Consider the following 72,089-nt stretch of genomic DNA (forward strand, 5'->3'; position numbering starts at 1 on the left):
GCAACCTTTCATCTGGATCAAGCATGGATCAAATTCAGTACATGGCAATGTGTGAAAGAAGTATTATGTGTTATTGCTCCCATGGACTCTTGTAATCTTCTTTTGGGATGGAGCATGGATTCGTTTTTAAACACTCGATATTGATGAACGGACCCTTTATTTGAGGCATAAGGGACATCAAAGAAGTAGAAATTTATGACACCAAGACAAGTCAGTAAGGATCAACGTAGGCTGATGGAGAAAACAGAAAAAGAAAGAATAGAAAAAGAAGTAATATGAACTGCAGAAGGAAGGGAAAATAAAGAAAAAGAAATTGAACTAGAGAAACTTTATTCGTCAATGTTTTTTCTTCTACAGTTTGTGATGTCATTTTACAAGAACAAAAGGATACGCATGTGAATGAAACACTCCAACTACCATGTTTAAAAAGCAAGCTTGTTCATAGTGCTTTATTATGGATTTGGTCCGTCGATAAGAAGCAAATTCGTCAAACACAATGCATGGAATTATTTATTGTTACATATCAAGGTGGGGTACTGTTGCCAAGAAATGTTATCGACGGATTGCAACCATTGGAAAGTAACAAATATCAAGTTGAATTTGATCCTGCAAGAAGAGAATTATTTTCAACTTGTGAAAAATAAAAAGTCCTTCACAAGATCATAATAAACTTACATTAAAACTAGTGTCTTAAGATTCGGGACAAATCTTCTCGAAGAAGGAGGGTATGATGTGAATTGCATATGGGTCAAATGGAGGATGACTGATGCGCCGTGTTGATGCAATTTCTTTTACTCAAATAAGGGACCAATGCTTTGTAAAATTGGCTGACCAAATTGTGTTTGTGCTTAACCAATTAATGGGCTTAAGTTTTGCTTTATCTTCAAGTTGAAATAAGGGTCCATATGCAAACTTAAGAACCAACCTTTGGAAGATCAAGATGACCTTTGCTCAAAGTTTGTGGATGTCTTTTGGTAGCCTTAAGTTCAGTTACAATCAACCATTAAGTAGCGGATCGTCAGTAGCTTGAGTGGATCATTAATTAATAGCTTTAAGCGGGATGATATTGAAATTTTTGTGTCTTTTGTAATTCTGATGGTTAAAGCTCCTATATAAGTTGAACCATTTTCATCAATGAAGGCAAGCTGTGTTTTATTCAGAAAATAAACGAGTTTTATCTCATCTATCTTAGTGAGAGTGATAGTGCAAAGTTCTTGAGTGATTCAAGAATCTATGAGTTTAATCAAAGGTCCTTTATCCCTTTGTGTGTTTCAATTCTTAGGCTTATCTTCCATTCTTGGAAGTGTGATGTCTATCAATTTCCGTTCCATCTTCTTTTATGTTTCCATTTTATCGTTTTAAATAATTTCTCAAATTTCTTGCTTGTTAGCATTCCAACAATGATAGATCAGTCAAACGAATCGAACCCTGTGGATTCACATCATTTGGTATTCAGAGCCTGGCTGTCTAGATTTGGAATAGGAAAGGAAGTTTATTATACAAAGTGTTTAACGGAAGGTCATCCATGTTTAGTTACATTCGATTAAGGAAGCGAAAACAATGTTGTGAGCCAAAGATTGGTGGAGAAACTCCAGTTACCAGCAACCTTTCATCTGGATCAAGCATGGATCAAATTCAATAAATGGCAATGTGTGAAAGAAGTATTATGTGTTATTGCTCCCATGGACTCTTGTCATCTTCTTTTGGGATGGGGCATGGCTTCGTTTTTAAACACTCCATCTTGATGAACGTTCCCTTTATTTGAGGCATGAGGGACATCAAAGAAGTAGAAATTTATGACACCAAGACAAGTCAGTAAGGATCAACGTAGGCTGAAGGAGAAAACAGAAAAAGAAAGAGTAGAAAAAGAAGTAATATAAACTGCAGAAGGAAGGGAAAATAAAGAAATATAAATGGAACTAGAGAAAGTATATTCGTCAATGTTTTTTTCTTCTACAGTTTGTGATGTCATTTTATAGGAACAAAAGGATAAGCATGTGAATGAAACACACCAACTTCCGTGTTTAAAAAGGAAGCTTGTCCATAGTGCTTTATTATGCATTTGGTCCGTCGATAAGAAGCAAATTCGTCAAACACAATGCATGGAATTATTTATTGTGACATATCAAGGTGGGGTACTGTTGCCAAGAAATGTTATCGATGGATTGCAACCATTGGAAAGTAACAAATATCAAGTTGAATTTGATCCTGGAAGAAGAGAATTAGTTTCAACTTGTGAAAAAATAAAAGTCCTTCACAAGATCATAATAAACTTACATTAAAACTAGTGTCTTAAGATTCGGGACAAATCTTCTCGTAGAAGGAGGGTATGATGTGAATTGCATATGGGTCAAATGGAGGATGACTAATGCGCCGTGTTGATGCAGTTTCTTTTATTTAAATAAGGGCCCAATGCTTTGTAAAATTGGCAGACCAAATTGTGTTTGTGCTTAACCAATTAATGGGCTTTAGTTTTGCTTTATCTTCAAGTTGAAATAAGGGTCCATATGACAACTTAAGAACCAAACTTTGGAAGATTAAGAGGACCTTTGCTCATAGTTTGTGGATGACTTTTGGTAGCCTTAAATTCAGTTACAATCAACCATTAAGTAGCGGATCGTTATTAGTTTGACTGGATTATTAATTAATAGCTTTAATCGGGATGATATTGAAATTTATGTGTCTTTTGTAATTCTGATGGTTAAAGCTCCTATATAAGTTGAACCATTTTCATCAATGAAGGCAAGCTTAGTGTTATTCAGAAAATAAACGAGTTTTATCTCATATATCTTAGCGAGAGTAATTCTCCTAAGTTCTTGAGTGATTCAAGATTCATGAGTTTAATCAAAGGTCCTTTATCCCTTTGTGTGTCTCAACTCTTAGGCTTATCTTCCATTCTTGGAAGTGTGACGTCTATCAATTTTCGTTCCACCTTCTTTTATGTTTCCATTTTCTCGTTTTAAATAATTTCTCAAATTTCTTGCTTGTTAGCATCCCAATAATGATAGATCAGTCAAACGAATCGAACCCTGTGGATTCACATCATTCGGTATTCAGAGCCTGGCTATCTAGATTTGGAATAGGAAAGGAAGTTTATTATACAAAGTGTTTCACCGAAGGCCATCCATGTGTAGTTGCATTCGATTACGGAAGCGAAAACAATGTTGTGAGCCAAAGATTGGTGGAGAAACTCCAGTTACCAGCAACCTTTCATCTGGATCAAGCATGGATCAAATTCAGTACATGGCAATGTGTGAAAGAAGTATTATGTGATATTGCTCCCATGGACTCTTGTCATCTTCTTTTGGGATGGGCATGGCTTCGTTTTAAAACACTCCATCTTAATGAACATTCTCTTTATTTGAGGCATGAGGGACATCAATAGAAGTAGAAATTTATGACACCAAGACAAGTGAGTAAGGATCAACGTAGGCAGAAGGAGAAAGCATAAAAAGAAAGAATAGAAAGAGAAGTAATATAAACTGCAGAAGGAAGGGAAAATAAAGAAAAAGAAATGGAAGTAGAGAAAGTTTATTCGTCAATGTTTTTTCTTCTACAGTTTGTGATGTCATTTTACAGTAACAAAAGGATAAGCATGTGAATGAAACACACCAACTTCCATGTTTAAAAAGGAAGCTTATTCATAGTGCTTTATTATGCATTTGGTCGTCGATAAGAAGTAAATTCGTCAAACATAATGCATGGAATTATTAACTTTTACATATCAAGGTGGGGTACTGTTGCCAAGAAATGTTATCGACGGATTGCAACCGTTGGAAAGTAACAAATATCAAGTTGAATTTGATCCTGGAAGAAGAGAATTAGTTTCAACATGTGAAAAAATAAAAGTCCTTCACAAGATCATAATAAACTTACATTAAAACTAGTGCCTTAAGATTCGGGACAAATCTTCTCGAAGAAGGAGGGTATGATGTGAATTGCATATGGGTCAAATGGAGGATGACTAAAGCGCCGTGTTGTTGCAGTTTCTTTTATTTAAATAAGGGCCCAATGCTTTGTAAAATTTGATGACCAAATTGTGTTTGTGCTCAACCAATTAATGGGCTTTAATTTTGCTTTATCTTCAAGATGAAATAAGGGTCCATATGCCAACTTAAGAACCAACCTTTGGAAGATCAAGAGGACCTTTGCTCAAAGTTTGTGGATGACTTTCGGTAGCCTTAAATTCAGTTACAATCAGCCATTAAGTAGCGGACCGTTATTAGCTTGAGTGGATCATTAATTAATAGCTTTAAGCGCGATGATATTGAAATTTATGTGTCTTTTGTAATTCTGATGGTTAAAGCTCCTATATAAGTTGAACCATTTTCATCGATGAAGGCAAGCTGAGTGTTATTCAGAAAATAAACGAGTTTTATCTCATCTATCTTAGTGAGAGTGATTCTCCTAAGTTCTTGAGTGATTCAAGAATCCATGAGTTTAATCAAAGGTCCTTTATCCCTTTGTGTGTCTCAACTCTTAGGCTTATCTTCCATTCTTGGAAGTGTTATGTCTATCAATTTTCGTTCCATCTACTTTTATGTTTCCATTTTCTCATTTTAAATAATTTCTCAAATTTCTTGCCTGTTAGCAGTCCAGCAATGATAGATCAGTCAAAAGAATCGAACCTTGTGGATTCACATCATTTGGTATTCAAAGCCTGGCTATCTAGATTTGGAATGGGAAAGAAAGTTTATTATGCAAAGTGTTTAGCCGAAGGCCATCCATGTTTAGTTGCATTCGATTACCGAAGCGAAAACAATGTTGTGAGCCAAAGATTGGTGGAGAAACTCCAGTTACCAGTAACCTTTCATATGGATCAAGCATGCATCAAATTCAGTACATGTCAATGTGTGAAAGAAGTATTATGTGATATTGCTCCCATGGACTCTTGTCATCTTATTTTGGGATGGGCATGGCTTCGTTTTAAAACACTTCATCTTGATGAACGTTCCCTTTATTTAAGGCATGAGGGACATCAAAAGAAGTAGAAATTTATGACACCACGACAAGTCAGTAAGGATCAACGTAGGCTGAAGGAGAAAACAGAAAAAGAAAGAATAGAACAAGAAGTAATATAAACTGCAGAAGGAAGGGAAAATAAAGAAAAAGAAAAGGAACTAGAGAAAGTTTATTCGTCAATGTTTTTTCTTCTACAGTTTGTGATGTCATGTTACAGGAACAAAAGGATAAGCATGTGAATGAAACACACCAACTTCCATGTTTAAAAAGGAAGTTTATTCATAGTGCTTTATTATGCATTTGGTCCGTAGATAAGAAGAAAATTCGTCAAACACAATGCATGGAATTATTTACTGTTACATATCAAGGTGGGGTACTGTTGCCAACAAATGTTATCGACGGATTGCAACCATTGGAAAGTGGTCTTATGGAACCGAGGTCTGTAGTCCACAAATCGGCCAAGGGTCTTGTGTGTCTTCTCAGGGTCGGTCTTCTCTTGTCTCAAAGGGGGGGCTCGAGGGAGGCGCAGGGGACCTGCAAAAAACACTTCGATGCCTAAGTCAGCACTGGTGATGTCAGGGTTTCAGGGAATAATTAATGTGTAATGAATGCATGGAACAGTGTGCTATTTATACCTTTTTACCTGTGGGTCCTACTTGGGATGGGCTTTCTGGGCCAATATTCCCTTTTTTGGCTATTCTTGGATCCAGTGTAAAAGGGAGGAATTTACCAAGGGGTCCTTCGAGTGTTGGCGGTGTCCGATACTCGGCCATGAGATGCGTCGAGGGTGGCTTTCCTTTGGAAAGGTGTCTTTCGCATGGTAGGCCGCCACCAGGTTTTGGTTGTAGGTCGTGTTGTTTAACAGGGGTGTGTGAGGCTAGGTGGGGGCCGTGTTCTCCATATGGAGGTGCTCTTGCGTCGTAGGCGGCTATTGTGCTCTTTGGGGTCCGTCTGGTTCTGTGCAAAGGCGTCTCTGCGTGGTAGACGGCCATTGTGTTCTTTGGTTGTCGTGTACTTGGGTATGGTTGGGACATCAGCCTCCCAGTCTACAGGCAAGAAGTGACGTGTAGACTATTTTGCAAATTTCATTTGTGGTCTTTGGCTGTGTACCCTGTGAGCATACCAACCTTCCAGTCTAGAGGCAAGAAGTGACATGTAGACTATGAATGTGGTAGTGTGTTGTTGTCTGTGGTAGTTAGCGGCCAAGTTGTTGTGATAGCTGGGTCGGTATCTTTTACGAGGTGTTAGGGGAGTGATACTATTTGATCTGACATTTGGTCAGGGGTTAGATGAAGTGAAAAGACGTGACTGTTGGTTAGCTTGGTTGGTGCCAAAGTTGGTTTTTCGAGGTGATTTTTGGTGGCTGGGCCTTGGGCTTTGAGGGGGTTTGGTGGGAGGTGAAGAGTTTTGGCTAAGTGCTTTAAATAGGAGTGGATTCATTTCATTTTTCATCGCTCTTAGTTCCTGCTCTCGCTGTGTTGCTGATTGGGCGTCTATTGGTGTTCGTGTGCCGTCTCCTGTTTAACAAGTTTGTGAGGTATGTCGACTATGTCGACTAAGACTAGAGTTTATGAGTTCGTCGGAGACGTTACATGTTGAGGTTGAGCGGGAGGTGCGTGAAGATCCGGCTAGTGAGCATGCGGAGTCGCTCTGGCCGAGGAGGGATGGGTACGAGTGGGTGGCTGAGGGGGTGAGGTCGTGCTCTTCAAAGTACCGTTGGTCTAGGCTGTTGAGATCTTGGATGAATAGTATCTATTTGTTTGAAAGGGGGGCGGATCCGAGTATGGTGGCTATTGAGAGGGTGAGTGCGGTGGAGGCCGTGTGCCATGGTCGCGAGGGGTTGGAAGGTGATTTTTTCTACATGTACGCGTGTATGTTTACGAAGCTCCATGTTCGGTTGTCGCTGGATGAGTTCACGATGGGGGTTCTGTGACTGTTAAATGTTGCGCCAACGCAGTTGCATCCTAACAGCTGGGGGAGTTTGGAGGCTTTCCGGCTTATTTGTAAGGCGCTTTATTTGACGCCGACTCCCGAGAGTTTTTTGTACTTCCACGTCACGCGTCCAAGGGATCCGCTGTCATGGGTGTCGTTGGTTGACAGGGCGAAGATTAGTTTGTTAGAAGGCTTCACGCAGTCTTTCAAGAAGTTTAAAGATGGGTTCTTTCGAGTGAGGGTGTTGCTTGCCGGGAGGTTGTTGTATTATGATGATGAGGGGCGGCCCAAATTTCCCTTTTATTGGACGAGTGCGCCTGTGCGTAGGGACGCGTTGGTTAAGGAGGCTTTGGATGTGGATAGCCGAAGGGTGGTGGAGGTGTTGGAGATGTTGCCGGTTAGGGTGCCGGGAAAGTGGGTTGTTTGCTGTTATTTGACGGATAATCCTGGTCATGACTTATGCGGTATGTTCTGATATTGTTGTTGGTTCTGTGTTGGACTAATCTGAAAAATTTGGTTTTGTGCAGGTGTAATGGCTCACCCTGCGAAAAAGGTTGGTGGTGAAGTGGACCTATTTGCCAAGATTAGAAACAAGATGGCGAATGCCGCGAAGGGGGAGGGGCAGTCGCAGGCTCCGAATCTCGTGGGTCCGGTTGTGGATACTTACCGGCCTCCTGTTGCTAAAAGACCAGCTCCTTCGAAGATGAAGGGTGTTGGGAAGGACCGCAAGAGGTTGAGGGCTCTTGCGAAGACTGGGTGTGTTGGGTCGAGTGGGTCGAGCAATCCTGACCTTGGCGGCTTTGAGAAAGCGAAGATTCAAATGAGGAAGGGCTTGGAGCTCAAGTTGAGTGACGAGGAGGTGGCGGTTGTGGAGGCTGCTGATCCGGGGTTGACTATGCGGGCCATGAATGAGTATCTGGCGCGCGATATGGTGTTGAGTCGACGGGTTGCTACATTGCTGTAGGAGGAGCTGGCTGCGGGTGATAAGAAAAAATTGGCCGAGGAGGTTGCTGCATTGAAGGTCCAGAGGGATCGCGAACAAGTGGCTTGGGCGGATGAGAAGATGAAGTTGGAGGCTGAGGTGAAGAAATTGAAGGGGAGTGTTGTGGGTTTAGAGAAAACATTGAAGGCTAAGCAGGTGGAGTTGGATGGGGTGAATACCGCCAAAGATGCTGCTGTTGAGGAAGCCGCTAGTGAAGTTTTTGGTCTTCAGCAAGCCGTGTATAATGAGCACGTTAATGGTTTTCAGAAGGCTTTGAGGCAAGCCGAGTTCCTGTACTAGGAACTGTCCGTGACGGATTGCCGCTTTAATGTAAATCTGGATGTGTATGACGATCTCATGTTGGATGTTGTAGAGATTAGCCGACTCAAAGCTGAGAAGGAGGCGACCACAATGGCAAATGAAGATACCATGGTGACGACTCCAGCAGCCACGGTTGATGGGGTGGTAGGGGAGGTGGAGGTTCCTGACGAGGAAGCCGAGGGGGCAGAAGAGGCCACGGCGGGTGAGGAGGTGGATGACGCTGAAGAGTGATATTAGTGTAGATATTTGGGGCGAGAACGCCGAAACTTGTTTTTTATTTGTTTTTTGTTTGTTCATGGGGACGGATTATGGTTTAGTTTGTCGGCATGTTGCTAGTTTGTTTTTAGGGCGAATGTGCCTGAATGGATTTTTAGGGACCGGAATGTTACCATTGTAATGGATGTATATCTTTCGAAATTTATGGAAATGAAAGTGTTTTCCTTCTTGTTATTTTGATTCGTTTTAGCCGATGTTTTTATGTTTTGGAACCTGATTGTGTTAGTTAGGTATGGGGAATTTAATTTCAAAGTGTGGTGGTACGTGCTTTTTTTATTATCGACGTTTGTTCGCTAGATCACCAACTTGAGTTAGCGGCTAGCAGTGGTTGCGGTTATCGACCAGCGACACTTTGGATTAGCGGCTGGGATTGTTTACCTTTTGTTCATTTAGCGGCACAGGACTTGTAGCAGTGGCTAGGAATGCTTGTTGAGTTCGACTAGCGGCACTGAGAGTAGTGGCTAGGAGTTAGTTCGTTCGACCAGCGGCACTTAGAGTAGTGGCTGGGAATTAGTTTGTTCGACCAGCGGCACCTAGAGTAGTGGCTGGGAATTAGTTCGTTCGACCAGCGACACTTAGATCAGTGGCTGGGAGTTAGTGGAAATAAGATATGCATAAACTTGTATTTTATTGATGGGTGATGCCTCATTAAAACCTTCCTGGCCAAAACCCTCCTTAGGGAAAAAATGCTAGGGTAGGAAAGAGTACATCGAATTACAAGTGTGGTTCAACTAAAATAGAATTTGAGGTGGGAGATGTTCCAAGTGTTGGGAAGCGGCTCTCCGGATAGTTTTTCCAGGCGATAGGCTCCATTGCCTACTTCTTTAAGTACTCGGAAAGGTCCCTCCCAGTTGGGTGAGAACTTGCCTTCGTGCTTGCGGGCTTTGCTAGCCATTCTCCAGACGAGGTCTCCTTTGTGAAAGGAACGAGGTTTCAGTTTGGAGTTGTATCTTCTTGCTGCCCTCAATTTGGTCGCTAAGTCCCTGATTCGTGCCTTTTCTCTTGTTTCGTAAAGAAGGTCGAGGTGTGTAGCCATGCAGTCAGCGTTTAACTGTGTGTCGTGGTGCTGTTGTCGCACTGAGGGTTCCCCGACCTCTACTAGAATGACAACGTCAGTTCCGTATACTAGAGTATATGGTGCTTCGTGGGTCGAAGATTGGGGGGTGCACCTATATGCCCATAGTACTTCGAGCAATTCATCTCGCCATTTGCCTTTGGCTCCATCTAAGCGTTTCTTTAATTGTCCAAGGATGATCTTGTTGCCGGCCTTAGCTTGGCCGTTGGTTTGGGGGTGTTCGACGGAGCTTAATATGTGGGTAATGTTCAGATTGCGGTAGAAGTCGGAGAGGCCCTTGTCTATGAACTGGCGACCATTGTCAGTTATGATTGTGTGGGGGATTCCGTAGCGGCAGATGATGTTTTTCCAAACGAAGCGCTGGACTTGGTTGGCCGTGATGGTGGCTAATGGTTCTGCTTCGATCCACTTGGAGTAGTCGACCGCGACAAGAAGGAACTTGACCTGGCCTTTCCCTGGTGCAAAGGGGCCGATTATGTCCATTCCCCATTTTGAGAATGGCCATGGTGAAGAGACGTGGTGGATCTCTTCTCGGTGCATTTTGATTTGGTATTCACCGTTGAGGTGTCCTATGGTGAGCTTTGAGTCTGTCTTGCACAGAAGTTTACATGCGCCGTCGTCTCGCGCTAAGTTGAGGCCGGCTATAATGGCCTCGTACTCAGCTTGATTGTTGGATGTTTTGAAGGTGAAACGCAGCGATTGTTCTATAAGGACGTTGCCGGGTCCTTCTAGTACTACTTCGGCGCCGGCTCCCAGCGGATTTGAGGAGCCGTCTACGTGCATGGTCCACCAGGTGTCATGGGGGGCTTGCTCTTAAAGGTCGTTGGCAAAGTCTGCTAGGCACTGTGCTCGGATGGGTCCGTGCGGCTCGTAGTGAATAGTAAATTCTGACAATTCGATCGCCCAGGAGGATAGTCGACCTGCGAAATTGGGTTTTTGCAGGATTTTTTGTATGGGATGGTCTGTTCTGATGATGATCGTGTGATGAGAGCCTGTTCGGTAGAACATTGCCAAACTCTCGTTCTCGCAGCGGAAATGGTGAATGATCGGTGAAAGATGCAGTGGAAGTGAAGGAACGATGGAAACAAATGACGCTCCCGATCATGGAGCTCGGTGCTTATGGTGAAGCAAGGTTAGGGAAAAATCCTAGCTCTGGTTCGATTGAACTCTGAAGGTGAAAGGATAAAGCAACAAAGCTAATCACTCTCATATATTTTCAAAGTTGAAAAATATTACAATGATAGCTTGCCTCTTTTATAAGGAGAGAAGAGGGAAGGAAAGGAAAACGTGAACCCAAGCTATGATTGGGATGTTTGAAGAAGAAAGTGTAAAACCCTAGCAGCTAAAGGCTTGGGTGTGACCAGGAACACTACAAGCAAGGGGTGCAACCCTCTTTGATTAAAAAATACCTAATTACGCTGCAATGAGGGAATGGCCTTGTTGATTAGCAGAGGGCTGGATTATGCTCTGTGGCCGATGGAAGATGCGTCCCAGTAACGCGCTGGAAACAACTAGAAGCTTGAAGTAGTTGGGCTGGAAGCTTTGTGAAGCACGCTGACAGATTTGGGCTGATGTGTTAGGCCCAACTTTACATTGGAATCAAATGGCAGCTTTGTTGTGCTAGAAGAATAAAAGAACGCTAGATCCATGTGAAGAGAAAAGAGTTGCGCGTGTGTTGTTGGTTGGTCACTCAAATATGTGACAGAATTGGGCTCGGGCCCAATAAAGGATTGATGTTAACTGCACCGTGGAGGTGTGAAGAAGGAGGCACGCTGGAGGGAGCCTTTGTGCCGTAGGTTGGTGTGCGGGGTTTGGGCTGACAGATCGAGGCCCAATCAGCAGAGATGCAGAAAACTGGTTTGTGTGCGGAAGGCATGAAGGAGAAGTTGGACCGTAGGACCAATTGGTATTGGGAGATTAGAAAAATGTCTACAATTAACAAAACAAACCAAATTAGATCATTTATTTAATAATAAAAGAAAAAGCCTAGGCATTGGCCAATGCTATGAAAAGCCTCATAGGGTGATATTCATCATCTCCTCCCTCTTGAAAAGGATATGTCCTTAGATCAAGAGGTTTCTTTAAGGCCCACAGCAATTTAAAGATGAATTCCTCCGGGATCAAAAATATGTATGCAGTAATCATCAAACAATTTTTCTGTTACTTTCCGAGATAGAATCAAAATATATTTGTAATGATTATATGAAGATGGGCTTTTAATTTTCGAAGGATTCGGTTCATAGCCCACTTCACAAAAATATTGATTGTCACTTTGACTTAATCGATACCTAAAAGGTAAATCTAAGTCAAAGATGATTTTTGGAAATTCATTTGAAGTGTTTAAAATGAATGATAAAGGTGGAAAAACAATTTTAGGAAGAACTAAGAAAAAAGCATTAACGACAAATAAAGAAGAGTTGAAAGATGGAATTACTCCCTTGAGGTCAATGCAAGGAGTTATAGGATGATGTATCTCTGCTTCCCTAAGCATTACTTCTTTTTTCTCAATCTCTTCCTCTTTCCTTTTAAACTCTTTCTCTTGTCTTACTCTCTCTTTTTCTTCAAATTCTATTCTCTCTTTTTCCTCCTTCTCTTTTCTTTGTTGTTCCTCTTCTTCTCTCAATTTTTGTTCAAATTTCTCTCTTTCTTTTTCCTCTCTTCTCTGAATTCTTAATCTTTCTTTTTCTTCTAACTCGCTCATCTCTCTTAGAAATATTTTGAGTTTTTCCTCATTCCTCCTTGCTATTTCAATCTTCTTTTTCTCTATCTCACAATCAAAATCAAAGGAAGGTGGTATGAATGTTCTTCTCATGCATGCTCTCAACTCACTCCAATTTTGAATGGGAGATTTTCTTCCCTTTTCCACTCTAGACTGCCTATAATCCCACCACTCTCTTGCATGTCCTACAAAACTAGAAATGCATAAAGTAAGAAAATAGTATTTACTATGTCTAAGATGGAATGAATGCACCAAATCATCTATTTCCCTCTCCCAAGATATGTATGATAAACTTATGTCCTCACCAAAGAAAGGAAATGTACTCTCATGTGTATGATGCATTTTATCCTCACTATGACTACCTAAATGCAATCCTCTATACGAATGAAAACTCATCTTGCCAAAAAAAAATTCTTATCAAACAATTTTTTTTTTTTTTACAAAGAAACTTTAGAAATTTATAAAGAGAATATAAAGAAAAAAATTTCTAGAGATATTCCCAGGAAAGGGAGGTGAGTCTCATGGACAGGCTTAGAAACCATGCCTTTCCTAGCCAGAAATCTCTAAATTTCTTTCACAAAAATTCTCAATAAAATTTCCCAACAAAACAGATCTTAATTGTGAAAAACAACTTTCAAAGTGTGTGAAATCCTATGACCAAAGAAAGGTCAACTAAGTGTTTAAAGATTTGCACCTAGATATCACAGAGACGTAAAACAGAAACATCAAACATGCATAACACACACATAACCTGGACATGGAAAACATAAAGAACAAGAAAACATAAACACTAGACGAAACCTATCTGGAAAGAATAAGTGGCACTTTGAAACCTCTTAATTCTTCCAAACTACGCGATTAAAAAAAGCTATTACAAACAGCCAAAGAATGGAATTGCAATAATGCATTTTCCCATTCCAAGACAAAATGAACAGAACTGAAAACAAATATTACACAAAATTCTGTGATAACAAAAAGAAATCTGCAACTGGAATTGGACCAGTTTGCTCTCGGTCCAGCCTGCCCTCAAGTGTTTGGTCTTCTTTGAAATCCCAGCTCACTCCTCAATTTCTCTCGGGTAGCCACTCAAGTGTCTTTCCTCACAGTTCCTCCTTCAGCTCTACCTTCAAGAGAAAGGTAATCACCTACAAAGTTTCCAAATCAGTGAGTTTCAAGCCAAATGAACCAAGATCACTCACGGTCTTCCACATAAGAATAACAAAGCAGAAAATCAAGAAAAGCTCAAATGGAAGAATTGGACAACATCAAGTGATAGAAATAAATGAACAAACTCAATTGAATAACAAGAAGGACAAGCAAGAAAAAGGCAAATCAATAAAGGATAGCACACAAAAATACGACGAGTAGTGGGGTCTTGAGCTAAGCTGATGAAGGATTATCTTGTTCCCTTTTAGAGTTATGAATATGGTGAAGTTGTTTAAGAAAGCTTTTTGAAAATTCCCACTGGACATTAAGATAGCATGCTATCTAGATGTGAAGGTTCATTTCTCAAGCTCATGAAAGGAAGAAGAGAGTTGGATTCAAGCTTAAATACACACGGCAATAACAACACTAAAGAGCAAAATGAAAGAAGAAACAATAAAAATGGAAAGCATAGAAGATGAAGAATGGAAGAAGCACGCCACTCATAGGGGGGGATCTAAGCCAACCAAGCCCTAGAGATGAGTGATGGTGCCGCCACTTGCAAGCAAGATAAGGCAAAGGTGAGTTCACTTCTAGGAAGGAGAGCTCACGAAAATTTAAAGGTTGAAACACAATAGTTTAGAAACAAAATGATCAACCCTTTTACAAGACAAGGAGCACCCTTTAAATAGGAGTTCATAGGGGTCCTTTAGCAAATACAAAAACATGAAAAAGGATTAACTAGCAAACCCTAAACCTAATGTGAGAGTGAGTCTTGGCCAAGTGAAGGAAGATGATTGGTGGAGGCATTCCCATGAGGATTCTAGGCCAAAAGAGGAAGGAGACCAAGTGACCTTCTAAGGCATAAACCACAAAGGCAAAAGGAGACAAGGTACATGTCTACTTTTGCTTTTGCTTTATGCTTTTTGCTTTCCTCTCTCTTCCACTTCATCCAAGTGCTCCAATCACCAAGTGCCACCTAGTCATGCTCTACTTTCTCTTAATTACCTACAAAACAAGACAAACAAGGATTAGCATGTTGGTTTAAGTTAATCTAATCTTGGTCAAAGGTCAACTTTGGATCAAAGTCAACAAGTCAACCAAAATAAATCAACTAGAAACCAACTTAGGGAATTCAAACTAAAGTAATGCAAAACAAAGATAAAGGTGATGGAATAGAAGACTCCCCTCTAGACATGCTTCTAGTGATCCTTCTTGATGGAGCTTCTAAGGAGGTGGTCATGCCTTCATCATCCTCCCCTTCTTGGAGAGAATTCGACCACGAATTCTTAAACCCTACATCAAAAGGAGAAAGGTCACAAACATTAAATGAGTTACTTATGTTGTAGCTTGGGGGTAAGTCTAACTCATAAGCATTGTTGTTAATTCTCCTAATGACTTGAAAGGGGCCATCCCTTCTAGGGAGGAGCTTAGACTTCCTTTGAGTAGGGAATCTCTCCTTTCTTAAGTGAAGCCAAACCCAATCTCCCTCTTGGAAGATGACTTCCTTTCTTCCCTTATTACCATCCTCTTGTTGTTTCTTAACTCTCCTCTCAATGGTTTCCTTAACTTGTGAATGCAAGTCTTGGATGTACTTGGCTTTGGTCTCACCATCTTGGCAAGTCCATGCCTCATGAGTGGGTAGGGGAAGGAGGTCTAAGGGAGTTAGGGGATTGAACCCATACACAACCTCAAAAGGGGAATGAGAAGTAGTGGAATGCACAACCCTATTGTAGGCAAACTCTATGTGGGGAAGAAGTTCCTCCCACTCTCTAATGTTTTGCACTATCATACATCTTAGCATTTGCCCTAGGGTTCTATTAACCACCTCGGTTTGGCCATCACTTTGGGGATGACAAGTGGTGGAGAAAAGAAGCTTGGTGCCAAGTTTACCCCACAAGGTTCTCCAAAAATGGCTTAGGAACTTGGAGTCCCTATCACTTACAATGGGCCTAGGTAGGCCATGTAGTCTTACCACTTCCTTGAAGAAAAGATTTGCAATATAAGTTGCATCATCAATCTTATGGCAAGGAATGAAATGGGCCATCTTAGAGAACCTATCCACCACTACAAAAATGGAATCCCTACCTTTTTTGGTCCTTGGGAGACCTAAGACAAAATCCATAGAAATGTCAACCCAAGGCTTGGAAGGGATAGGCAAGGGGGTGTAAAGACCATGGGGTTGGACTCTAGACTTGGCTTTCATGCATGCTATGCAACCTTTGCAATGCCTATCTACATGCTTCCTCATGTGAGGCCAATAGAAGTGTTCTTTCAAGACTTCCAAAGTCTTGTTTGGCCCAAAATGCCCCATTAATCCTCCCTCATGTGCCTCTCTAATGAGTGAGGCTCTTAAAGAACCTTGGGGAATGCAAAGTCTCTTACCTTTGAAAAGATATTGATTGAGAAGGTAAAAGTCTTTGTAAGCCCCTTGGTGGCACTCACTAAGAATGAGGGAGAAATCAAGATCCTTTGGATACAATTCCTTAATATGATCAAAACTAAGAAATTTAGTTTCAAGAATGGAAAGGAGGGAATGCCTTCTTGAAAGTGCATCCGCCATAATGTTAGCCTTTCCTTGCTTATGTTTGATCACATATGGGAATTGTTCTAAGAACTCTACCCACCTAGCATGTCTCTTGTTTAACTTGCCTTGGCTTTTCAAAAATTTGAGTGACTCATGGTCACTATGTATCACAAACTCCTTTGAAAGAAGATAGTGTTGCCAAGTTTGCAAAGTTCTCACAAGAGCATAAAGCTCTTTGTCATAGGTGGAGTAGTTGATGTGACTCCCCTTGAGTTTCTCACTAAAATAAGCTATGGGGTGCCCTTCTTGGAGAAGCACGGCCCCAATGCCTACATTGGATGCATCACACTCAATTTCAAAAGTTTTGGAGAAGTTAGGGAGGGCTAAGAGTGGTGCATTGATCAATTTTTGTTTTAAAGTTTCAAAAGCCTTTTCTTGATCTTTGCCCCACTTATAGGTCACACCTTTCTTGACCAATTCATTGAGAGGGGCAGCTATGGTGCTAAAGTTTGGCACAAACCTTCTATAGAAACTAGCTAACCCATGGAAAGACCTAAGCTCACTTACATTCTTTGGGGGAGGCCAATCCTTGATTGCCATCACTTTTTCTTGGTCCACATGGACCCCATGTTGATTTATTTTGAAACCTAGGAAGATCACATGATCCATCCCAAACACACATTTCTCCATGTTAGCATACAAGGATGCCTTCCTTAAGGTTTCTAACACACTCCTTAAATGATGCAAGTGGTCATCTTGAGACATACTATAAATGAGAATGTCATCAAAGTATACCACAACAAACTTCCCTAAGAACTCTCTAAGAACATGGTGCATGAGTCTCATGAATGTACTAGGTGCATTGGTCAAGCCAAAAGGCATGACTAACCACTCATATAATCCAAACTTAGTCTTGAAAGAGGTTTTCCATTCATCACCTTTTTTGATTCTAATTTGATTGTACCCACTTTTCAAGTCTATTTTGGAAAATATGGTTGCACCATGTAACTCATCAATCAAATCATCTAACCTAGGAATGGGATGCCTATACTTGATGGTTATGTTGTTGATAGCCCTACAATCTATGCACATTCTCCATGTTCCATCCTTTTTGGGGACTAGGATCACGGGCATTACACAAGGACTCATGCTATGTTGCACCCACCCCTTTTCTAACAACTCATTCACTTGTTTTTGAATTTCTTTAGCCTCCTCGGGACTAGTCCTATAGGCTGGCCTATTAGGCAAAGATGAGCCTTGTATGAAATCAATTTGGTGTTCTATACCTCTTAGGGGTGGGAGACCCTTTGGAGGTTCTTGAAAAACATCTTTGAACTCATCTAAGACTAATGACAAGTCTAAGGGACATCTAGAGTGAGGGTTTTGGAAGGAGGGGGAAGATTCACTAGGATAAGCTAGGAAGATGGGTTTTTGGGCAAGCATTACCTTCTTCACCCCCTTAAGAGTGATCATGCTCTTCTTGGACTCATGCCCTTGCGCCTTCTTTTGCGCCTTCTCTTCTTTTCTTTTCTTAATCATTTGCAATTGGTCCTCATTGACTTCTCTTGGTGAAAGAGGTAGTAATGTGATCTTTTTGCCTTGGAAGCTAAAGGTAAACTTGTTAGCATGGCCATCATGAAAAGCTTTTCTATCAAATTGCCATGGCCTTCCTAATGTGAGTTGCTTCCATGGGCACTAAGTCACATAATACCTCATCCTTGTAGTTTCCAATGGAGAAGTTAATAAGGACTTGTTTGTCCACTTTAATTTCACCTTCCTCACTAAGCCAAGAAAGCTTATAGGGCTTGGCATGAGGGATGGTTTTCAAGCCAAGCTTATCCACAACCCTTGTGCTAGCCACATTAACACAACTTCCACTATCAATTATGAGGGAGCAAGTTTTGTTTTTGATTTGGCACCTTGAGTGAAAAATATTTTCTCTTTGGTTTTCAAATTCTTTAGGCACTTGGCCTAGCATGCGCCTAACCACCAACAAACCTCCTTCATTAGGTTTGATTTCATCATCACTTGAAGATTGGGAAGAAGTGTGGGAGGAAGAACTTTTAGGGGAGGGGGGAGAAGAATGTTCACTTTCAACCTCTCCTTTAGGGTTCAAGATCATGTTCCTTTTTGTTGGGCAATTTGAAGCAATGTGACCATAGCCCAAACACTTAAAACATTTGATGGAACTAGTTCTTGAACTTTGAGAAGAGTTTGCATTTTCATGGGAGGTTCTAAACGAATTGGTCCTAGGTGGGTGGTCTTTGGAAGGAGGTTTCTCATCCTTTCTTTCTTTTCCTTTCCAAGTTCTAGAGTAGTATTCATTGTATGAAGTATTCCTCTTGGCCTCTTGTTTCTTTTTCAATTGACTTTCAACTTTTAAGGCCAAGTGTAAAATTTTGTCAAGAGTGGAATACTCATACAACTCGACTACATCTTGAACTTCTCTTCTAAGACCACTCACAAATCTAGCTACCTTTTCTTCTTCACTTTCAAATTGGAGTCCTACTTTGAGAAGCATTGACTCCATCATTTTAAAATATTCATTCACACACATAGACCCTTGTTGAAGCCTTTGGAGCTTCAAAAGAGTCTCCCTCCTATAGTAGGAAGGAACAAATCTAGCGCGCATCAAAGTTTTAATGTCCATCCAAGAGGCCGCGGGTGGCTCTTGGTTAATATTGTCCATACACAATTGATGCCACCATGTCATGGCATAATCTTCAAATTCTAAAACTACTAAATCTACTTGTTCTTGATTACTAACTAAATGAATATTGAAGATTTGGTCCACTTTTTGCTCCCACTCTATGTAGAGGTTTGGATCATTCTCCCCCTTGAACTTTGGAATCTTGATTGGTGGAGGTTGTCTTTGTGGGAGTTGATTGCGCCTTCCACCACCATCATAGCCGTGTCTTCTTCTTCTTCCACCATGGCTAGAGTCCTCGGAAGAGGACCTCCTCCTTCTCCTCTCATCTTCCCTAAGCTCAAGTCTTTGGATGTGCTCTTGTAGGAAGATCTCACTTTGCCTCCTATCCGCCCTCAATTGGTCAAAAGTTTCTCTCCTACTCACTTCCATCTCACGTAAGATGTTGGCAAGGGTTATTTGTCCACTTTCTTGGGCCATAGGAGTCACCATGGGAGGGGAATAAGGTGAGGCCGACTCCTCCTCTTCTTCTACCTCCAAGATTGGATCCATATTCATGTTCCTACACCAAAAACTCACCAAAAACCGAGACAAGGAAGAGGTTAGCTAACAAATAATTCCAAACCCGAGACCAAGTGTGGTCTTCTCAAGCACCCAAGTGTTTTTGATCACACTCCCAAAGCACACAAGCAAGGCTAGCACTCAAAAACCTTCCAAACAAGTGAAAACACCTTTAAAGAGATGAAAACCTTTTCAAAGCTCAAACAAGTGGCTCGGCCACAACACTCTAGGAAGACAAGGAAAAGAAAACTACTAAGACAAAACAAAGATTACCTAAAGACAAGCAAGCAAAGCTAAAAAAAACAAGAAAGTTTAACTTCTAAGGAAACTTGTTTTTAAAGACAAAACTTGAACAAGACTAAAACAATGAAAAGCACTTTTAAGGACTCTATGGAAAGCATTTGAACAAGCCAAGATTATACCTCAAATTATGCATACACCATGAAAGATCATAACCAAGTCAAAGCATGGAACTAATTTGCCAATATCACCCAAAATCCAAGTATAAATTTTGGTAGCATAACACCTAGTAAAAATGGCCAAATGGATTCATCAAGCATTGTAAAAGCTCTCGGCCAAACTGTTTTTGGTCTTGAAAACACTTTTTCTTTTCAAAACTAGGTACTTAAAATGATGAGAAGGATGTTTTAGGGTGTCTTGAACACTTAGTTCCTTAAAATTAGGTCAAAATCAATTTCAAGGAGCATACAACAACACAAGGCATAGATCTCAAGCAATAGTTCAAAAACTTAGAAACAAAAACAAGAAAACTCAAAGAAGCATATGACAAGAGACTCAAGCAAAAGTTAGACACATTTAAAGACTCAACATGACATACACAAAGACACAAACATGTAGCTATCATGCATTTAAACTCATGGATTTGAGGCTCAAAGACTAAGCATCCAAAGACATGTTATCCAACCACATTTAGGAGCTTAAAGAGGTGCAAAACCGAAGCCAAAATTGCCACAACATAACCTGAAAACGTTGTTTTTCGTATTCTCGGCAGCTCTGACCTTTGCTCACTCATTTGATCATAACTCACTCCACAGAACTCCAAATGCATTGGTTCTTTTTTTGCTGGAAACTAGACACAAAGAGCTTTCTTTTGACACCATGAACGTAACTTTTGGACAACTGAGATTGTGCAGTTTATTGTTTTAAAATCGTCACGTTTTCTGCCAGCACTGTTTTTGTGTGTAATGGAAGTGGATTTGAACCATACCAAGATAGCTACAACAAGACAAGGTTAGCACATGAAAAGCACCATATTCAAGATAACCTAGGCTCTAGATACCAAATGATGAAGGATTATCTTGTTCCCTTTTAGAGTTATGAATATGGTGAAGTTGTTTAAGAAAGCTTTTTGAAAATTCCCACTGGACATTAAGATAGCATGCTATCTAGATGTGAAGGTTCATTTCTCAAGCTCATGAAAGGAAGAAGAGAGTTGGATTCAAGCTTAAACACACACGGAAATAACAACACTAAAGAGCAAAATGAAAGAAGAAACAATAAAAATGGAAAGCATAGAAGATGAAGAATGGAAGAAGCACGCCACTCATAGGGGGGGATCTAAGCCAACCAAGCCCTAGAGATGAGTGATGGTGCCGCCACTTGCAAGCAAGATAAGGCAAAGGTGAGTTCACTTCTAGGAAGGAGAGCTCACGAAAATTTAAAGGTTGAAACACAATAGTTTAGAAACAAAATGATCAACCCTTTTACAAGACAAGGAGCATCCTTTAAATAGGAGTTCATAGGGGTCCTTTAGCAAATACAAAAACATGAAAAAGGATTAACTAGCAAACCCTAAACCTAATGTGAGAGTGAGTCTTGGCCAAGTGAAGGAAGATGATTGGTGGAGGCATTCCCATGAGGATTCTAGGCCAAAAGAGGAAGGAGACCAAGTGACCTTCTAAGGCATAAACCACAAAGGCAAAAGGAGACAAGGTACATGTCTACTTTTGCTTTTGCTTTATGCTTTTTGCTTTCCTCTCTCTTCCACTTCATCCAAGTGCTCCAATCACCAAGTGCCACCTAGCCATGCTCTACTTTCTCTTAATTACCTACAAAACAAGACAAACAAGGATTAGCATGTTGGTTTAAGTTAATCTAATCTTGGTGAAAGGTCAACTTTGGATCAAAGTCAACAAGTCAACCAAAATAAATCAACTAGAAACCAACTTAGGGAATTCAAACTAAAGTAATGCAAAACAAAGATAAAGGTGATGGAATAGAAGACTCCCCTCTAGACATGCTTCTAGTGATCCTTCTTGATGGAGCTTCTAAGGAGGTGGTCATGCCTTCATCATAAGCCTTGACTAAAGCTTGGAAATCTTAATGAACTTAAAGAATGTGTCTAGAACAAGATTAAAAAAACTAAAATCAAGAAGACATAAAACAAGTTGAATCCAAAATAGTGCACATGCATCTCAAATTGAAACTGAAAATACAATGTAAGGATGAAGTTGTGAACTGCTCTAGCAACTTTCTTTTTCCAGATGTTCTTATTATCAATCTCTTCCCACTGATTTTCTTTTCACTGTTTTCTTTTCAACTTTCAAAGATCAACATACTTTTTTTTTAGCCATAGTTCACAAAAATTTTCATGCTTCCAATGTCAATTAACAGATGCACATGAAGAATTATCAAAAGATTCAACTTAAAAAAAAATTGGAGAATGACATAGGTGAAATGAGACTCTCTCGGTCACTGCAGAATCAAACATCAGTATGCAGCAGATTTGAATCAATCATCAACACAGATCACAAAATTTGCAACATTTTAAGTCATTTGACAATCTCAAAAGCTGAACATGTGTGATCTAAGAAACTAGCTGCAAATCAAAGCAATAACACTAGAATTGTGTATGCAATCAATGAATCAGGGCCACACATAGGCACTCAAGATACCACGGCTGCAGTCAAATGGACCAGAAAGAAATAGCTAACTGAAACAAGTTGAATGACAGTAATCTGATAAAACAGAAACTGTGAAAAGAAAGCCAGGCCATAAACTCTACTGCACTCAACAACAAAGGCCAAATATGATGTAGCAAACAGAATGTACAATATTGATTGCTGCACAACAGGATATAACCAACGTAGTACACTACAATAATATGCAACTTAATCAGCTTAGACAAGCATAAAAATCTGCCAGTTCTGAATCATCAACAAAGCAATAGCAATAAACTGAGCAGAACTGGAATCAAAACACAATGCGCATGACTCAATTCTGCATAACAGAATTCTGCAAATGAATACTGATGCTGAAAGTAAAGTGCACAGTAATGGAGTCATGCTAGTATAACTACCTATGCATACACATGACCAAGCTGGAGGTTCCACATATAGAGTCTGATACAAATCAGAGCTCACATTGAGAGATTACTCACTAAATGCTTCGGTCACAGCAATCCTTGGCCAACAGATGAATTTCCAGAGCAAGAACAGAATCAAACAAAGCACAAAGGAACAACAAAATCAACTACTATTAGTGAAAAACATCTTAACCGAAATTGGACAAACAATGCAAGAACTCAGCACGAATTAAACATGAAACAGTGAAAAATACACTGCAGAAAGTTGCTATTGATCTACTAGCAAGATGTGAACTCCACAAAACAAAGGAAACTAAGCATGTGATACACAGTAGGGACAAAAACAGACGCGCAACATAGATCAACAGAAAAAAAAATTAGGCACACATCTATGGAATCATTAACATAGAAAACGAACTAACAAGACCAAAGACAAATACACGAGATTATAAAATTGAAAGCTAGGTAATCAAAATTGAAATTAAAAACCTAAGAGGCATGCATTGACGGCAGCAGATTCAGCGAGCTAAAAAAAGTCTTTACAGTATTGATTCAGAAAATTAGAGCAACAAATTGTGAATCAATTTCAACAACAAATTCACCACGGCACAGATTCAACAGAGACACAAAAAATGCAATCAAGTAAGAACAAGACAGAATCGAACAGAAAAGAAGAAACAAGAACAGAGATACTCATCTTTGAAGACCTCCATGCTCCAAGCTCAAAACTGGAGCTCTGATTACCACATGATGAGAGCCAGTTCGGTAGAACGTTGCCAAACTCTCGTTCTCGCAGCTGAAATGGTGAATGATCGGTGAAAGATGCAGCGGAAGTGAAGGAATGGTGAATGGTTGTTGGGTGTTGTCCCTTTCTTGGACGAGTACAGAGCTGACGGCGTTCGTTGATGCGGCTATGTACACTATAAGGGGGAGGGAAAGGTCTGGTTTGGCTAGGACTAGGGGGTGGTGAGGAGTTGCTTCAAAGTGTTGAAGTTTTATTCACAGGTGTCGTCCCAGGTGAACTTGGTCGACTTTTTTAGGAGTTGGATCATTGGTTTGGTTTTGTCCGCCAACTTTGGGAGGAAGCGCGAGATGACGGTTAGTCTTCCTACTAATCACTGCACCTCTTTGATGTTCGCGGGGCTTCTCATGTCGATGATGGTTTGACATTTTTCAAGGTTGGCCTCAATCCCTCGCTGCGTGAGCATGAAACCCATAAATTTCCCGCTGTCTACTCCGAATGTACATTTTTCAGGGTTGAGTCTGATGTTGTATGTGTAAAGGGCTTTGAAGACTTGCGTTAGGTCCGCGGAGTGCTGTTGCGCGTTGGGGGACTTGACGATGATGTCGTCGACGTATACTTCTACTGACTTGCCCAAGAGTGGCTGGAAAACTCTATCCATCAAGCATTGGTATGTAGCCCCGGCATTTTTGAGGCCAAAGGGCATTACTTTGTAGTAAAGGTTGGCCTCCTCTGTTATGAATGCGGTTTTGATTTTGTCTTCATCAGCCATGGGTATTTGGTTGTAGCCGGAGTAAACGTCTAAGAAGCTCAGTACGGCATGTCCCGCGGCCCCATCGACGAGTCTGTCTATGCTGGGTATTGGGTAGGCATCCCGCGGGCAGGCCTTGTTCAAGTCCGTGTAATCTACACAGATGCGCCATTTCCCGTTAGGTTTCTTGACTAGCACCACGTTGGTGAGCCGGGTCATGTATTGGGCTTCACCGACAAAACCGGCCTGTTTTAGTTTATCGGCCTCTGCTATAGTTGCTTGCCTTCTGCTTTCTCCAAGCTTCCTTTTTTTTTGGGAGACGGGTTTTACGTTTGGGAAGACAGATAGCCGGTGGGCGGCTATCCTGGGGTGAACTCCGGGGAGATCGACTACTGACCAAGCGAAGAGGTCGGCGTTCTGCCTGAGCACTTGCTCGATGTGGCGTTCCTCTCCCTCCGGAAGGGAAGTTCCAACCTGGAGGAAGTGGCCTTGTTGTTCGAGTGGGAGTTGTCTTGTTTCCCCCACGGGTTCGAGGCGTGCTTCGGAGTTTATTCTGGGGTCTAAGTCATCGCCGGCTAGGGTGGTGTGGGCCTGGGATTGTTCAATGTTGTGGGTTGTCAGAGGTGGGTGTGGGAGTTTCAGGCTTGCCATGTAGCATTCTCTGGCTACGCGTTGGTCGCCATGTACCGTGATGATGTCGCCTTGCGGGACGGAAACTTCATTGCGAGGTGTGGGGTGGATACAATGGCACCCAGCGTATTGATGGATAGGCGGCCAAGGAGGATGTTGTAGGATGTGTGGGCGTCGATGACCAAGTAACGAATGGGAATGGTTTTGGTCTGTCTTCCCTCTCCAAACGTTGTATGAAGATCGATGTACCCTTTGGTGGGGACTCTCTCACCTGAGAATCTGTATATGGGCTCATTGTGAGGGGTTAGGTCGGCGAGGGGTATCTGCATCTTGTTGAATGTTTTCCAATATAAGATATCTACGGAGCTCCCCTGATCGATGAGAACCTTCTTTACTGCGAAGTTCTCGACTTCCACGGTTATGACCATGGGGTCGTCTTGGTTGGGGTCGGTGCCTTGGAAATCGGAATCTGAGAAAGTGATGGGCGGCATTCTTCTTTGCGTTCGGCTGGATACTACGTGTATTTGCTGGACGGCTCTCAGGTGTCTCTTTCTCGATGAGGAGGACCTCCCTCCTCCTGCGACTCCCCTTGATATTGTATTGATTGTTCTGCGTAGGGGTGGTTTGTCATCTACTCGTCGCGGTTACGGCTGTGGTGGTTCCCTTTGTTCTGCGTTCTGCGTTCTGGCTAGCTCTCTTCTTGGTTCTCTGTGCTCGACTCTTCGGTCATTGCGTCGCTCGGTTCGCCTGTTATCGTTCCTGTCGTAGCGGGGTCTGGGGGGACCTTCTCCTATTTCTCTTATATAGTGCCTTAGATGTCCGGCTCGGATGAGTTCTTCTATTTTGTCTCGCAGAGTGTCGCATTCATCGGTGGTGTGGCCATTGTTGTGATAGTAGTGACAATACTTGCTCAAATCTACGTTGGGCGGGTTTTGATATTTCCTTGGTGGGGGGAGGAGTTCTGCTTGCAGGACTTCATCGAGTATGCGAGACCGGGGCGCGTTTAAGGGGGCATAATTCGAGAATTTTGCTGGTCTGCGTTCTGAGGGATGGTTATGGTCTTGTGGGATGGGCTCTTTGTTGGTCCTCTTGATCTCTGTCCGTGCTGGGGCGGATTGGGCGTTGTTCTGGTAACGTCTCATGTCCTCGACCCTTATAAACATGGCCGCTCTCTTGCGAAGCTCTTGCATACTCAGGGGGGCGCATGGCCAGCTCGTTGGCGAAAGGTCCTAGCCTGAGAGAGATCATCATATACATCAGGATGAGGTTAGGGGTGAGGTCCTTGATCTTCATGGCGATGGCCCCGAACCTATCAATGAAAACTCGAAGGGGTTCTCCCTCTTCTTGTTTGAGGTTGAGGAGGGCGATTGTGGTTAGATCATGTCGTCTGCTTGTATCAAATTGGGTGGTGAAGGTAGTGGTGAGCGTGGTGAAGGAGTCGATAGTGTAGGGGGGAGGCTCATAAACCACTCCAGAGCTGACCCCCTGAGGGCTACTAAGAATGATTTGCATAGCACGGCGTCATCAGTGGAGTAGAGGCTTACTTGGTTGGTATAAATGGACACAAATTCGTTTGGGTCCGTGGTTCTGTCGTAGGTAACTGTTGGTGCCTTCCATTTATGGGGTAAAGGTGTCTATGTGATCCCGTCCACGAAGGGGTGGCGATGATTTCTTCTAGAGGCGAAGGAGCTGTAGATGCCGCCCAAGGTTGGAGCGGTGGGCCTGTATTCACTCTCGTCCTCAGTAGGATGGACGTCGAGTTTTGAATGTGGAGGGGGGTCATTTCTCGAGTGAGGAGGGACCTCCATCCTCGAATGGGGATGGTATAGCTCCCCAGCCGCCTTGTCTGCTTCAATTTTCTGCCTAAGGCGGGAGTTTTCTTCCCTTAGCGCTTCCATCTCATCTGCATTCCTCTTGTATTCTGCGAACTCCTGCTGCATCCTGGCTTGAGCTTCTAGGATGCGTGATATCTCCGAGGCGGGGCCGGGGTCGCCAAGGGGGGGACATCTGTTGTTCTGCTTCGCGTGGATACCATCTTGCTTCTGGGGTTATCACCTTGGATCTGTGAAATACTCTTCGGCCCCACGGTGGGCACCAATTGTTCTTATGGAACCGAGGTCTGTAGTCCACAAATCGGCCAAGGGTCTTGTGTGTCTTCTCAGGGTCGGTCTTCTCTTGTCTCAAAGGGGGGGCTTGAGAGCGGCGTAGGGGACCTGCAAAAAACACTCTGATGCCTAAGTCAGCACTGGTGATGTCAGGGTTTCAGGGAATAATTAATGTGTAATAAATGCATGCAACAGAGTGCTATTTATACCTTTTTACTTGTGGGTCCTACCTGGGATGAGCTTTCTGGCCCAATATTCCTTTTTTTGGCTATTCTTGGATCCAGTGTAAAAGGGAGGAATTTACCAAGGGGTCCTTCGAGTGTTGGCGGTGTCCGGTACTCGGCCATGAGATGCGTCGAGGGTGGCTTTCCTTTGGAAAGGTGTCTTTCGCATGGTAGGCGGCCACCGGGTTTTGGTTGTAGGCCGTGCTGTTTAACAGGGGTGTATGACGCTAGGTGGGGGCTATGTTCTCCATATGGAGGTGCTCTTGCGTCGTAGGCGGCTATTGTGCTCTCTGGGGGCCATCTGGTTCTGTGCGAAGGCGTCTCTGCGTGGTAGACGGCCATTGTGTTCTCTAGTTGCCATGTACTTGTTGGGTATGGTTGGGACAGAAAGTAACAAATATCAAGTTGAATTTGATCCTGGAGGAAGAGAATTAGTTTCAAGTTGCGAAAAAATAAAAGTCCTTCACAAGATCATAATAAACTTATATTAAAACTAGTGTCTTAAGATTCGGGACAAATCTTCTCGAAGGAGGGTATGATGTGAATTGCATATGGGTCAAATGGAGGATGACTAATGCACCGTGTTGATGCAGTTTCTTTCATTTAAATAAGGGCCCAATGCTTTGTAAAATTGGCTGACCAAATTGTGTTTGTGCTTAACCAATTAATGGGCTTTAGTTTTGCTTTATCTTCAAGTTGAAATAAGGGTCCATATGCCAACTTAAGAACCAACCTTTGGAAGATCAAGAGGACCTTTGCTCAAAGTTTGTGGATGACTTTTGGTAGCCTTAAATTCAGTTACTATCAACGATTAAGTAGCGGATCGTTATTAGCTTGAGTGGATCATTAATTAATAGCTTTAAGTGGGATGATATTGAAATTTATGTGTCTTTTGTAATTCTGATGGTTAAAGGTCCTATATAAGTTGAACCATTTTCATCAATGAAGGCAAGCTGAGTTTTATTCAGAAAATAAACGAGTTTTATCTCATCTATCTTAGTGAGAGTGATTCTCCTAAGTTCTTGAGTGATTCAAGAATCCTTGAGTTTAATCAAAGGTCCTTTATCCCTTTGTGTGTTTCAACTCTTAGGCTTATCTTCCATTCTTGGAAGTGTGATGTCTATCAATTTTCGTTCCATCTTATTTTATGTTTCCATTTTCTCGTTTTAAATAATTTCTCAAATTTCTTGCTTGTTAGCATTCCAACAATGATAGATCAGTCAAACGAATCGAACCCTGGGGATTCACATCCTTCGGTATTCAGAGCCTGGCTATCTAGATTTGGAATAGGAAAGGAGGTTTATTATACAAAGTTTTTAATCGAAGCCCATCCATGTTTACTTGCATTCGATTACGGAAGCAAAAATAATGTTGTGAGCCAAAGATTGGTGGAGAAACTCCAATTACCAGCAACCTTTCATCTGGATCAAGCATGGATCAAATTCAGTACATGACAATGCGTGAAAGAAGTATTATGTGATATTGCTCCCATGGACTCTTGTCATGTTTTTTTGGGATGGGCATGGCTTCGTTTTAAAACACTCCATCTTGATGAATGTTCCCTTTATTTGAGGCATGAGGGACATCAAAAGAAGTAGAAATTTATGACACCAAGACTAGTCAGTAAGGATCAACGTAGGCTGAAGGAGAAAACAGAAAAAGAAAGAATAGAACAAGAAGTAATATAAACTGCAGAAGGAAGGGAAAATAAAGAAAAAGAAATGGAACTAGAGAAAGTTTATTCGTCAATGTTTTTTCTTCTACAGTTTCTGAGGTCATTTTACAGGAACAAAAGGATAAGCATGTGAATGAAAAACACCAACTTCCATGTTTAGAAAGGAAGCTTGTGCATAGTGCTTTATTATGCATTTGGTCCGTCGATAAGAAGCAAATTCGTCAAACACAATGCATGAAATTATTTATTGTTACATATCAAAGTGGGGTACTGTTGCCAAGAAATGTTATCGATGGATTGCAACCATTGAAAAGTAACAAATATCAAGTTGAATTTGATCCTGGAAGAAGAGAATTAGTTTCAACTTGTGAAAAAATAAAATTCCTTCACAAGATCATAATAAACTTACATTAAAACTAGTGTCTTAAGATTCGGGACAAATCTTCTCGAAGAAGGAGGGTATGATGTGAATTGCATATGGGGCAAATGGAGGATGACTAATGCGCCGTGTTGATGCAGTTTCTTTTATTTAAATAAGGGCCCAATGCTTTGTAAAATTGGCTGACCAAATTGTGTTTGTGCTTAACCAATTAATGGGCTTTAGTTTTGCTTTATCTTTAGTTAAAATAAGGGTCTGTATGCCAACTTAAGAACCAACCTTTGGAAAATCAGGAAGACCTTCGCTCAAAGTTTGTGGATGACTTTTGGTAGCCTTAAATTCAGTTACAATAAACCATTAAGTAGTGGATCGTTATTAGCTTTAGTGGATCATTAATTAATCGCTTTAAGTGGGATGATATTGAAATTTATGTGTCTTTTGTAATTCTGATGGTTAAAGGTCCTATATAAGTTGAACCATTTTCATCAATGAAGGCAAGCTGAGTTTTATTCAGAAAATAAACGAGTTTTATCTCATCTATCTTAGTGAGAGTGATTCTCCTAAGTGTTTTAGTGATTCAAGAATCCATGAGTTTAATCAAAGGTCCTTTATCCCTTTGTGTGTTCAAACTCTTAGGCTTATCTTCCATTCTTGGAAGTGTGATGTCTATCAATTTTCGTTCCATCTTCTTTTATGTTTCCATTTTCTCGTTTTAAATAATTTCTCAATTTCTTGCTTGTTAGCATTCCAACAATGATAGATCAGTCAAACGAATCAAACTCTGTGGATTCACATCATTTGGTATTCAGAGCCTGGCTATCTAGATTTGGAATAGGAAAGGAAGTTTATTATACAAAGTGTTTAACTGAAGGCAATCCATGTTTAGTTCCATTCGGTAACGGAAGCGAAAACAATGTTGTGAGCCAAAGATTGTTGGAGAAACTCCAGTTACCAGCAACCTTTCATCTGGATCAAGCATGGATCAAATTCAGTACATGGCAATGCGTGAAAGAAGTATTATGTGTTATTGCTCCCATGGACTCTTGTCATTTTCTTTTGGGATGGGCACGGCTTCGTTTTAAAACACTCCATCTCGATGAATGTTCCCTTTATTTGAGGCATGAAGGACATCAAAAGAAGTAGAAATTTATGATACCAAGACAAGTCAGTAAGGATCAACGTAGGCTGAAGGAGAAAACAGAAAAAGAAAGAATAGAAAAAGAAGTAATATAAACTGCAGAAGGAAGGGAAAATAAAGAAAAATAAATGGAACTAGAGAAAGTTTATTCGTCAATGTTTTTCCTTCTATAGTTTGTGATGTCATTTTACAGGAACAAAAGGATAAGCATGTGAATGAAACACACCAACTTCCATGTTTAAAAAGGAAGCTTGTTCATAATGCTTTATTATGCATTTGGTCCATCGATAAGAAGCAAATTCGTCAAACACAATGCATGGAATTATTTATTGTTACATATCAAGGTGGGGTACTGTTGCCAAGAAATGTTATCGACGGATTGCAACCATTCGAAAGTAACAAATATCAAGTTGAATTTGATCCTGGAAGAAGAGAATCAGTTTCAATTTGTGAAAAAATAAAAGTCCTTCATGAGATCATAATAAACTTACATTAAAACTAGTGTCTTAAGATTCGGGACAAATCTTCTGGAAGAAGGAGGGTATGATGTGAATTGCATATGGGTCAAATGGAGGATGACTAATGCGTCGTGTTGATGGAGTTTCTTTTATTTAAATAAGGGCCCAATGCTTTGTAAAATTGGCTGACCAAATTGTGTTTGTGCTTAACCAATTAATGGGCTTTAGTTTTGCTTTATCTTTAGTTAAAATAAGGGTCTGTATGCCAACTTAAGAACCAACTTCTGGAAGATCAGGAAGACCTTTGCTCAAAGTCTGTGGATGACTTTTGGTAGCCTTAAATTCAGTTACAATCAACCATTAAGTAGCGGATCGTTATTAGCTTGAGTGGATCATTAATTAATAGCTTTAAGCAGGATGATAGTGAAATTTATGTGTCTTTTGTAATTCTGATGGTTAACGCTCCTATATAAGTTGAACCATTTTCATCAATGAAGGCAAGCTGAGTTTTATTCAGAAAATAAACGAGTTTTATCTCATCTATCTTAGTGAGAGTGATAGTGCAAAGTTCTTGAGTGATTCAAGAATCCATGAGTTTAATCAAAGGTCCTTTATCCCTTTGTGTGTTTCAACTCTTAGGCTTATCCTCCATTCTTGGAAGTGTGATGTCTATCAATTTCCGTTCCATCTTCTATGTTTCCATTTTCTCGTTTTAAATAATTTCTCAAATTTCTTGCTTGTTAGCATTCCAACAATGATAGATCAGTCAAACGAATCGAACCCTGTGGATTCACATCATTTGGTATTCAGAGCCTGGCTATCTAGATTTGGAAAAGGAAAGGAAGTTTATTATACAAAGTGTTCAACCGAAGGCCATCCATGTTTAGTTCCATTCGGTAACGGAAGCGAAAACAATGTTGTGAGCCAAAGATTGGTGGAGAAACTCCAGTTACCAGCAACCTTTCATCTGGATCAAGCATGGATCAAATTCAGTACATGGCAATGCGTGAAAGAAGTATTATATGATATTGCTCCCATGGACTCTTGTCATTTTCTTTTGGAATGGGCATGGCTTCGTTTTAAAACACTCCATCTTGATGAACGTTCCCTTTATTTGAGGCATGAGGGACATCAAAAGAAGTAGAATTTATTACACCAAGACAAGTCCGTAAGGATCAACGTAGGCTGAAGGAGAAAACAGAAAAAGAAAGAATAGAACAAGAAGTAATATAAACTGCAGAAGGAAGGGAAAATAAAGAAAAATAAATGGAACTAGAGAAAGTTTATTCGTCTATATTTTTTCTTCTACAGTTTGTGATGTCATTTTACAGGAACTAAAGGATAAGCATGTGAATGAAACACACCAACTTCCATGTTTAAAAAGGAAGCTTGTTCATAGTGTTTTATTATGCATTTGGTCCGTTGATAAGAAGCAAATTCGTCGAACACAATGCATGAAATTATTTATTGTTACCTATCAAGGTGGATGACTTTTGGCGGTCTTAATTTCAGTTACAATCAACCAATAAGTAGCGCATCGTCATTAGCTTGAGTGGATCATTAATTAATAGCTTTAAGAGGGTTGATATTGAAATTTATGTGTCTTTTGTAATTCTGATGGTTAAAGCTCCTATATAAGTTGAACCATTTTCATCAATGAAGGCAAGCTGAGTTTTATTCAGAAAATAAACGAGTTGTATCTCATCTATCTTAGTTAGAGTGATTCTCCTAAGTTCTTGAGTGATTCAAGAATCCATGAGTTTAATCAAAGGTCCTTTATCCCTTTGTGTGTTTCAACTCTTAGGCTTATCTTCCATTCTTCGAAGTGTGATGTCTATCAATTTCCGTTCCATCTTCTTTTATGTTTCCATTTTCTCGTTTTAAATAATTTCTCAAATTTCTTGCTTGTTAGCATTCCAACAATAATAGATCAGTCAAACGAATCGAACCCTGTGGATCCACATCATTCGGTATTCACAGCCTGGCTATCTAGATTTGGAATAGGAAAGGAAGTTTATTATACAAAGTGTTTCACCCAAGGCCATCCATGTTTAGTTGCATTCGATTACGGAAGCGAAAACAATGTTGTGAGCCAAAGATTGGTGGAGAAACTCCAATTACCAGCAACCTTTCATCTGGATCAAGCATGGATCAAATTCAGTACATGGCAATGCGTGAAAGAAGTATTATGTGATATTGCTCCCATGGACTATTGTCATCTTCTTTTCGGATGTGCATGGCTTCGTTTTGAAACACTCCATCTTGATGAACGTTCCCTTTATTTGAGGAATGAGGGACATCAAAAGAAGTAGAAGTTTATGACACAAAGACAAGTCAGTAAGGATCAACGTAGGCTGAAGGAGAAAACAGAAAAAGAAAGAATAGAACAAGAAGTAATATAAACTGTAGAAGGAAGGGAAAATAAAGAAAAAGAAATGGAACTAGAGAAAGTATATTCGTCAATGTTTTTTTCTTCTACAGTTTGTGATGTCATTTTACAGGAACAAAAGGATAAGCATGTGAATGAAACACACCAACTTCCATGTTTAAAAAGGAAGCTTGTCCATAGTGCTTTATTATGCATTTGGTCCGTCGATAAGAAGCAAATTCGTCAAACACAATGCATGGAATTATTTATTGTTACATATCAAGGTGGGGTACTATTGCCGAGAAATGTTATCGACGGATTGCAACCATTGGAAAGTAACAAATATCAAGTTGAATTTGATCCTGGAAGATGAGAATCAGTTTCAACTTGTGAAAAAATAAAAGTCCTTCATGAGATCATAATAAACTTACATTAAAACTAGTGTCTTAAGATTCGGGACAAATCTTCTCGAAGAAGGAAGGTATGATGTGAATTGCATATGGGTCAAATGGAGGATGACTAATGCGCCGTGTTGATGCAGTTTCCTTTGTTTAAATAAGGGCCCAATGCTTTGTAAAAATGGCTGACCAAATTGTGTTTGTGCTTAACCAATTAATGGGCTTTACTTTTGCTTTATCTTCAGTTGAAATAAAGGTCTGTATGCCAACCTAAGAACCAACCTTGGAAGATCAGGAAGACCTTTGCTCAAAGTTTGTGGATGACTTTTGGTAGCCTTAAATTCAGTTACAATCAACCATTAAGTAGCGGATCGTTATTAGCTTGAGTGGATCATTAATTAATAGCTTTAAGCGGGATGATAGTGAAATTTATGTGTCTTTTGTAATTCTGATGGTTAAAGCTCCTATATAAGTTGAACCATTTTCATCAATGAAGGCAAGCTGAGTTTTATTCAGAAAATAAACGAGTCGTATCTCATCTATCTTAGTTAGAGTGATTCTCCTAAGTTCTTGAGTGATTCAAGAATCCATGAGTTTAATCAAAGGTCCTTTATCCCTTTGTGTGTTTCAACTCTTAGGCTTATCTTCCATTCTTCGAAGTGTGATGTCTATCAATTTCCGTTCCATCTTCTTTTATGTTTCCATTTTCTCATTTTAAATAATTTCTCAAATTTCTTGCTTGTTAGCATTCCAACAATAATAGATCAGTCAAACGAATCGAACTCTGTGGATCCACATCATTCGGTATTCAGAGCCTGGCTATCTAGATTTGGAATAGGAAAGGAAGTTTATTATACAAAGTGTTTCACCGAAGGCCATCCATGTTTAGTTGCATTCGATTACGGAAGCGAAAACAATGTTGTGAGCCAAAGATTGGTGGAGAAACTCCAGTTACCAGCAACCTTTCATCTGGATCAAGCATGCATCAAATTCAGTACATGGCAATCTGTGAAAGAAGTATTATGTGATATTGCTCCCGTGGACTCTTGTCATCTTCTTTTGGGATGGGCATGGCTTCGTTTTAAATCACTGCATCTTGATGAACGTTCGATTTATTTGAGGCATGAGGACATTAAAAGAAGTAGAAATTTATGACACCAAGACAAGTCAGTAAGGATCAACGTAGGCTGAAAGAGAAAAAGGAAAAGAAAGAATAGAACAAGAAGTAATATAAACTGCAGAAGGAAGGGAAAATAAAGAAAAAGAAATGGAACTAGAGAAAGTTTATTCGTCAATGTTTTTTCTTCTACAGTTTGTGATGTCATTTTACAGGAACAAAAGGATAAGCATGGGAATGAAACACACCAACTTCCATGTTTAAAAAGGAAGCTTGTTCATAGTGCTTTATTATGTATTCGGTCAGTCGATAAGAAGCAAATTCGTCAAACACAATGCATGGAATTATTTATTGCTACATATCAAGGTGGAAGACTTTTGGTAGCCTTAATTTAAGTTACAATCAACCATTAAGTAGCGCATCGTCATTAGCTTGAGTGGATCATTAATTAATAGCTTTAAGCGGAATGATATTGAAATTTATGTGTCTTTTGTAATTCTGATGGTTAAAGCTCCTATATAAGTTGAACCATTTTAATCAATGAAGGCAAGCTGAGTTTTATTCAGAAAACAAGCGAGTTTTATCTCATCTATCTTAGTGAGAGTGATTCTCCTAAGTTCTTGAGTGATTCAAGAATCCATGAGTTTAATCAAAGGTCCTTTATCCCTTTGTGTGTTTCAACTCTTAGGCTTATGTTCCATTCTTGGAACTGTGATGTCTATCAATTTTCGTTCCATCTTCTTTTATGTTTCCATTTTCTCGTTTTAAATAATTTCTCAAATTTCTTGCTTGTTAGCATTCCAACAATGATAGATCAGTCAAACGAATGGAACCCTGTGGATTCACATCATTTGGTATTCAGAGCCTGGCTATCTAAATTTGGAATAGGAAAGGAAGTTTATTATACAAAGTGTTTAACCGAAGGCCATCCATGTTTAGTTGCATTCGATTACGGAAGCGAAAACAATGTTGTGAGCCAAAGATTGGTAGAGAAACTCTAGTTACCAACAACCTTTCATCTGCATCAAGCATGCATCAAATTCAGTACATGGCAATCTGTGAAAGAAAAATTATGTGATATTGCTCCCATGGACTCTTGTCATCTTCTTTTGGGATGGGCATGACTTCGTTTGAAAACTCTCCATCTTGATGAACGTTCTCTTTTTTGAGGCATGAGGTACATCAAAAGAAGTAGAAATTTACGACACCAAGACAAGTCAGTAAGGATCAATGTAGGCTAAAGGAGAAAAGGAAAAGAAAGAATAGAACAAGAAGTAATATAAACTGCAGAAGGAAGGGAAAATAAAGAAAAAGAAATGGAACTAGAGAAAGTTTATTCGTCAATGTTTTTTGTTCTACAGTTTGTGATGTCATTTTACAGGAACAAAAGGATAAGCATGTGAATGAAACACACCAACTTCCATGTTTAAAAAGTGATGAAGGATTATTTTGTTCCTTTTTAAGATTATTGAATATGGTGTGAGTTGATTAAGAAAGCTAAGTGAAATCCCCACTGGACATTAAGATAGCAAGCTATCTAGATGTGAAGGTTCCTTTTACAAAACTCAAGAGAAGAAGATATTGGATTGATTCAAAACAAAAAGGAAATGAAAAGCACATAAACCATAGAAAACCAAGAACAATTAAAGGAAGAAGAAAACATAAAATGGAAAGGAAAGAAATGGTAAAAATGTGAGAAGCACGCCACTACAAGGCTAGGCTAGAAGCCATGGCAACCTTGAAGATGAGTGGATGTGTGCCGCCACTTGCTATGCAAGATAAGGCTTAAAAGTTTCACTCCCAAGGGAGGAAACTCTCACAAATGGTTGAGACACAAGAGTGTTTTTACTTCAAAATGTTCAACCCTTGTACAAGTGTTAGAGGTCCCCTTAAATAGACAAGTCTAAGGGCCCCTTAGCAAAACAACTAAGTTAAAGGATTACAAAAGAAACCTAGCATGTTCTAGAAAGTAGGTCATCCTAGGGTGCACATGGGTGAATTTTCGTCCAAGCCATCTAGGTGGCAAGTCTTCATGGCCAAGGCTCCCAAAGGAAGGTTCTAGAACATTCTAGAAGACTTGGTGTCCAAGGCATGTGGGCCTCCTCTTTCTAGATGCTTCTAGAAAGTATTATTCCTTCTCTCTCTTCCTTAGGACGCCAAGTGTCTCCTATGTGGTCCTCCTCCTTTCTTATTCCTACAAAAGCAAATTAAGGAATTTATTAGCATGTTGGTTTAAGGTTAAGCTAATCTTTTGAGTCAACAAGTCAACCCAAAGTCAAGGTCAACAAGTCAACTCAAAAATAGTCAACCAAGCCAACTTAAAGGAATTTTAAACTAAAGAAAATAAAAGCAAAGGAAGGGATCAAGGAACTCCCTTTCTTCTAAGCATGTGCCATGGGCCATCATCCTTGGTAGTGATCAATCCTTTATCATTCTCCCCTTGTTGGAGAGAATTTGACCTCAAATTCTTGAAGTCTTTGTTGATGGAGCTTGACTTGAGTTGATGAGAACTTTCTTCATCTTTAATGATTTGATCCCTAGTCTTGGAGATGCCCTCTTTCTTTTTAATGCCACTCTCCTTTTCTTGCTTGTGTTTTTGTTCATCTCTCTTTGTTTGGGAAGAGGATGAAGAGTGGTGTTGCACCTCTTGCTTTGAAAAACTCTTTTTGTAGGCAAGTAACTCCTTGGTGAAAGCTTGCCCCTTTTCTTTTTCTTTTTCATCTTTTATTTTATTTTTGTCCTCATTTTCTTGTGGAGGTGGGAGAGGTAGGATTGTGAACTTCTTTCCTAGGGAGGAGAAAACATAAGTGTTTGCATGGCCATCATAAACAACTTTTCTATCAAATTGCCATGGCCTACCTAGCAAAATATGGTTGGCTTCCATAGGCACAATGTCACATAATACCTCATCCTTAAAATTGCTAATTGAAAAGTTAATGAGGACTTGTTTAGTTACTTTTATTTCTTCTTCCTTAAGCCATGATAGGTTGTAGGGTTTGACATGAGGAATTGTTTTCAAGCCAAACTTGTCCACCACCCTTGGGCTAGCCATATTTACACAACTTCCACTATCTATGATGAAGTGACATATCTTGTCATTGATAAGGCACCCTCCATGAAAAAGGTTTTGTCTTTGAGAAGGATCAAGTTCTTTGGGAACTTGCCCTAGTTGGCGCCTTACCATTAACAATCCACTTTCAAAGGGTTTAGTCCTTTCAATTGAAGAAGTGTGGGAAGAAGTATTTTGGGGAAAAGGGGAAGAAAAATGTTCACTCTCATCATCACTCTTCTTTAAGATCATTGTCTTCTTGATTGGGCAATTCAAAGCAATATGTTTATACCCCAAACATTTAAAACATTTAATGGAACTTGATCTTTGAGAAGTGGAATGGTGAGTGTGACCACTTGGTAACTTATTTTTACTTGATGGTGCTTGGTGAGACTTAGAAGGAAATTTATCATGTTTCTCTTTAGCTTTTCCCTTCCATGAGTGACTATAGTAGTGGTTGGGTGAGTAACTCTTCCTTGCCCTATTCTTTCTTTTCAAATGAGTTTCAATCCTAAGAGCAAGTGTGAAAACATTTTGAAGAGTGGAGTACTCATACAACTCTACTTGGTCTTGTATGTCTCTCCTAAGACCATTCACAAACCTTTTCATTTTTTCTTTGTTAGTTTCTCTTATTCCAACCCTAAACATTTGAGACTCTAATTCTTTAAAGTACTCACTCACACACATAGGACCTTGGTGAAGCCTTTGGAGCTTCAAAAGAAGTTCCTTCCTATAGGAGGGAGGAACAAATCTAGCGCGCATAAGAGTTTTAATGTCCATCCAAGAAGCCGCGGGTGGCCCTTGGTCATAATTTTTACAAACTTTATGCCACCAAGTTTTGGCATACTCAAAAAATCCTAACACTACTAGATCAACTTGTGTTTGATCCTTTACATGATTTTCATTGAAAATTTGATCAACTTTAGCTTCCCAATCAAGGAAGATTTTGGGATCACTTCCTCCATAGAACTTAGGAATCTTTGGTGTTTGCTTCTCTTGTGATGGGTTGCGCCTAAAATGCCCTCTTTTCCTAGCCCCTCTTTCTTGCTCTTTAGCTTCAAGCCTTTGAATGTGCTCTTGGATTCTTAGGTCACTTTGCTCCTTGTCTTTTCTCAATTGTTCAAAGGCCTCCTTCCTAGACAACTCCAAATCCCGAAGCAATCTCATCAATGTATTGTTTTTGTTTGGTGTAGGTGCATTTGATGAACTTGCCATGATTCCTACAACAAAAACACTCAAATCCGAGACAAAATAAATGAATTAGGGGTTAGACAACATGAAAACCGAGACCAATTCCAACCCAAAATGTGACCCAAGTGTACATCACTCTCCCAAAGTAACAAGGCAAGGCTACACTCAAAGCTCCTCCAAGGAGTGAAGAAAAAACTTTGTTCAAAAATCCTTTTCTTGCGTACAAGTGGCTCGGTTCAAACACTCAAGAATTTCAAGAAGACAAACTTACTATGACAAAACCAAGAGTACCTAAAGACAATCAAGAAAAGCACAAAAACAAGAAATGCTAAACTCTAAAGAAGAAAAGTTTGAGACAAACTTTTAACAAGACTAAAACAAGAAAAGCACATTATAAGAATGACATGGAAAATACTTGAACATGCATTCCTAGTCCTAAATCATGCATACACCAAGAAAGATCATAACCAAGTCAAAGAATGGAACTAATTTGCCAATATCACCCATTTCTCAAGCATGAAAACTAGTAGCATAACACTTAGTGACAAACACACTTTTGGTTCATCAAAGAGCCATCTTGCTCTTAGTAAGATTGTAAAAGTGTACCAAAATTTTTCTTCTTTCAAAAACTAGTTTCACAAAATGATGAGAAAGGTGTTTTGGGTGGCTTGGACACTTAGTTCCCAAATTTTAGGCCAAAATCAAGTCCAAGGAGCATACATCAAACAAGACATAAGGTGAATGCAATATTCAAATACTTGGAATAACAAGAATAAGAAAACTTCAAGCTAGCGTATGACATATGACTCAAGCAAAAGTTAGGCACATTTAAAGACTCAAACATGTAGTTATCATGCATTTAAACTTTTGGAAATGAAGGTCAATGATTAAGCACACAAAGACATGTTATCCAACAACATTTAGGAGTAAGAAGAGTAACAAAAACAGTAGCCAAAACTGCCCAACATAACCTGAAAAACGTTGATTCGCGGTGATCTCGGCAGCTCTGACCTTTGCTTACTATTTTAATCATAACTCTCTCCACAGAACTCCAAATGCATTGGTTCTTTTTTTTTTAAAAAAAACTAGACTAACAGAGCTTTCTTTTGACAACAAGAACGTAATTTTTGGACAACTGAGGAGGTGCAGTTTAATCTTTTAAAATCGTGAACAGTTTCTGCCAGCATTGTTTTTATGTGGACCATTTAAAGATAGCTACACAAGACAAGGTTAGAACATAAAACACAATGCATCTGGTGGATAAGAAGCTTGTTCATAGTGCTTTATTATGCATTTGGTCAGTCGATAAGAAGCAAATTCATCAAACACAATGCATGGAATTATTTATTGTTACATATAAAGGTGGAAGACTTTTGGTAGCCTTAATTTAAGTTACAATCAACCATTAAATAGCGCATCATCATTAGCTTGAGTGGATCATTAATTAATAGCTTTAAGCAGGATGATATTGAAATTTATGTGTCTTTTGTAATTCTGATGGTTAAAGCTCCTATATAAGTTGAACCATTTTCATCAATGAAGGCAAGCTGAGTTTTATTCAGAAAATAAACAAGTTTTATCTCATCTATCTTAGTGAGAGTGATTCTCCTAAGTTCTTCAGTGATTCAAGAATCCATGAGTTCAATCAAAGGTCCTTTATCCCTTTGTGTGTTTGAACTCTTAGGCTTATCTTCCATTCTTGGAACTGTAATGTCTATCAATTTTCGTTCCATCTTCTTTTATGTTTCCATTTTCTCGTTTTAAATAATTTCTCAAATTTCCTCCTTGTTAGCATTCCAACAATGATAGATCAGTCAAACGAATGGAACCCTATGGATTCACATCATTTGGTATTCAGAGCCTGGCTATCTAGATTTGGAATAGGAAAGGAAGTTTATTATACAAAGTGTTTAACCGAAGGCCATCCATGTTTAGTTGCATTCGATTACGGAAGCGAAAACAATGTTGTGAGCCAAAGATTGGTGGAGAAACTCCAGTTACCAACAACCTTTCATCTGCATCAAGCATGCATCAAATTCAGTACATGGCAATCTGTGAAAGAAGTATTATGTGATATTGCTCCCATGGACTCTTTTCATCTTCTTTTGGGATGGGCATGGCTTCATTTTAAAACACTCCATCTTGATGAACGTTCCCTTTATTTGAGGCATGAGGGACATCAAAAGAAGTAGAAATTTATGACACCGAGAGAAGTTAGTAAGGATCAATGTAGGCTGAAGGAGAACACAGAAAAAGAAAGAGTAGAAAAAGAAGTAATATAAACTGCAGAAGGAAGGGAAAATAAAGAAAAAGAAATTGAACTAGATAAAGTTTATTCGTCAATGTTTTTTGTTCTACAGTTTGTGATGTCATTTTACAGGAACAAAAGGATAAGCATGTGAATGAAACACACCAACTTCCATGTTTAAAAAGGAAGCTTGTTCAAAGTGCTTTATTATGCATTTGGTTCGTCGATAAGAAGCAAATTCGTCAAAGACAATGCATGGAATGATTTATTGTTACATATCAAGGTGGATGACTTTTGGTAGCCTTAATTTCAGTTAAAATCAACCATTAAGTAGCGCATCGTCATTAGCTTGACTGGATCATTAATTAATAGCTTTAAGCGGGATGATATTGAAATTTATGTGTCTTTTGTAATTCTGATGGTTAAAGCTCCTATATAAGTTGAACCATTTTCATCAATGAAAGCAAGCTGAGTTTTATTCAGAAAATAAACAAGTTTTATCTCATCTATCTTAGTGAAAGTGATTCTCCTAAGTTCTTCAATGATTGAAGAATCCATGAGTACAATCAAAGGTCCTTTATCCCTTTGTGTGTTTCAACTCTTAGGCTTATCTTCCATTCTTGGAACTGTGATGTCCATCAATTTTCGTTCCATCTTCTTTTATGTTTGCATTTTTTCGTTTTAAATAATTTCTCAAGTTTCTTGCTTGTTAGCATTCCAACAATGATAGATCAGTCAAACGAATGGAACCCTATGGATTCACATCATTTGGTATTCAGAGCCTGGCTATCTAGATTTGGAATAGGAAAGGAAGTTTATTATACAAAGTGTTTAACCGAAGGCCATCCATGTTTAGTTGCATTCGATTACGGAAGCGAAAACAATGTTGTGAGCCAAAGATTGGTGGAGAAAGTCCAGTTACCAGCAACCTTTCATCTGGATGAAGCATGGATCAAATTCAGTACATGGCAATGTGTGAAAGAAGTATTATGTGATATTGCTCCCATGGACTCTTGTCATCTTCTTTTTGGATGGGCATGGCTTCGTTTTAAAACACTCCATCTTGATGAACGTTCTCTTTTTTGAGGCATGAGGTACATCAAAGGAAGTAGAAATTTATGACACCGAGACAACTCAGTAAGGATCAACGTAGGCTGAAGGAGAAAAAGGAAAAGAAAGAGTAGAAAAAGAAGTAATATAAACTGCAGAAGGAAGGGAAAATAAAGAAAAAGAAATGGAACTAGAGAAAGTTTATTCGTCAATGTTTTTTCTTCTACAGTTTGTGATGTCATTTTAGAGGAACAAAAGGATAAACATGTGAATGAAACACACCAACTTCCATGTTTAAAAAGGAAGCTTGTTCAAAGTGCTTTATTATGCATTTGGTTCGTCGATAAGAAGCAAATTCGTCAAAGACAATGCATGGAATGATTTATTGTTACATATCAAGGTGGATGACTTTTGGTAGCCTTAATTTCAGTTACAATCAACCATTAAGTAGCGCATCGTCATTAGCTTGACTGGATCATTAATTAATAGCTTTAAGCGGGATGATATTGAAATTTATGTGTCTTTTGTAATTCTGATGGTTAAAGCTCCTATATAAGTTGAACCATTTTCATCAATGAAGGCAAGCTGAGTTTTATTCAGAAAATAAACAAGTTTTATCTCATCTATCTTAGTGAAAGTGATTCTCCTAAGTTCTTCAATGATTGAAGAATCCATGAGTACAATCAAAGGTCCTTTATCCCTTTGTGTGTTTCAACTCTTAGGCTTATCTTCCATTCTTGGAACTGTGATGTCCATCAATTTTCGTTCCATCTTCTTTTATGTTTGCATTTTTTCGTTTTAAATAATTTCTCAAGTTTCTTGCTTGTTAGCATTCCAACAATGATAGATCAGTCAAACGAATGGAACCCTATGGATTCACATCATTTGGTATTCAGAGCCTGGCTATCTAGATTTGGAATAGGAAAGGAAGTTTATTATACAAAGTGTTTAACCGAAGGCCATCCATGTTTAGTTGCATTCGATTACGGAAGCGAAAACAATGTTGTGAGCCAAAGATTGGTGGAGAAAGTCCAGTTACCAGCAACCTTTCATCTGGATGAAGCATGGATCAAATTCAGTACATGGCAATGTGTGAAAGAAGTATTATGTGATATTGCTCCCATGGACTCTTTTCATCTTCTTTTGGGATGGGCATGGCTTCATTTTAAAACACTCCATCTTGATGAACGTTCCCTTTATTTGAGGCATGAGGGACATCAAAAGAAGTAGAAATTTATGACACCGAGAGAAGTTAGTAAGGATCAATGTAGGCTGAAGGAGAACACAGAAAAAGAAAGAGTAGAAAAAGAAGTAATATAAACTGCATAAGGAAGGGAAAATAAAGAAAAAGAAATTGAACTAGATAAAGTTTATTCGTCAATGTTTTTTCTTCTACAGTTTGTGATGTCATTTTACAGGAACTAAAGGATAAGCATGTGAATGAAACACACCAACTTCCATGTTTAAAAAGGAAGCTTGTTCATAGTCCTTTATTATGCATTTGGTCCGTCGATAAGAAGCAAATTCGTCAAACACAATGCATGGAATTATTTATTGTTACATATCAAGGTGCATGACTTTTGGTGGCCTTAATTTCAGTTACAATCAACCATTAAGTAGCGCATCGTCATTAGCTTGAGTGGATCATTAATTAATAGCTTTAAGCGGGATGATATTGAAATTTATGTGTCTTTTGTAATTCTGATGGTTAAAGCTCCTATATAAGTTGAACCATTTTCATCAATGAAGGCAAGCTGAGTTTTATTTAGAAAAAGAACGAGTTTTATGTAAGCTATCTTAGTGAGAGTGATTCTCCTAAGTTCTTGAGTGATTCAAGAATCCATGAGTTTAATCAAAGGTCCTTTATCCCTTTGTCTGTTTCAACTCTTAGGCTTATCTTCCATTCTCGGAAGTGTGATGTCTATCAATTTCTGTTCCATCTTCTTTTATGTTTCCATTTTCTCGTTTTAAATAATTTCTCAAATTTCTTACTTGTTAGCATTCCAACAATGATAGATCAGTCAAACGAATCGAACCCTGTGGATTCACATCATTTGGTATTCAGAGCCTGGCTATCTAGATTTGGAAAGGGAAAGGAAGTTTATTATACAAAGTGTTTAACCGAAGGCCATCCATGTTTAGTTGCATTCGATTACGGAAGCGAAAACAATGTTGTAAGCCAAAGATTGGTGGAGAAACTCCAGTTACCAACAACCTTTCATCTGGATCAAGCATGCATCAAATTCAGTACATGGCAATGTGTGAAAGAAGTATTATGTGATATTGCTCCCATGGACTCTTGTCATCTTCTTTTGGGATGGGCATGGCTTCGTTTTAAAACACTCCATCTTGATGAACGTTCCCTTTATTTGAGGCATTAGGGACATCAAAAGAAGTAGAAATTCATGACACCAAGACAAGTCAGTAAGGATCAACGTAGGCTGAAGGAGAAAACAGAAAAAGAAAAAATGGAAAAAGAAGTAATATAAACTGCAGAAGGAAGGGAAAATAAAGAAAAATAAATGGAACTAGAGAAAGTTTATTCGTCAATGTTTTTTCTTCTACAGTTTGTGATGTCATTTTACAGGAACTAAAGGATAAGCATGTGAATGAAACACACCAACTTCCATGTTTAAAAAGGAAGCTTCTTCATAGTCCTTTATTATGCATTTGGTCCGTCGATAAGAAGCAAATTCGTCAAACACAATGCATGGAATTATTTATTGTTACATATCAAGGTGGATGACTTTTGGTAGCCTTAATATCAGTTACAATCAACCATTAAGTAGCGCATCGTTGTTAGCTTGAGTGGATCATTAATTAATAGCTTTAAGAAGGATGATATTAAATTTTATGTGTCTTTTGTAATTCTGATGGTTAAAGCTCCTATATAAGTTGAACCATTTTCATCAATGAAGGCAAGCTGAGTTTTATTCAGAAAATAAACGTGTTTTATCTCATCTATCTTAGTGAGAGTGATTCTCATAAGTTCTTGAGTGATTCAAGAATACATGAGTTTAATCAAAGGTCCTCCATCCCTTTGTGTGTTTCAACTCTTAGGCTTATCTTCCATTCTTCGAAGTGTGATGTCTATCAATTTCCGTTCCATCTTCTTTTATGTTTCCATTTTCTCGTTTTAAATAATTTCTCAAATTTCTTGCTTGTTAAGATTCCAACAATGATAAATCAGTCAAACGAATCGAATCCCGTGGATTCACATCATTTGGTATTCAGAGCCTGGCTATCTAGATTTGGAATAGGAAAGGAAGTTTATTATACAAAGTGTTTAACCGAAGGACATCCATATTTAGTTGCATTCGATTACGGAAGCGAAAATAATGTTGTGAGCCAAAGATTGGTGGAGAAACTCCCGTTACCAGCAACCTTTCATCTGGATGAAGCATGGATCAAATTCAGTACATGGCAATGTGTGAAAGAAGTATTATGTGATATTGCTCCCATGGACTCTTTTCATCTTCTTTTGGGATGGGCATGGCTTCGTTTTAAAACACTCCATCTTGATGAACGTTCCCTTTATTTGAGGCATGAGGGACATCAAAAGAAGTAGAAATTTATGACACCAAGACAAGTTAGTAAGGATCAACGTAGGCTGAAGGAGAACACAGAAAAAGAAAGAGTAGAAAAAGAAGTAATATAAACTGCAGAAGGAAGGGAAAATAAAGAAAAAGAAATTGAACTAGAGAAAGTTTATTCGTCAATGTTTTTTCTTCTACAGTTTGTGATGTCATTTTACAGGAACTAAAGGATAAGCATGTGAATGAAACACACCAACTTCCATGTTTAAAAAGGAAGCTTGTTCATAGTCCTTTATTATGCATTTGGTCCGTCGATAAGAAGCAAATTCGTCAAACACAATGCATGGAATTATTTATTGTTACATATCAAGGTGCATGACTTTTGGTAGCCTTAATTTCAGTTACAATCAACCATTAAGTAGCGCATCGTCATTAGCTTGAGTGGATCATTAATTAATAGCTTTAAGCGGGATGATATTGAAATTTATGTGTCTTTTGTAATTCTGATGGTTAAAGCTCCTATATAAGTTGAACCATTTTCATCAATGAAGGCAAGCTGAGTTTTATTTAGAAAATGAACGATTTTATGTAAGCTATCTTAGTGAGAGTTATTCTCCTAAGTTCTTGAGTGAATCAAGAATCCATGACTTTAATCAAAGGTCCTTTATCCCTTTGTCTGTTTCAACTCTTAGGCTTATCTTCCATTCTTGGAAGTGTGATGTCTATCAATTTCTGTTCCATCTTCTTTTATGTTTCCATTTTCTCGTTTTAAATAATTTCTCAAATTTCTTACTTGTTAGCATTCCAACAATGATAGATCAGTCAAACAAATCGAACCCTGTGGATTCACATCATTTGGTATTCAGAGCCTGGCTATCTAGATTTGGAATAGGAAAGGAAGTTTATTATACAAAGTGTTTAACCGAAGGCCATCCATGTTTAGTGGTATTCGATTACGGAAGCGAAAACAATGTTGTAAGCCAAAGATTGGTGGAGAAACTCCAGTTAACCTTTCATCTGGATCAAGCATGCATCAAATTCAGTACATGGCAATGTGTGAAAGAAGTATTATGTGATATTGCTCCCATGGACTCTTGTCATCTTCTTTTGGGATGGGCATGGCTTCGTTTTAAAACACTCCATCTTGATGAACGTTCCCTTTATTTGAGGCATTAGGGACATCAAAAGAAGTAGAAATTTATGACACCAAGACAAGTCAGTAAGGATCAACGTAGGCTGAAGGAGAAAACAGAAAAAGAAAAAATAGAAAAAGAAGTAATATAAACTGCAGAAGGAAGGGAAAATAAAGAAAAATAAATGGAACTAGAGAAAGTTTATTCGTCAATGTTTTTTCTTCTACAGTTTGTGATGTCATTTTACAGGAACTAAAGGATAAGCATGTGAATGAAACACACCAACTTCCATGTTTAAAAAGGAAGCTTGTTCATAGTGCTTTATTATGCATTTGGTCCGTCGATAAGAAGCAAATTCGTCAAATACATTGCATAGAATTATTTATTGTTACATATCAAGGTGGATGACTTTTGGTAGCCTTAATTTCAGTTACAATCAACCATTAAGTAGCGCATTGTCATTAGCTTGAGTGGATCATTAATTAATAGCTTTGTTCTTATGGGACCGAGTTGTACTTCACAAGTCTCGCGTACTATCTTGGTGCTGACAGGTCGGATGCGTCTTCTGGCTTCAGGGGGTTGTGGTCACAGCGCAGGTGTGCCTGCAAAAGACACTCCGATGCCAAAGTCAGTGCTGAGTGATGTCAGTGGTTGCAGAGAATATTTAATGCGTAATCAATGCATAGGGTAGTGTGCTATTTATACCTTTTTTACCTGTGGGTCCTACCTGGGATGGGCTTTTTGCCCAATATTTCCTCTTTTGTTATCCTTGGATCCAGTGCTGATGGGGAAATTACCAAGGGGTCCCTCAGGGGTAGGCGGTACCCGATATTCGGTCGTGAGAATGTCTACGGATGATAGGTTTCGTCTTATTGTCCGCGATGGTTGTATCATGGGTCTGGATTGTTCTGAGTAGGAGTACCTGTGGTGCGGAATAGGCGGCCTGGGGAGTTTGCTGCCGAGAAGACCTTTTGGGGATGCTTTTGGAAAAGGATACGGCTTCGGAGGTTTGCTGGTGGCTGCTTGGGGGAGGGGGGACATTTTCTAGAACAAGGTGCGTGATCCGTAGCTTGCCTTGTGGTCGCATACTTTGGGAGGGGGTGTCTACCGTGCAATGTGTGGCCTGGGTGCTCGTTAAGGGTCGTATGTCGAAGAGGAGGTGGCCGATACCAGGTGTGGTGTTTGGGTTCACTGAGGTTGCGTGTTCAGAGGCCGAGTGCCGTGTACTTTGGGTAGAGTTGGGACATCAGCCTTCCAGTCTTGAGGAGTAAAACGACGCTTAGACTTTAGAGGCCGAGTGCCGTGTACTTTGGGTATAGTTGGGACATCAGCCTTCCAGTCTTGAGGAGTAAAACGACGCTTAGACTTTAGAGGCCGAGTGCCGTGTACTTTGGGTATAGTTGGGACATCAGCCTTCCAGTCTTGAGGAGTAAAACGACGCTTAGACTTTAGAGGCCGAGTGCCGTGTACTTTGGGTATAGTTGGGACATCAGCCTTCCAGTCTTGAGGAGTAAAACGACGCTTAGAGTTTAGAGGCCGTGGCCGTGTACTTTTTGCAATTTTCATTTGTGGGACTTGCCGTATACTCTATGGGTATACCAGCCTCCCAGTCTAGAGGAGCATGGTGACGCAATAGACTTAAGATGTCTACAGTTTATTGCTTTTGGAGTAGGATTGTTACTTGTACACGTTTGTGCCGCTATGCTTGGACTTGCGTTGGCCGCTACCTGTGCGCGCTTGGGGCCGCTATCTGTGTGCGCTAGGGGCCGCTATCTGTGTGCGCTTGGGGCCGCTATCTGTGTGCGCTTGGGGCCGCTATCTGTGTGCGTTTGGGGCCGCTATCTGTGTGCGTTTGGGGCCGCTATCTGTGTGCGGTTGGGGCCGCTATCTTTGTGCGTCGTTTTTGGTGCGAAGTGTCAGGATGTCAGGTTTACTATAACGGTGTAGATGTCAGTTAATGTGGTCAGTGAAAAGACGTGACTGTTGGGTGCACTGTGTTGTCAGGGTTCGTTTTTCGAAGCATTTTCCTGGGGGTTGGGCCTTGGGCTTCTGGGGTTTTGCGCGAGGGGTATGAGTGGCCTTTATATATGGTACTCATTCATTTGCTTCTCCGTTGTGGTGTGGGTTTCGGAAGTTTTATTGTGATTCTCTGTGTAATCGTCTTGCTTCAGTTGTTGCCGCGTGACGAGGTATGTCGACTTCTTCTAATGGGTCTAATTCGGGTGATTCCGGAGCTAGTTTTGGGGGCCTTAGGCTAGAATTTTTGAGTACGTCATCCGAGTCTTTGCACATAGAGGTGGAAAGGGAAGTGCGTGAAGATCCGGCTAGTGAACATGCCGAGTCTCTTTGGCCGAGGAGGGAAGGTTATGATTGGGTGGCTGAGGGCGTCAGAGAGTGTTGTTCGAAATATCGATGGTCGAGGCTTCTTAGGTCATGGTTAAATAGCGTCTATTTGTTTGAGAGGGGGGCCGATACGAATGCTGTTTCTATTGAGCGGGTAAGTGGGGTGGACGCCGTGTGCCATGGCCGTGAAGGTTTTGAGGATGATTTCTTTTATATGTATTCATGCATGTTTATGAAATTGCATGTACGATTGCCCTTTGATGAATTTACTATGGGTGTTCTGCGGAAGCTAAACGTGGCACCTACGCAGCTCCATCCGAATAGTTGGGGGAGTCTCCAGGCGTTCAGGCTGATTTGTAAAGCGTTGTATTTGACGCCAACTCCTGACAGTTTCTTGTATTTCTATGTTACGCGGCCGAGGGATCCGATCTCGTGGCTCTCTCTGATTAGTCGTCCTAAGATTGGTTTATTGGACGGTTTTACTCAGTCGTTTAAGAAGTTTAAGGACGGCTTTTTCCGGGTGCGGATTCTTAGTGTCGGCCGGTTGTTGTATTGCGATGAGGATGGTTTCCCCAAATTTCCGTTTTATTGGACTGGGGCACCTGCTCGTTTAGATGCGGTTTCGAAGGATGGGCTGGATGTCAAAAGTAGGCGGGTAGTGGACGTGCTTGAGAGATTGCCGTCGAGGGTGCCTGGGAAATGGGTGGTGTGTTGCTATTTGACGGATAAACCGGCTAGGGATTTATGTGGTATGTATGTTTCGTTTTCGGCTTTGCTAGTATTGGACTAATAATGAAAAAATTTATTTTGTGCAGGCGTGATGGCGCATCATGCGAGGAAGACGGGTGGGGAGATCGATCTCTTTGCTAAGATTCGTGACAAGATGGGGAACGCGGCCAAGGCGGAGGGACAGTCGCAAGCACCAAACTTGGTTGGTCCGGTTGTGGACGTGTATCGTCCTCCTACAGCGAAAAGGCCGGCGCCATCCAAGATGAAGGGCGTGGGGAAGGATAGAAAGAGGCTGCGTGCCTTGGCGAAAACTGGAGGTGTGGGGTCGAGTGGTTCGAGTAATCCAGATTTAGGTGGGTTTGAGAAGAGCAAAATCCAAATGAGGAAAGGGGTTGAGATTAAGTTAAGCGATCCGGAGGTTGGCGTGGTGGAGGCGGCTGATCCTGGGTTGGTGATGAGGGCTTTGAACGAGTATATGGCTCGAGGATTGGTGCTGAGTAGGAGGGTGACGACCATGTTGCAAGAGGAGCTGAGTGCAGGAGATAAGAAGAAACTGGTGGAAGAGGTTGCTTCTTTGAAGATGTTAAGGGAGAGCGATCAGCAGTCTTGGGCTGAGGAGAAGAAGAAATTGGAGGCGGAGGTTAAGAAGTTGAAGCTGAGTCTTACAGGTGCCGAGAAAAGATTGAAAGCGAAGCAGGAGGAGGTGGATGAGATTGTTGCTGCCAAGGAGGCTGCTGCGAAGGAGGCGGCTGGTGAGATATTTAGCCTGCAGCAGGCGGTTTACTCGGAGCATGTGAATGGATTTCAGAAGGCCTTGAGGCAGGCCGATTTTTTGTATAAGGAGGTTTCTGTGTCCGATTGTCGTTTTGACGTGAATTTGGACGTGTATGATAATCGTATGCTTGATGTGGCGGAAATTAGTCGTTTACGGGCCGAGCGCGAGTTGGCGGCAGGGGGAAATGAGGAGGCAGTTGCTGTTGCCTCGCCGGTGGATGTGGAGGGGGTGGTGCCGGATGGGGAGGATGGTGAAGGGGATGCTGAGGATGGGGAGGAAGCGGTGGAGGAAGGGAATGATGAGGTTGCTGATTAAGTAGGTCTTCAGGGGCGAGGTCGCCGAAAAAATTTTTTGTTTTGTGGGTTTGGGGTGCCTTGGGTTTCTGCTAGAGCGGATTGTACCCGTTTTTTGCTTTGTAAAGATACTTGATTTTGAATGAAAGGAGAAGCTTTATGGTTTATTGCCTTGTTGGTTTTTTAGTTATCGTCCTTTGCATGTGTTAATTTATTGCTCGAGATTTGTCCGTGTTTGCGTGTATTTGAGCTTGTTATGCTTTGTGGGGTGGTTTCCCCTGTTGTCGTTTATTATTGTTTGGAATTTCGTGCACTGGAGCGAGTAAGTTTGTTGATGGACTTCGGCCAACGGCTCTTCGAGTAGAGGTTGGGAAGTTGTTAGATTAACTCGACCAGCGGCTCTTAGATTAGAGGCTGGGATATGTTTCTTTTAGTTGTCGTTCGTCGGCTCTTAGAGGCCGGGAGTGTTTGTAATCATATCGAGTAGTTGTGATCGTCGAACTTTCATTACTGGTGGATGCCTCGTTAAAACCTGCCTGGCCAAAACCCTCCTTAGGGAAAAATGCCAGGTTAGGAAAGAGTACATCTTTGATTACAAGTGACGATATGCTACGTGTAGCTTAACTAAAATAAAACTTTAAATGGGAGGCATTCCAAGTGTTAGGAATGGGGTCTCCTGATAGTCGTTCTAGTCTGTATGCGCCGTTGCCTACTTCTTGCAATACGCGGAAAGGTCCTTCCCAGTTCGGCGAGAATTTGCCTTGGTGTTTCCGTGCTTTGCTTGCCATTCGCCAGACTAGGTCTCCTTTGTGAAAGGAACGGGGGTCGAGTTTGGAGTTGTACTTTCTTGCGGCTCGGAGTTTGGTAGCGGTGTCCTGGATGTGCGCTTGCTCTCTTCTTTCCACGAGCAGGTCGAGATGTGTGTTCATGCATGCTTCGTTGGAGGTAGGTTCGAAGTGACTGTGTCGGATGGAGGGTTCTCCGATTTCGACGGGTATCATTGCGTCGGTGCCGTATACCAGACTGTACGGGGTTTCTTTGGTAGAAGATTGGGGGGTGCACCTGTACGCCCATAGGACCTCTGAGTTCTTCTGGCCACTTTCCTTTGGCGGTGTCGAGTCTTTTCTTTAACTGGTTGAGGATGACTTTGTTTGCGGCTTCTGCCTGGCCGTTGGTCTGCGGGTGTTCGACTGAACTGGTGATGTGTTGGATGTTAAGGTTGTGGTAGAATTCGGAGAGGCCCTTGTCAATGAACTGTCTGCCGTTGTCTGTGATTATGGTGTGAGGTATCCCGTACCGACAAATGATATTTTTCCAGAGGAATCGTTGGACTTGTTTGGCTGTAATGTTTGCGAGTGGTTCAGCTTCAATCCACTTTGAGAAGTAATCCACTACCACCAAGAGAAACTTGACTTGTCCTTTGCCCGGGGTGAAAGGTCCTATTATGTCCATTCCCCACTTGGAGAAGGGCCATGGTGCCGTTATGTGATGGAGTGGTTCCTGGTGTAGGTGGGGGCAGGGTCCGTGTTGTTGGCAGGGTTGGCATTTTTTGACGAAGTCGGTGCAGTCTCGTTCCATCGTGGGCCAGAAGTACCCTGCCCGGAGGATTTTTGCTGCCATCGTTTTCGGGCCTGAGTGGTATCCGCATGTTCCGTCGTGTATCTCCTTCATGACGTAGGACGCCTGGTCATTTGTAATGCATCGGAGTAGGGGGTGGCTGAAACCCCTTCTGTAGAGTTCCCCGGCTATCAAAGTGTATCTTGCCGCTTTCCTGGTCCATCCTTTTTCTTGATTGATGGGTGTTTCACCTGTTTCGAGGTATGTGACGAAGGGTCGCATCCAGGATTCTTGCGTGGTGACCTCAAAACATTCTGCTTGTGCTTGTATGGAGGGGATGGTGAGTACCTGCTGTATCAGGGATCTGTAGCGACCCTTCTTTTTCGTGCTTGCGAGCTTGGATAAGAGGTCGGCTCTAGTGTTGTCGCTTCGAGGTACGTGGTCGATTTTGAATTCCTCAAGTTTTGAGATCAAGTTCATTGCTAAGTGGTAGTATTGCGATAAGAGGTCATCTTTGACTTGGTATTGGCCCGTGAGGTGTCCGACTGTGAGTTTGGAGTCGGTTTTACATGACAAACGTTTGACTTCCATTTCGAGGGCCAGGTGTAGTCCAGCAATAATGGCCTCGTACTCGGCTTGGTTATTCGAAGTTTTGAAGGTGAAGCAAAGGGATTGCTCGATGAGTATGCCGCTCGGACCTTCAAGTACGATTCCGGCACCGGATCCCTTTGTGTTGGATGATCCGTCGACATGCATGATCCACCATTCGTGAGCGGGCTCCTGAGGTTGAAGATCGTTTGTGAAGTCTGCTAGGCATCTCCTAGGTTCTTGTCTGGATTCTCTGGGTTCGTTTCTCGCATCCTCCCCTTCGTGGAATGTTCCTTTGTGGGCATCTCTCGGGTTGGGTCCTGGGATTTCCTTCAGTTATGTTTCTGACATAGTGTCGTAAGTGTCCGGCCCGTACAAGTTCTTCTATCTTATCCCGAAGCGTCTCACACTCCTCAGTGGTGTGTCCGTTGTTGCGGTGGTAGTGGCAGTATTTGCTTAGGTCGGCGTTTGGCGGGTTTTGGAATCTCTTAGGTGGAGCGATGAGTTCAGCTTGCAATACTTCGTCAAGGATACGGGATTTGGGGGCATTAAGGGGGGCGTAGTTGGAGAATCTGGCTTGTTTTCTGTCTCGAGGGCGGTTTTGGTCCCGACCTCCAGGCTCTCTACCGCCCCTTTTAACCTCCGGGTGGGTTGGGGTGTTCCGGACCCTGTCTTGGTAATGTCGCATCTCCTCAACTCTAATGAACATTGACGCTCTTTTTCGAAGTTCTTGCATTCCTAGAGGCGGGCGCATGGCCAGTTCGTCAGCAAATGGTCCTGGTTTTAGTGCCATCACCATATAGTGTAATATCAGGTTCGGGGTGAGGTCCTTGATCTTCATGGCGATTACGCCGAACCTGTCAATGAAGGTGCGAAGGGACTCTCCTTCTTCTTGTCTTAGGTTCAGGAGTGACAGGGTTGTGAGGTCGTGTCGACGGCTGGTGTCGAACTGGGTGGTGAAAGAGGTGGTAAGGGTGCTGAAGGAATCTATGGTGTAGGGCTGTAGACTCATGAACCACTCCAATGCCGATCCTCTGAGCGCAACAGAGAAGGACTTGCACATCACGGCGTCGTCAGTCGAGTAAAGGGCGACTTGGTTGGTGTAAATGGATATGAATTCATCCGGGTCAGTGGTACCGTCGTAGGTCACAGTTGGAGCCTTCCACTTTTGAGGGAGTGGTGTTTCTACGATCCCGTCGACGAACGGGTGCCTACGGTTTCTTCTAGAAGCGAAAGGGTTGTAGTTACCCCCGGTAGTGTGACCCGTGGGTTTGTATTTGCTTTCCTCTTCTGTGACAGGTGGGAGGTCTGCCCTGCAGGGGGCGATCTCAGGCTCTTCCATGGCCTTCCCTGCTTCAATCCTCCTCTTGAGTCGGGCATTCTCTTGCCTAAGTGCTTCCATTTCGTCTGCATTCCTTTTCTTGTACTCTGCGAACTCTTGCTGCATCCTAGCTTGAGCCTCTAGGATGCGAGATATGTCGGATGAGGGACCGGCGTCTCCAACTTCCACTACAGGGGGTCTGGTGGGTACTTCGGCTGGTCTACTTCTCGTGGATACCATGGTCTTGGGGCGAGGAGGGTTGACTTTGCGAAATACTCTTCGGTCCCACGGTGGGCGCCAATTGTTCTTATGGGACCGAGTTGTACTTCACAAGTCTCGCGTACTATCTTGGTGCTGAGAGGTCGGGTGCGTCTTCTGGCTTCAGGGGGTTGTGGTCACAGCGCAGGTGTGCCTGCAAAAGACACTCCGATGCCAAAGTCAGTGCTGAGTGATGTCAGTGGTTGCAGAGAATATTTAATGCGTAATCAATGCATAGGGTAGTGTGCTATTTATACCTTTTTTACCTGTGGATCCTACCTGGGATGGGCTTTTGGCCCAATATTTCCTCTTTTGTTATCCTTGGATCCAGTGCTGATGGGGAAATTACCAAGGGGTCCCTCAGGGGTAGGCGGTACTCGATATTCGGTCGTGAGAATGTCTACGGATGATAGGTTTCGTCTTATTGTCTGCGATGGTTGTATCATGGGTCTGGATTGTTCTGAGTAGGAGTACCTGTGGTGCGGAATAGGCGGCCTGGGGAGTTTGCTGCCGAGAAGACCTTTTGGGGATGCTTTTGGAAAAGGATACGGCTTCGGAGGTTCGCTGGTGGCTGCTTGGGGGAGGGGGGACATTTTCTAGAACAAGGTGTGTGATCCGTAGCTTGCCTTGTGGTCGCATACTTTGGGAGGGGGTGTCTACCGTGCAATGTGTGGCCTGGGTGCTCGTTAAGGGTCGTATGTTGAAGAGGAGGTGGCCGATACCAGGTGTGGTGTTTGGGTTCACTGAGGTTGCGTGTTCAGAGGCCGAGTGCCGTGTACTTTGGGTATAGTTGGGACAAGCTTTAAGCGGGATGATATTGAAATTTATGTGTCTTTTGTAATTCTGATGGTTAAAGCTCCTGTATAAGTCGAACCATTTTCATCAATGAAGGCAAGCTGAGTTTTATTCAGAAAATAAACGAGTTTTATCTCATTTGGTCCTAAGTGCTTGAGTGATTCAAGAATCCATGAGTTTAATCAAAGGTCCTTTATCCCTTTGTGTGTTTCAACTCTTAGGCTTATCTCCATTCTTGGAAGTGTGATGTCTATCAATTTCCGTTCCATCTTCTTTTATGTTTCCATTTTCTCGTTTTAAATAATTTCTCAAATTTCTTACTTGTTAGCATGCCAAAAATGGTAGATCAGTCAAACGAATCGAACCCTGTGGATTAAGATCATTTGGTATTCAGAGCCTGGCTATCTAGATTTGGAATAGGAAAGGAAGTTTATTATACAAAGCGTTTAACCGAAGGCCATCCATGTTTAGTTGGATTCGATTACGGAAGCAAAAACAATGTTGTGAGCCAAAGATTGGTGGAGAAAGTCCAGTTACCAGCAACCTTTCATCTGGATGAAGCATGGATCAAATTCAGTACATGGGAATGTGTGAAAGAAGTATTATGTGATATTGCTCCCATGGACTCTTGTCATCTTCTTTTGGGATGGGCATGACTTCGTTTTAAAACACTCCATCTTGATGAACGTTCCCTTTATTTGAGGCATGAGGGACATCAAAAGAAGTAGAAATTTATGACACCAAGACAAGTCAGTAAGGATCAACGTAGGCTGAAGGAGAAAACAGAAAAAGAAAGAGAAGAAAAAGAAGTAATATAAACTGCAGAAGGAAGGGAAAATAAAGAAAAAGAAATTGAACTAGAGAAAGTTTATTCGTCAATGTTTTTTCTTCTACAGTTTGTGATGTCATTTTATAGGAACTAAAGGATAAGCATGTGAATGAAACACACCAACTTCCATGTTTAAAAAGGAAGCTTGTTCATAGTCCTTTATTATGCATTTGGTCCGTCGATAAGAAGCAAATTCGTCAAACACAATGCATGGAATTATTTATTGTTACATATCAAGGTGCATGACTTTTGGTAGCCTTAATTTCAGTTACAATCAACCATTAAGTAGCGCATCGTCATTAGCTTGAGTGGATCATTAATTAATAGCTTTAAGCGGGATGATATTGAAATTTATGTGTCTTTTGTAATTGTATTGGTTAAAGCTCCTATATAAGTTGAACCATTTTCATCAATGAAGGCAAGCTGAGTTTTATTTAGAAAATAAACGAGTTTTATCTCATCTATCTTAGTGAGAGTGATTCTCCTAAGTTCTTGAGTGATTCAAGAATCCATGAGTTTAATCAAAGGTCCTTTATCCCTTTGTGTGTTTCAACTCTTAGGCTTATCTTCCATTCTTCGAAGTGTGATGTCTATCAATTTCCGTTCCATCTTCTTTTATGTTTCCATTTTCTCGTTTTAAATAATTTCTCAAATTTCTTGCTTGTTAACATTCCAACAATGATAAATCAGTCAAAGGAATCGAACCCTGTGGATTCACATCATTTGGTATTCAGAGCCTGGCTATCTAGATTTGGAATAGGATAGGAAGTTTATTATACAAAGTGTTTAACCGAAGGACATCCATGTTTAGTTGCATTCGATTACGGAAGCGAAAATAATGTTGTGAGCCAAAGATTGGTGGAGAAACTCCCGTTACCAGCAACCTTTCATCTGGATCAAGCATGCATCAAATTCAGTACATGGCAATGTGTGAAAGAAGTATTATGTGATATTGCTCCAATGGACTCTTTTCATCTTCTTTTGGGATGGGCATGGCTTCGTTTTAAAACACTCCATCTTGATGAACGTTCCCTTTATTTGAGGCATTAGGGACATCAAAAAAGAAGAAATTTATGACACCAAGACAAGTCAGTAAGGATCAACGTAGGCTGAAGGAGAACACAGAAAAAGAAAGAGTAGAAAAAGAAGTAATATAAACTGCAGAAGGAAGGGAAAATAAAGAAAAAGAAATTGAACTAGAGAAAGTTTATTCGTCAATGTTTTTCCTTCTACAGTTTGTGATGTCATTTTACAGCAACTAAAGGATAAGTATGTGAATGAAACACACCAACTTCCATGTTTGAAAAGGAAGCTTGTTCATAGTGCTTTATTATGCATTTGGTCCGTCGATAAGAAGCAAATTCGTCAAACACAATGCATAGAATTATTTATTGTTACATATCAAGGTGGATGACTTTTGGTAGCCTTAATTTCAGTTACAATCAACCGTTAAGTAGCGCATCGTCATTAGCTTGAGTGGATCATTAATTAATAACTTTAAGCGGGTTGATATTGAAATTTATGTGTCCCTTGTAATTCTGATGGTTAAAGCTCTTATATAAGTTGAACCATTTTCATCAATGAAGGCAAGTTGAGTTTTATTCAGAAAATAAACGAGTTTTATCTCATCTATCTTAGTGAGAGTGATTCTCCTAAGTTCTTGAGTGATTCAAGAATCCATGAGTTTAATCAAAGGTCCTTTATCCCTTTGTGTGTTTCAACTCTTAGGCTTATCTTCCATTCTTCGAAGTGTGATGTCTATCAATTTCCGTTCCATCTTCTTTTATGTTTCCATTTTCTCGTTTTAAATAATTTCTCAAATTTCTTGCTTGTTAACATTCCAACAATGATAAATCAGTCAAACGAATCGAACCCTGTGGATTCACATCATTTGGTATTTAGAGCCTGGCTATCTAGATTGAGAATAGGAAAGGAAGTTTATTATACAAAGTGTTTAACCGAAGGCCATCCATGTTTAGTTGCATTCGATTACGGAAGCGAAAATAATGTTGTGAGCCAAAGATTGGTGGAGAAACTCCAGTTACCAGCAACCTTTCATCTGGATCAAGCATGAATCAAATTCAGTACATGGCAATGTGTGAAAGAAGTATTATGTGATATTGCTCCCATGGACTCTTGTCATGTTTTTTTAGGATAGGCATGGCTACGTTTTAAAACACTCCATCTTGAGGAACGTTTCCTTTATTTGAGGCATGAAGGACATCAAAAAAGAAGAAATTTATGACACCAAGACAAGTCAGTAAGGATCAACGTAGGCTGAAGGAGAACACAGAAAAAGAAAGAGTAGAAAATGAAGTAATATAAACTGCAGAAGGAAGGGAAAATAAAGAAAAAGAAATTGAACTAGAGAAAGTTTATTCGTCAATGTTTTTTCTTCTACAGTTTGTGATGTCATTTTATAGGAACTAAAGGATAAGCATGTGAATGAAACACACCAACTTCCATGTTTAAAAAGGAAGCTTCTTCATAGTCCTTTATTATTGTTAAGACTTTGGCAAGTGTACCAAGTCGGGCAAGTAGTAACCGGTAAGACCGGGATATCGTTTCCCAAGAGACTCGTGTATACTAAATATTTGCGTAATTAGTGACTAATTTAAACTAACGAATAAATCCATATTTTGAGTTTTAATGTATGAAATTAAACTTTGCATAAATAATTAAAATTGAACTTTGGAAGTTAAAGGCACTTAGTGAATGGAAAAGACTAGAAATGATATGACTTGATATTGCCGGGGTTAGAATTCACCAACTATGCTCTCATGCAACTACAATTTAACATCCTCTTCATTAATATGCTAATGCCAACCCACAATATTACTCAAACCCTAATTCCTTAATAGATTGAGCCTAAATTTCCTTATTAAAAGTCAATTCCTTGAACTCTTAATAAGCAAATTTGCTTTATGCACAAAGGCTTAAGACAACTAATGGGTCAAGCCCCATTCCTAGGTACAAGCTCCATTGAGTTCTCTTATTCCAAATCTAGGTTTCAAAAGATATTTTCACACCCCATGAACCAAAAATCATGCAAGAGATGGCTAAATCAATGCAAGCTTTAAGTGAAGAAATAAGAAGACTAGCAATTAATGAAAGAGTCATATAAATAATCAAAACATTTGCATTTACACAAGAGTTTCGTGGCTACATCTAACCCCAACAAAAATGGGTTTAGCTCTCCATTGCCATGGAGAGCTCAAGCTTAAAAATGGAAGAGATGGAAGAGAAAGAGATACAAAGAGGAAGATGGAGCTGTTCCCACAAGCCCTAGCACTCCTCAAAGCTCTCCAAATGTGTTCTTCGTGCCTCCAAAATGCCAAAGATGAGATTCCCTCCGCGAAAACAGAGGTCACTTGACACATCAGCGAAAAAGGGCGCCTGGCGGAAGGGTCTCACCGCCAGGCGCAAGCCACCAAACAGGGGCAAAACTGGCAGCTACCGCCCGGCGGTGTCCAGTTACCGCCAGGCGGTTCGTAACAGGGGCGCCTGGCTGGCGCTTGGTTGGCGCTTGACTGGCAGTCTGTTCTGCTTGGCGCTTGCTTCGTGTCGCCAGGCACTTCCTGTTGACATTTTTCTTCTTCTCCTTGCTATTCCGGGTCACTCATTAATCTGGATTTTTGGACAAAGCTTCCCATCTACAAAAAGGACACAAAAAATGGGGATTAGTGGTATATTTAGATAAATGTAACCCAAAATGTATTTATTTACAAAAGTAAGGTAAAATTGAGGATTAAGTAGGTTAAAAGCTTTGGAAGAGATGATTTTGCTAATGAAATATAGCTTGGATAATGGTAAAAACTAACATTATCAACTCCCTCAAACTTAAAACCTTGCTTGTCCTCAAGCAAAAAGGTAACTTGGCCTAGATGAACAACACAATTGCAATGATCTAGCAAATCAAGAAAACATATGTCAATTGTGCTTGCTCTTATTTGAAAGATTGTGTAGCACATGTGTTTCATTAGCAAGGCAAACTAAAGCTATGGTGTTCACAAAACAAAAATATCACAAGTGCATGCAAGAGTTTATAAGGGATCAACAATCATGGCAAAATGTTTCCTTGATCAATGGGAACCACTTCTCACAAGAACAAGTGTTTCACTCAAGCCCACTAGTGTATGGATATAAACAACATTCTCTCTACCATCACAATGTCACACAATTTAACTTTGCTTTTTGTTCAAAATGTCTAATACTTTCACAAGCATGCTATCATCACAAGGTCTTTTATGGCTTGTATCGTGGCTAGGCTAAGAAGGAAATTTGGTTTTTCAGGATAACAAAAGTACTTTGAGCTAAGAGAGCAACTAATCAAATCATGAAAGTATTTTTCTCCCTTCTCTATTGAACCAATGAAACTAATTCCCAACTTGCTTGCACCAATTTTCTTTTTCTTCTTTTTTTTTTTTGAATTGAATTGGACCAAAAACTTTACAAATTTTCTCATGCTCCCTTGTATCAGCAATAATTCCCCCAAACTTGAACCATACTCATGACTAACAATCATTTGCTCTCTCAAGCTCAAAGTGAGGTAGTCAATATCTTCACTATACTCAAGGTTCAAGGAATGGCACATATTATCTTTAAGGCGCAAAGAAGACTCAAAGGATTTGCAAGAGAAATCAACTTAAAAAGGATTGGCTCAATTATGTAACAAGAAAGAAAGATGGCCTTGATCACCTGTAGCATGCAAGTCAATGAATAGCAATTGAACTCAAGCAAAGTCAATTATGAGTCCACAGTGATAGCATTCACACAAATCAACTCTGGGGCACAACCTCTCACAGGGTATTTGGGTTCCACAATTGTCAACATATGCCAAAATCATTGATCACAATTAAACTCAAGCATCACTATATCAAAATGAGAACAACCACAAGCTCATGCTCACAAGCTAATTCAACATCATTTCATAACAAGCACAAAAGATGATCATGAAAAGTAGTAATTCAATGCAAAAGATTAGTTCACCACAACCAAGTTACAAAGTTCTACACTATGCTAAAAAGATCAATACTATCAAAAGAAAGTTAAAACTGAAAACTAAAAGCATAAAATAAATCAGGACTATCAACAAAACAAGTCCTACAAAAAGTGAATCATTCTTTCCAAGTGCTCAGGCGTCATCCTCGCCCTCTGCGTCTAGATCCTCATCCTCATCCTTTACAGCAGCTGAGGCTCCACCTCCCCCAGTAGTAGTGGCCTAGGCCCCAGGCCAAGCAACAGTGGCAGCAAATTCCTCAGCTGATGGGGAGTGCAACTCAGGAATAGTTAGGGAGATGCCCCTAAGCATGTCAGCATTGGCCATCCCCATCCGGTATAAGGCCTGCATCTGGGGTTCCAGGAGCTGAAGGTGATCGAGCTTGGCCTCCAAAGCTTGCAACCGCATGTCAATGGTGGGAGTTGCCTCGGGCTCGGGCTCTGGCTCAGCCTCTGGCTGTGGCTGATGGTGCCTCCTGGGTCTGGGAGCAACTGAGCAGAACCTCTGAAAATATGAAAAGTCCAAGTCCTGCGTTGCTTTCTCCAACGGAGGTACAGAAATGTCCACCCCTGCCAGGCTGCAAAGATGGGTGATGAGAGAGGGATGGCCAAGAGCGGCCTTGCTAGCGGCGTTAGCACACCGGTGGATCTCATTGGCAATGAATTGCCCTACATCCATCACCCGACCGGTCAGGATGGTGTATAGAATGGTGGCGCGTCCCTCCGTAAGATCAGACACATGGGAGCACGGGGAGATGTTGGCGTGCACAAATGCTGACCAGAAGCGGGCCAAGGGGTGAAGGGAACCTCTCTGAATCGTGCCCCTGTGAAATCCTTCACCCGCCAAGCAGAGTGCTTGGATTAGCTCTCCAAGCGCCACGCCCTCATCATCCAACACTGAAAACTGGCACTCCACATCATCAGCCAGCTGGGTGCCCAAAAACTCATTAATCGTGTCAGCATCAAAGGGCACCCTTTTCCCCCGCACATAACTGAGAAAGGTGGGGGTTGCTGAGGTGGTAACCTTGGCGTTAGCATAGAATTCCTTCACCAGGGTTACACTAAAAGTGCTAGGATAGCTACCCAGCCTTTCCCAGCCACGCCTGATCAACTCCAGCTGAAATTCGTTGACCTCCCCGGGCTTAAGAATCACTTTCCTCTCTGCCACCAACTTTCGTTGCATGACCACTTGGAAGCGGTCCTCATTATCCTTTGTAAGGAAGTAATGAGAGTAAATTCTCTCCTTTCGCTTTTGCCCTTTTGAAGGGTTGCCAATGGTGGTCTTCATTCTTTTGGGATTTGAGGAGGATGCCATCTGCAAAATAAACATTGGTACAAAGAGGCAATTTAAAGTTAGCATTGGAGTGAGAGATTCAATCAAAAAGAGAGTTAATTGCATCTAAAGACTAAATTAGAGCAACAAAATGTAGGTTCATTCAGATGCCAAAAACTAATGCAGCTCTAAAGTTTGAAAATCCAAACAGCAATTGAATGAAAATGGGAAAAAGAGAGCAAAAAACAGGGGCCACCGCCTGGCCCCACGAAAACTGCCGCCAGGCGCCTGCTCGCGACAGGAGCACTGCTAGGCGCCACCGCCTGGCGGAAAAACAGGCCAAAATGGCCACCGCCAGGCGGTACAAAACTGGCAGCCATGGTTCTGGAAAACAACGAGGCACAGACAACATAGGAGCAAAACAGTGGCACCCCAAGAACAACACACAAGAGTTTATAAACTCAATTAGAAACAGAAACACTGAGTAAATGAAATCAAAATAAACCCTAAGCGATTGAATCAACAATGGAGTACAAAACAAACATCAAAGATACTAAAATGAAAATAGCATAAGGAAGAAGTTTACTTGAGTTGAATGCACAAGAGGAATGCAAGAGTTGTTGGTTGGATGAGAGTGAAGAGTGGTTGGTGCGTGGAAAGGAGGCAGAGTAGCGAGAGAAAGGTGGAGTGGTAAGAGTAACTGCGCCTGGCGGGAGTAAAGAGAGTGAGTGTGAGTAAGAGAATGGGAAGGGATTGAGGGTTAAGGTTTGAATTTGAGAGAGGGATGGGGAATTAGAGAGTGAAAATGGGAGATTAGGGTTTGGTCAGAGTGAAAGCGTGAGAGATGAGAGGACTGCGGCGCCAGGCGAGAGAGAACTTAGGGTAAGGGATTGGGCCAGCTCGAAAACACATTTAAAAAAAAGGGCCAATCAGCTCGCGCAGCAGTACCGCCTGGCGGTAGGTCACGCGCCGCCAGGCGGTATACCAGTAAATTGCCACTAGAGCTGTTTTTCTGGTGTAGCGCCAGGCGGGCGCTAGGGAGCCGCTAGGCGGCTTGGTTCTGCAGTGCTTCCAGGGGTCAATTTTTCAGGTGGCGCCTGGCGGTTCACTCCCTCCCGCCAGGCGATTACTGCAGTCTTGGAATTTTTTTGTGTTTTTGGGTTATTATTGGGTTGGCTTTGACTCTATTTTGCTCCCACCAACCTTTCACTCTTGCACACATACTTTTTCAGGCTTTTCAACTTCAAACCAAGCATTCACACTCAAGCAAAACATTCAATTCACATAACACATGCACACTTAACTTAAAACACAAATTCACTACACAAGCTATGTTACTACTATTCTCACAAACAACCAATTTTAAACTACCACATTCTATGATGCACAAAAGTTGAACACAATCACATGCTATCACATCCTAAAACTAGCTATGCATGAAGACTATGCTTCCACAAATTCACAAATGCATGCAACAAAATTAGCACAAAGTTCAAACATCAATTCAAACACAACAATCTATACTAACACACTTCACACATGCATAAAAACACAAAGCTATATCAAAAACGAAAATGAAAAGCTAGAATGAGTTTAGAGCACTAGGTTGCCTCCCAGGAAGCGCTTGTTTAATGTCACGAGCCTGACGGATAAGGCGCTTAAGCTTTGTTGTTGCTTTTGGTGTGCTCCTTCCCAACCTCACACCTATACAACTTCAATTGATCACTAGTCACCAATTTAGTCCTTCTAGAATAAGGAGCTTCAAATTCAATCCTTCCATTAACTTTGATGTCTCTAATAATCCACAACCTTGCCCATTTTGACTTGAATCTTCTAGGAGAAATCTTCAACTGTTCCTTTCTCATCACAATTGGTTGGCCAGGTCTAAGTCCATTAGTCCCCATCAAAGAGTGGTGGTGAACTAGAGCATCATCTTTCTCTTCCCTCTCTTCATTCACTTTTGCAGAGAAACAATTTGAGCACTTTCCAAGCAACTTAGAAGCTTGCCACGGTCTACTAGTCACAGATAAGACTTCATTGATGGCCTTAAGACTAGTTTCTTCATCAGTTGATTCTTGCACCGCTTCAAAAACATTGAACGTCACTTCCTCATCTTGGTCTTTCAATTTTAGCGTTCCATCATCCACATTGATAACAACCTTGATTATCTTCATGAATGGCCTCCCAAGAATGAGTGGTACCCCTTCATCTTTCTCCATTTCCATCACCACAAAATCAACTGGGAATTTAAGATTATCTATTTGCACCACCACATCTTCCACCACACCATAGGGGTATTTGACGGAGCTGTCTGCTAGCTGCAAGGTCATCCTTGTTGGCTTGGCTTCGAGACCACCAATCATTTTAAGCATAGATAGGGGCATAAGATTAATGCTAGCCCCTAAGTCAACAAGAGCTTTCCCCATATCTTGATTTCCAATGGTGCAGGGGATGGTGAAGCTACCCGGATCCTTGAATTTTGGAGGAAGATTTTTCTGAATTATGGCACTACAATTCCCTTGCACTTCAATAGTTTCCTCTTCTATGTACTTCTTCTTTTTGCCAAGGAATTCCTTCATGAACTTTGCATAAGAAGGTATTTGTTGCAGTGCTTCAGAAAAGGGAATCTTGATCTCAAGCTGCTTGAATATGTCTTTGAAGCGAGCTAATTGTCTCTCTTTCTCTTTTCTTGAAGGATTTTGAGGATAGGGAAGCGGTTTCACAAAAACTTTCTCTTTTTGTCTTTTCTCTTTATCCTTCTCTTCACTTTTATTCTTTTCTTCTTCCACAACAATCTCCTCATCAACTTCTTCCTTTTGAATCTCTTCTTCATTCTTTCTCTTTTCTCTAGCCTCCACCTTTTCTTTAGAATCTAATCCAACCTCCTTTCTGCTTCTAGTGAAGATGGCCTTACATTGCTCTTTGGGGTTGGCTTCGGTGTTGGCGGAAAAAGAACTTCCTTGTTGATCAGCCAATTGCTTGGCTAATTGCCCCACTTGCACCTCCAAGTTTTTTATTGATGCATCAGTGTTCTTTTGATTTTGAATTGACATTTGCAAGAACTGTTGCATCATGTCCTCAAGCTTTGAGGTTCTGTCAGTCAGAGAGGGATGTTGGTAAGTTTGCTGATGTGGGGGCCTATTGGAAGGTCCTGCTTGGCCCATGTTTTGGTGAGGTTTCCATCCTTGATTATAGTTCCCTGGTCGGCCTTGATTGCCCATATAACTAACTTCCTCTTGAAATGTGCTTGGCATAGCACATTGCCCATTGGTATGATTTCCTCCACATAACTCACAACTTTGCACTTGTTGGAGTTGAGCTATAGAGGCATTTTGAAGCTCTTGAGGAAGTTGTGACAATTTCTTCATCAGGGTCTCCAGCTGCTGAGTCATAATCTTGTTTTGAGCCAATAGAGCATCTTGAGATTGAAGCTCTAGAATACCCTTCTTTTGAGAATGGGCTCTCTCAGTGTAAGCTTCATTATCATTGGTGGCCATATTCTCTATTAACTCATAAGCTTCCTCTGGCGTCTTCCACTTGATACTCCCACCGGCAGATGCATCTAACATCAACTTTGATTGGGATTTAAGACCTGCCAAGAAAAGAGTAAGCTGTATAGGTTGATCAAACCCATGAATGGGAGTCTTCCTCAGCAGTCCCTTGAATCTATCCCATGCTTGGCCCAAGGATTCATCCATATCTTGTTGAAATGCCGAGATTTCCTACTTTCCCTTATTAACCTTGGACTGGGGAAAATATTTGCTCAAGAACTTTGCAACCACATCATCCCAGTTAGTGAGGCTATTTTCAGGAAAAGAATTCAGTCAGGCTTTTGCGGGTCCTGCTAGTGAGAATGGAAAGAGACTCAGTCGTATGGCTTCATCAGGAACTTGATGGATCTTCACAGTATTGCATATCTCTAAGAATGTGGCCAGATGAGTGTAAGGATTCTCATGAGACAGGCCATTGAACTGATTACTCTGCACCAGATGAATAAGAGCTGGCTTCATCTCCATGTTGGTGGCATTGACAGCTGGCCTAGCAATACTGTTGAAGCTAATATGGCCTGTGAACGCTGCATAATCTTCCAACGTGCATCTTTCACGACCTCTACCATCACCATGAGGATTGTCTGCCATTTCTTCTTCTGGAAAAGGATCAGGATTATGAGAAGTAGATGAAAGAGTGTCTGAAGCTTCATTATCATTGGCGGCCATATTCTCTATTAACTCATAAGCTTCCTCTGGCGTCTTCCACTTGATACTCCCACCGGCAGATGCATCTAACATCAACTTTGATTGGGATTTAAGACCTGCCAAGAAAAGAATAAGCTGTATAGGTTGATCAAACCCATGAATGGGAGTCTTCCTCAGCAGTCCCTTGAATCTATCCCATGCTTGGCCCAAGGATTCATCCATATCTTGTTGAAATGCCGAGATTTCCATTTTCCCTTATTAACCTTGGACTGGGGAAAATATTTGCTCAAGAACTTTGCAACCACATCATCCCAGTTAGTGAGGCTATTTTCATGAAAAGAATTCAGTCAGGCTTTTGCGGGTCCTGCTAGTGAGAATGGAAAGAGACTCAGTCGTATGGCTTCATCAGGAACTTGATGGATCTTCACAGTATTGCATATCTCTAAGAATGTGGCCAGATGAGTGTAAGGATTCTCATGAGACAGGCCATTGAACTGATTACTCTGCACCAGATGAATAAGAGCTGGCTTCATCTCCATGTTGGTGGCATTGACAGCTGGCCTAGCAATACTATTGAAGCTAATATGGCCTGTGAACGCTGCATAATCTTCCAACGTGCATCTTTCACGACCTCTCCCATCACCATGAGGATTGTCTGCCATTTCTTCTTCTGGAAAAGGATCAGGATTATGAGAAGTAGATGAAAGAGTGTCTGAAGCAGAAGAGTGATGGGCAACTTGTTGTGCTTGAGCTCGTCTTCTCCTTGTCGCACTATTGTTTCTGCGGGCAGTTTTCTCTATCTCGGGATCAACAAGGAGTGGTTCTGAAGATGCAGTCTTCCTTGTACGGATCCTACCCTGCATAAACTATAGAGCAACAACAAAAGCAAGCTCGAACTACAAGTTAGCCCAAAATTAATGTGCGTATAAAAGTAAACAAAAACAGTAAATATGCACAAAAGAATTTAAGTCTAAATAAGTCAAAAATCACACAAAAGTCTAGTATTAGACACGGGTCCCCGGCAACGGCGCCAAAAACTTGTTAAGACTTTGGCAAGTGTACCAAGTCGTGCAAGTAGTAACCGGTAAGACCGGGATATCGTTTCCCAAGAGACTCGTGTATACTAAATATTTGCGTAATTAGTGACTAATTTAAACTAACGAATAAATCCATATTTTGAGTTTTAATGTATGAAATTAAACTTTGCATAAATAATTAAAATTGAACTTTGGAAGTTAAAGGCACTTAGTGAATGGAAAAGATTAGAAATGATATGACTTGATATTGCCGGGGTTAGAATTCACCAACTATGCGCTCATGCAACTACAATTTAACATCCTCTTCATTAATATGCTAATGCCAACCCACAATATTACTCAAACCCTAATTCCTTAATAGATTGAGCCTAAATTTCCTTATTAAAAGTCAATTCCTTGAACTCTTAATAAGCAAATTTGCTTTATGCACAAAGGCTTAAGACAACCAATGGGTCAAGCCCCATTCCTAGGTACAAGCTCCATTGAGTTCTCTTATTCCAAATCTAGGTTTCAAAAGATATTTTCACACCCCATGAACCAAAAATCATGCAAGAGATGGCTAAATCAATGCAAGCTTTAAGTGAAGAAATAAGAAGACTAGCAATTAATGAAAGAGTCATATAAATAATCAAAACATTTGCATTTACACAAGAGTTTCGTGGCTACATCTAACCCCAACAAAAATGGGTTTAGCTCTCCATTGCCATGGAGAGCTCAAGCTTAAAAATGGAAGAGATGGAAGAGAAAGAGATACAAAGAGGAAGATGGAGCTGTTCCCACAAGCCCTAGCACTCCTCCAAGCTCTCCAAATGTGTTCTTCGTGCCTCCAAAATGCCAAAGATGAGATTCCCTCTGCGAAAACAGAAGAAAAAGGGGTCACTTGACACATCAGCGAAAAAGGGCGCCTGGCGGAAGGGTCTCACGGCCAGGCGCAAGCCACCAAACAGGGGCAAAACTGGCAGCTACCGCCCGGCGCTTGGTTGGCGCTTGACTGGCGCTTGGTTGGCGCTTGACTGGCGGTCTGTTCCGCCTGGCGCTTGCTTCGTGTCGCCAGGCACTTCCTGTTGACATTTTTCTTCTTCTCTTTGCTATTCCGGGTCACTCATTAATCTGGATTTTTGGACAAAGCTTCCAATCTACAAAAAGGACAAAAAAAATGAGGATTAGTGGTATATTTAGATAAATGTAACCCAAAATGTATTTATTTACAAAAGTAAGGTAAAATTGAGGATTAAGTAGGTTAAAAGCTTTGGAAGAGATGATTTTGCTAATGAAATATAGCTTGGATAATGGTAAAAATTAACATTATCAACTCCCCCAAACTTAAAACCTTGCTTGTCCTCAAGCAAAAAGGTAACTTGGCCTAGATGAACAACACAATTGCAATGATCTAGCAAATCAAGAAAACATATGTCAATTGTGCTTGCCCTTATTTGAAAGATTGTGTAGCACATGTGTTTCATTAGCAAGGCAAACTAAAGCTATGGTGGTCACAAAACAAAAATATCACAAGTGCATGCAAGAGTTTATAAGGGATCAAAAATCATGAGGGACATCAAAAGAAGTAGAAATTTATGACACCAAGACAAGTCAGTAAGGATCAACGTAGGCTGAAGGAGAAAACAGAAAAAGAAAGAGAAGAAAAAGAAATAATATAAAATCCAGAAGGAAAGGCAAATAAAGAAAAAGAAATTGAACTAGAGAAAGTTTATTCGTCAATGTTTTCTCTTCTACAGTTTGTGATGTCATTTTACAGGAACTAAAGGATAAGCATGTAAATGAAACACACCAACTTCCATGTTTAAAAAGGAAGCTTCTTCATAGTCCTTTATTATGCATTTGGTCCGTCGATAAGAAGCAAATTCGTCAAACACAATGCATGGAATTATTTATTGTTACATATCAAGGTGCATGACTTTTGGTAGCCTTAATTTCAGTTACAATCAACCATTAAGTAGCGCATCGTCATTAGCTTGAGTGGATCATTAATTAATAGCTTTAAGCGGGATGATATTGAAATTTATGTGTCTTTTGTAATTCTGATGGTTAAAGCTCCTATATAAGTTGAACAATTTTCATCAATGAAGGCAATCTGAGTTTTATTTAGAAAATAAACGAGTTTTATCTCATCTATCTTAGTGAGAGTGATTCTCCTAAGTTCTTGAGTGATTCAAGAATACATGAGTTTATTGAAAGGTCCTCTATCCCTTTGTGTGTTTCAACTCTTAGGCTTATCTTCCATTCTTCGAAGTGTGATGTCTAACAATTTCCGTTCCATCTTCTTTTATGTTTCCATTTTCTCGTTTTAAATAATTTCTCAAATTTCTTGCTTGTTAACATTCCAACAATGATAAATCAGTCAAACGAATCGAATCCTGTGGATTCACATCATTTGGTATTCAGAGCCTGGCTATCTAGATTTAGAATAGGAAAGGAAGTTTATTATACAAAGTGTTTAACCGAAGGCCATCCATGTTTAGTTGCATTCGATTACGGAAGCGAAAACAATGTTGTGAGCCAAAGATTGGTGGAGAAAGTCCAGTTACCAGCAACCTTTCATCTGGATAAAGCATGGATCAAATTCAGTACATGGCAATGTGTGAAAGAAGTATTATGTGATATTGCTCCCATGGACTCTTGTCATCTTCTTTTGGGATGGGCATGACTTCATTTTAAAACAATCCATCTTGATGAACGTTCCCTTTATTTGAGGCATGAGGGACATGAAAAGAAGTAGAAATTTATGACACCAAGACAAGTCAGTAAGGATCAACGTAGGCTGAAGGAGAAAACAGAAAAAGAAAGAGAAGAAAAGGAAGTAATATAAACTGCAGAAGGAAGGGAAAATAAAGAAAAAGAAATTGAACTAGAGAAAGTTTATTCGTCAATGTTTTTTCTTCTACAGTTTGTGATGTCATTTTACAGGAACTAAAGGATAAGCATGTGAATGAAACACACCAATTTCCATGTTTAAAAGGGAAGCTTCTTCATAGTCCTTTATTATGCATTTGGTCCTTCGATCAGAAGCAAATTCGTCAAACACAATGCATGGAATTATTTATTGTTACATATCAAGGTGCATGACTTTTGGTAGCCTTAATTTCAGTTACAATCAACCATTAAGTAGCGCATCGTCATTAGCTTGAGTGGATCATTAATTAATAGCTTTAAGCGGGATGATATTGAAATTTATGTGTCTTTTGTAATTCTGATGGTTAAAGCTCCTGTATAAGTTGAACCATTTTCATCAATGAAGGCAAGCTGAGTTTTATTCAGAAAATAAACGAGTTTTATCTCATCTATCTTAGTGAGAGTGATTCACCTAAGTTCTTGAGTGATTCAAGAATCCATGAGTTTAATCAAAGGTCCTTTATCCCTTTGTGTGTTTCAACTCTTAGGCTTATCTTCCATTCTTGGAAGTGTGATGTCTATCAATTTATGTTCCATCTCCTTTTATGTTTCCATTTTCTCGTTTTAAATAATTTCTCAAATTTCTTGCTTGTTAGCATTCCAACAATGATAGATCAGTCAAACGAATCGAACCCTGTGGATTCCCATCATTTGATATTCAGAGCCTGGCTATCTAGATTTGGAATAGGAAAGGAAGTTTATTATACAAAGTGTTTAACCGAAGGCCATCCATGTTTAGTTGCATTCGATTACGGAAGCGAAAACAATGTTGTGAGCCAAAGATTGGTGGAGAAAGTCCAGTTACCAGCAACCTTTCATCTGGATAAAGCATGGATCAAATTCAGTACATGGCAATGTGTGAAAGAAGTATTATGTGATATTGCTCCCATGGACTCTTGTCATCTTCTTTTGGGATGGGCATGACTTCATTTTAAAACAATCCATCTTGATGAACGTTCCCTTTATTTGAGGCATGAGGGACATGAAAAGAAGTAGAAATTTATGACACCAAGACAAGTCAGTAAGGATCAACGTAGGCTGAAGGAGAAAACAGAAAAAGAAAGAGAAGAAAAGGAAGTAATATAAACTGCAGAAGGAAGGGAAAATAAAGAAAAAGAAATTGAACTAGAGAAAGTTTATTCGTCAATGTTTTTTCTTCTACAGTTTGTGATGTCATTTTACAGGAACTAAAGGATAAGCATGTGAATGAAACACACCAATTTCCATGTTTAAAAGGGAAGCTTCTTCATAGTCCTTTATTATGCATTTGGTCCTTCGATCAGAAGCAAATTCGTCAAACACAATGCATGGAATTATTTATTGTTACATATCAAGGTGCATGACTTTTGGTAGCCTTAATTTCAGTTACAATCAACCATTAAGTAGCGCATCGTCATTAGCTTGAGTGGATCATTAATTAATAGCTTTAAGCGGGATGATATTGAAATTTATGTGTCTTTTGTAATTCTGATGGTTAAAGCTCCTGTATAAGTTGAACCATTTTCATCAATGAAGGCAAGCTGAG

At 40.6% G+C, this 72,089-nt stretch overlaps 2 protein-coding genes across 2 annotated transcripts; both read right to left on the reverse strand.

The window, feature by feature from the left end:
- Window positions 1-24,628: 24,628 nt before the first annotated feature.
- On the reverse strand, window positions 24,629-25,021 carry LOC146887762 (uncharacterized). Its single transcript, XM_085670381.1, has one exon. The coding sequence runs from the start codon at window positions 25,019-25,021 to the stop codon at window positions 24,629-24,631; it is 393 nt and encodes a 130-aa protein (XP_085526507.1).
- Window positions 25,022-51,462: 26,441 nt separating this feature from the next.
- Window positions 51,463-53,115, reverse strand: LOC146887763 (uncharacterized). Its single transcript, XM_085670382.1, has one exon. It carries the CDS (start codon window positions 53,113-53,115, stop codon window positions 51,463-51,465), a length of 1,653 nt encoding a protein of 550 aa, XP_085526508.1.
- Window positions 53,116-72,089: the final 18,974 nt, after the last annotated feature.

This window comes from Vigna unguiculata, chromosome 3 (assembly GCF_037176805.1).
Source record: "Vigna unguiculata cultivar grain cowpea cultivar isolate G323 ecotype 2 chromosome 3, ASM3717680v1, whole genome shotgun sequence".
Classification (NCBI taxonomy): Eukaryota; Viridiplantae; Streptophyta; class Magnoliopsida; order Fabales; family Fabaceae; genus Vigna; species Vigna unguiculata.

Bases quoted from the DNA above. Each gene is read 5' to 3' on its own strand.
- LOC146887763 (XM_085670382.1), bottom strand. From the start codon at position 53,115: ATGCATGTCGACGGATCATCCAACACAAAGGGATCCGGTGCCGGAATC.
- LOC146887762 (XM_085670381.1), bottom strand. From the start codon at position 25,021: ATGGTCATAACCGTGGAAGTCGAGAACTTCGCAGTAAAGAAGGTTCTC.